Consider the following 72089-nt stretch of genomic DNA (forward strand, 5'->3'; position numbering starts at 1 on the left):
AATTCTTGTGTTATTGAATATTTTAAACATAAATGTGTTCAATTTTTTCAAAATACTATTCTATATCTAATAACGTTTTTCTCCATAGCTCTATTAATATGATAGATTATATTAATGAGTTTCTTAATGTTAAGCCATCTTTAATTACTGGAATAAATCACCTTTGGTCATAATGCACTATTTGTTAATGTGCTAATAAGTTATGTTTGCAAATATTTTAACATTTCGCATCAACATTTAGAATTTAGACTCTTCTCTAGATTCCTTTTATTGTATAATGTTTATCAAATTTGTGGATCATATTGTTTTCCTTCAAAACTAATTTTAAATTTTTTGTTTCTCTTTTTAATAGCATTGGGTTGATCTGAGCTTTAAAGATTTAGAAAAATTCTCCTGTGAAACTATCTGGAGCTGGCGCTTTTCATGAGAAACCCTAACTATATTATCTACTGCTCATAAATATTAAGGTTTTTAGACTATGCCTTTACTGAGGTCAATTTCAGTTAATTATATTTTCTAAAAATTATGTATTCCATTTGGATTTTGCAAAGTAATTACAATGATTTAAAAAATTTTTCTATTTTGATGGCTTTTATTTCTAATTTTGTATATTTATATTTACTCTTTTTCTCATTTGGATTAGTTGATTGTTTATCTATTTTTTGTTATTTTTGTTGCTTTACAAAAGAACCAGCATTTAGGTTTATTTCTTTATGAGTTTCACCATAATTTTTTCTAACTCATTATAATCTGATTTAATATTTATTATTTCCTTCTGCATATTTGGTGGTTTTCTTTTGAACTTTCTGAGTTGAGTATGTTATTTTTAAATTTTTTGCTTTTTATTGTTATAAATGTGTTATACTATACAATCTCCGATAACTGCTTTATCTCATAGAGATAACATCAGGCAATCATTATAATCATTTTTCAGAAATTTTGAAATTTTATCTTCCTCTTTGAACTAAAAATTGTTTATAGCATATTTTTTATAAATTCTAGATAGAAGAGGATTTTAGCTATTTTACTGGTTTTTTAGTTTTATTGTATTGTTATCAGAGAATGCTCTTATTGTTATTTCAATTTTTTAGGATTTATAGAGGTTTTACTTGGGAATTAAGATGTCTTTAATTTTTGCAAATGCTCCATGTGTACTTTTTAAAAAAGCATATGCCTTGTTGGTAGACTATATATGTTATACACACAGGCACACACACACACGCACATGCACGCGCACACACACACCGAGCGAGAGAGTACTTTATTGGTTATACATTTATCTTTATTTAGATCCTCCTAGAGCCAACTCCAAGATAAGGTTTTGTGTGTATGCAACCTACGTACAAGATCATCCCTGGAAACAAGAGTAAAGGACTAGAAGGAGTGGATGAAGGAGAAATAATCAATGTAAGAATGTGTTATTGAGAGTGCCACTTGGGGAAAATGGGGTTCAATGCTCACCAGGCTTCTGTGAGTATTTACAATGCATATTGCTGGGTAAGTGCTAATTAGCTGCAATGTTGAGGGTTACCCTTAGAAGCAGTGCTTTTTAGCTGTGCAGATGTGCTTGCACTGGGCTCTTACTAGTGTCTGGATGTAGAATCCCTGGGGCAGAAAGTGAAATACATTGCAGATACACGCTTGAGGCAAGATAGTACCAGCAGGAGTTCAGTCGAAGCCCATCAGGAACTGTGTACCACCCATGTGACTGAAATTAGAGGAGAGATCGAGAGCTTTGAGTTGGGATACAAGCAGCATGAGAAACAGTTGCTTAAGTCTTAGAGATACTTGCTAATTTTTAGTCTGCTTCATCTGTCTTTGCTTAAGATATGTGTGTTAAAGTCTTCAGCTATTAGTCTATGTCTGTGTGTTTTTTATCTCATTTAGACAGTGATTTATGAAATATATTACTCTGTTATCAGGTAAGCAAATTCTAACAGCTGCAATTGCTTTATAGTAAACTGTTGCCTTTAGCACTATAAAGTGACTTTTAATGCTTTTGAGTGTAAATTCTATCTTGTTAATGATCAAGATCATGACCCTTTCTTTCTTTATTTATTTTTATATTTTGCATTAGCCTAGTTTTGCTTTTTACTATTTTTGTATTTATGTTTATCTTAATTTTTAATAGGCTTCATTTTTAGAGCAGTTTTAGGTTCACAGCAAAATTGAGCGAAAGGTACAGATTTCTCATATACCCCCTGACACTCCCCACCCCACCCCACCCCAGCCATACAGCCTCCCCCATTATCGACATCCCTACTACTACATTAACGCATCATTATCACCCAGAGACCGCCAGGGATCACTCTTAATGTTGTACAATCTATGCATGTGACAAATGAATAATGATATGTCTCTATAATTACAGTGTCACATAGAATTGTTTTGTTTGTTTGTTTTTTGAAACGGAGTTTGGCTCTTGTTGCCCAGGCTTGCATGCAATGGCGTGGTCTCGGCTCACCACAACCTCCACCTCCCGGGTTCAAGTGATTCCCCTGTCTCAGCCTCCCGAGTAGCTGGGATTACAGGCATGCACCACCACACACAGTTGATTCTGTATTTTTAGTAGAGACAGGGTTTCTCCATGTTGGTCAGGCTTGTCTTGAACTCCCAATCTCCGGCGATCCACCCGCCTCAGCCTCTCAAAGTGCCGGAATTACAGGCGTGAGCCACCGCGCCCAGCCACAGAGTCGTTTTATTGCCTGAAATACTCTTTGTGTTCTGCTATTTTTGCCTTCCCTACCCACAACCCCTGACAACCACTGATCATTTTACTGTCTCCGTAGTTTTGCCTTTCCCAGAATGTCATCTAGTTGGACTCATAGAGTATACAGCCTTTTCAGGTTGGCTTCTTTCATTTAATAGTATGCATTTAAGTTTCTTTCATGTCTTTTCATTTCTTTGTAGCACCGAATAATATTCCATTGTCTGGATGTACCATTCTTTAATTTTTAACCTTTTTGAATCTCTGTGCTTTAAGTATGCTTCTTACATATAGCACAATATTGTATTTTGCTTTCTTAACTATTCTTAAAATATTTTCTTTTTAATAGGTAAACACATTAAATTTATTGACCTAATAATATGATGATATGTTTGGTCTCAGTTCAGATATTACATTATATTATATATATATGTGCATATAGGAATATTTAAATATGTAATAAATATAATATATTTGTATGTGTCACATCTAAAATATATTTATTACAAATTATACATATTGTGCTTATTTGAATATGTGTAATATATAATTATCTTTTTATATTAAAGTCTGAATATCTTATTTATTTTATTTGCTCTCTTTTAATAAGTCTTTTATTATTTAGAAAAGTTTATTTATTTGTGGTCATAATGATCTTTCACTCATATTTTTACATCATACCTTAGTGTCTTCCTTTTCTTCATTATTATATATTATTTTCCTCTATGACACCGTTTAAGTTAGCTAGTACCCTCTTCTTTTTCTCAGCATCTAAACTGAAGTAACACTCTTTTATGCCAAATATTGCATAAGGTCACTAGCAAGTTTATTCTACTTTTCATATGCTTTCCCCATTTCCCCCCATTTTCTGATAATTGCACTGTATCTAAATTGTCAGAACACATAGCCATTACCTGCTATACTGTCTCAGTGTAGCCATTATCTAGTCTAACACACACACGCACACACACACACCTATATGTACACACACATCAACACCTACACATCAACACAGACACACACACTCCTATACCCATCTCTCAAATACGAGCATGTAGGGGATGGATCTCTGTCCTCCTGGGCATCCTCCTTAGCTCCATGGTAGTGTACTGATATTTAATTGGGTGGGCAAAACTATGAACATTCTCCTGATGTCAGAAATGTCTTCTCTGTATCAGGTTGCCCAGAGGATAACATTTCATTCTTGTCAACTAAGTTTAAGAGAATTCCTTCTAACCAACTGGAGTAAGAGCCCCTTTTTTTGTTCTCCCTCCTTAACTTAGAAGCTAAAATTCTCTATCACCTTGTGAAAAACCAGAGAAAGTCCTGTGATGCCTCACACTTGCTGTTCAAAGTATTCTGTTTCTTGCCTTTTTGTCTATAAAGTTAGATAACCTTTGGCTTACACTGGAACATCAGCTTCTTGCACGATTACTGTTTAAATTCAGTCATGGCCATCATAATTGCTAACTGCTAAACAAGTCGTGATTGTGACATCTGGATGCAATACAGATTATGAAAGAAAGTAATGTGGAAGAGAGCTGGCAGACAAAAAAGGCAGTAGAATGTTCTACAGGAAGTGATAATTGATTTGGATATGAATGAAAATGCAAAACGTATATTTGCTGTTTCGTTAGAGAGAAACTGGAGCTGGGCGGTTTAACATCTATTCTGGTGTAGAACTTTACTCCTTAGGGGAACAAGTTCAACTATGGAAAGAATATTTAACGCGCCCTCATCAGACAGATGTGAATGCCAAGTCTTACTACTGTTCACAACATAATCTCACTGCCCTATCATGGGAACATCCAATGTAAACAATTTGCGTATTTATTTTTTAAGAGACCATTACTACAAAAAGCAAAATTTTTTTGGTGCTGAGTGATACGAAAATGTAAGGAAATGTTGCTACATTCAAGCCATCATCCGTCCCATAGAGCACTTGTCAAACTACGGAACATAAAGAAAGTTCAGAAATAAAACCAGTTGCCGTGTGTTTTCTAGCTCACTGGATCAAATGGCTGTACTATTGAAACAGGAAGAGTTCGCTTGTCGCCCTGGCAGGGCGCATGATGTGGGTGTGGCTGGCTTCTTTGGTGCCCCACTGTTCAGACCTCTAAGGGAGCATGCAGACAGGCAGGCTGTGGGGCTCTGACCCCACAGCAGTCTAGGGGTGAATGTTTACAGCTGAAGCCCTGTGGGCGTGTGTTACAGGGTGCTCTTTTAGTTTTGCCAACCTTAGGCAGCTTGTGTTAGTCCTCTCCATTAGACCCCTGCCTTATCGCAAGGACAGAGGGGTTTCTGTATCCCGAAGTTCTTGCCTTGGTGTGCCGGAAGAATCGGATCGCATGTGGGCTTGGAGAATTAGTGCAAGGTTTTAGTGAGTGGAAGTAGCTCTCAGCAGATGGGGGAGGCACAAGGGCGATGGCTTTTCCTGGAGTCGGGCTGCTTGGTGACCTGGGCTCTCCTTTGACTGCCCCGGCCAAACTCTTGAGTTGTTGTGCCAGTCGGTGGCCTGCTGGCTTGCTGGCGCCGGTTGGTACGTTCCTCTGGACGTCCAGCTGCCTGTGTGTCTGCCTTTTAGAGTCTCTGGGTTTCTATAGGCACAGAATGGGGGCGTGGCAGGCCAGGGGAGGTCTTGGGAAATGCAACATTTGGGCAGCAAAACAAAAACTCCTGTCCTTACATAGGTCAGAGGGCACAGGCCAAGGGGACCCGGTCCTCCTCCACTCAGCACTTCCCCGCCCACTTCCGTATCATTTAAAGGGACCAGGTTCTTCCCTTCCCAGCACTTCCTTTCCCCGCTTCCATATCACTATGAATTGTTTTCTTTACCACGGTTGAGGAATGCATACATATTTTTTAACCAGTAATGTGGTTTTTAACCAGTAATGTGATTTACGTGAGAACCCCATTTCCCATAGTGATAAAGGGGGACACAATGAGCTGTCTTTGCAATAAGGGGGCTTTCCCTTTCGCTTCTAGGACAAAAGCCTCTGTGTGAACCCAGATGAGGCAGATCACACTCGAGTGTGGAAACACGTTGCAGAATATGCTGGCTTCAGTTCTTACTGCATAACACCTGGCACAGTCCAGAGAACAGTTTGTTCTCCCCCTTATTACTGTAGAAGCTAAACATTCCCGTTTTGTTCTCACCGAATCCAGAGTGTCTGGAAACTTGGGTTTGTAGCTAACGTAAGGTCTTTAGACATCGTTCCATTCACTAGGCAATGGACACATCTTCCAAGGTCTCTATGGAGCTGCCTTTTCTAACTGATGTAGAACTTACTATTCTCTCTCACCTACTTTGGCATGCACTACAAAATGCTTTCGTCATTACTCTTTCATGAGTAACGCCTTGATTTGCTAGAAAGCTCATTGGGAGTAAAGAGTGTGGATTCTGTATGTTTCAAAACAGGCTTTGGGTTTACGATTTCAGTCATAATTTGGTCCCAGCAGTATTGCTTACTGGTTCTGTGTACTTGATCAAAGAGCCAGTGCTCTATTCAAGTTCACCAAATATCAAGCAATAGTTGAGTTTCCATGTTACCTTTAGATATCAATGCTGCCATTAGCACCTAAAGGTAGCATGAAACTCATGGATGTTCCCATTACATACATAAAATTATCCACCTTCATTTTCTTGATGCTATGCTAAATGCTTTACATGTGTCAATCCATCTATTTTTTTTTTCCTTTTTGAGACGGAGTCTCACTCTGTCACCAGGCTGGAGTGCAGTGGTGCGATCTCGGCTCACTACCACCTCCACCTCCCGGTTTCAAGCGATTACCCTGCTTCAGCCTCCCGAGTAGCTGGGACTACAGACATGCACCACCACACCTGGCTAACATTTTTTTTAGATTTCACCATGTTGGCCAGGATGGTCTCAATCTCCTGACCTCATGATCCACCTGCTTCGGCCTCCCAAAGTGCTGGGATTATAGGCATGAGCCACCAGCCACCACGCCCAGCCCTGTCAACCCATCTTATCATTACAATTACTTCATGATGAAGCTACCACTATTATCTTCCTTTCAGTGATGACACAGTGGCAACAAAGAGACTAAAGTGAGCTGGGATTGAACCCAGAGAGACTAAAGTGAGCTGGGATTGAACCCTTTTTGCTCTTGGCCACTACGCTAAACCACCGTGGGAAAGCACCATGCAGAGTGCCTGGCACACAGAAGGTCTCCAATAAGCATCTATGTATCTCTCACAATAATAGTTTATAAGGTATGACTGAATTGATAGACAAAAAACCTGCAGGCTGAAGCAAGGTATTTTTAAAAGTGTTGTCTGTGGGCTACACACATCAGAATCTTGGATCTGACTTCAAACCTACTGAATCAGAAACTGCAGGGACTGAGGCACGGGAAGACTCATGTTTTGACTATCTCCTCTGGCCAATGCTTTAAACACTAAAGCTTAAAGCCTTTCAGTGTGGTTAAAAGATGATGCGCTGGGCATCAAAACATCTGGGACATTTAATAGCTTATATTTCTATAGCTCTGTACAATTTGCAACTTGCTTTTGTGTGTGTATGAAAAATAATGTCAAAAACGTGCATATTTTAAAAGTCATTTTATAGTAAAATCCCAGAGAAACATCTTAGAGTCAACTTCTAAGTACAGTCATTGCAATTAGTAAAATGGTTTGTGGTGGCAAAGAGGAAGTAAGCAATACTTGATCAATAACCTTTATTTTTTCTGCTGGATATAAGCTTTATGGAGTCAGTGACCAGTCTCTCTTACTCCCTGTGTCTTCTAGTCCACATATAACTGACATTTAACGAATAACTGTATAATTGAGAAAAAGGATTCCATACAATGGGAAAGAGTTTTCCAAGCAATATCCAACCTAACCATTGTACTTTTCCTGCCTAAAGTCAGAGAAGTCTATAAAATGCTTCTTATCAGGGCCAAACATTTTTATAATGGCTTCCACAGGCAGAAAGAATTTATCAGAGCAAGTTTACACTAAAAGACCTTTCAGAATGTCTGAATTCATCCAGATTTTGATTGTGCCAAAATACTACAAATTAAAGGTAAATATGCACATTTATGTAAAGAAATTCCACAAACTTCTGGTAATTAGCTTATTAGCTCTGAGATGAAAAGTGGCAGATCCGGTGTAAACCTGAAATGTGATGGTGCTGCATTAGGCAGAGAAAGAGAAAGAGGAGGGACCATTCAGTCAAACGGAAGAAGGTAGTGTCCTAGTAAATTTGTAAGAAGGGCTGGTAATTAACACCCTGATATGGTTTGGCTGTGTCCCCACCCAAATCTCAGCTTGAACTGTAGCTCCCGTAATTCTTACGTTGTTGTGGGAGGGACCCGGTGGGAGGTAATTGAATCATGGGGGCGGTTTCCCCCATGCTGTTCTCCTGGTAGTGAATAAGTCTTACCAGATCTGATGTTTTATAAGGGGAAACCCCTTTCACTTGGTTCTCATTTTCTCCTGCTGCCGCCATGATTGGGAGGTCTCCCTACCCACGCAGAAATGTGAGTCCATTAAACCTCTTTTTCGTTATAAACTACCCCAGTCTTGGGTATATCTTTACCAGCAGCATGAAAATGGACTAATACACACCACATCTACATTTTAGTTAGTCCTAAAGTTATATGGATTATAATTTGCAGTAAATATGAGCACAGACCAGATGTATGCAGGAGCAGCTATTTATGTAACTTTAACCAACAAACTGCCATCTGCAACCCATCTTCTCATTAACCAAACCCATGGAACTGTGGAAAAGAAGGGGAGCTCACCAGCCTAGATAACTCAATTATCCAAGCAACCCTGGTGATCCACAGGATGATGATGGTGCCCAAGATAGATGTGTCAAGTAAATATCTTTTGAAGAAGGGTACTTTTTTTGAAGAAAGGTCGATAACTTGTTCAAGAACACAGCTAGTAAGGAAACAATATTTAAAAGAGGGAGTTCCTCACATGAAAGTGTGTCCTTTGGATCACAGTACAGTTTCTATTAACAAGCCACATGATGTTACTGAGTGACGCTCTTTCAATCCCAGCGTCCTGGTCTTTAAAGTGAGTGAAGTGGAAGAGGTCAACTTCAACGTTCAGTGAGGACGAATTCTATCCTATAGTGCTGGTCTCAGCACCAATTACCAGCAGAGGGCGCCAGAGCCCTTTGAAAGTGGTTTTTTGTTTTTTGTTTTTTGTTTTTTCTTTTTTCCCCCCAGTCAGTCTTGGCATCAAATTTCTCAGCCTGCATGAATCAAATTATTGCTTGGGGGTGGGTGGAGGGAAGTGTCACGGAGTTATCTGACTCCCTCTTTCACTTTCTTAAGGAGGGAGAAAAACCTCTTTTCATTAAATTGTAAGAGATACGCCGTTACAGCGTTACTTGTTAATCAAAACAAGTTTCCCAAATTCGAATGCGATTAAAGCCGAGTTTTTAGACCTTTATCTCCTTCCTCCTGGGTGTGTATCCCCCTGTGGGAACTCCTGCTGGGAACACTGCTTTGGAAACACTAATACGTGTTGCAGGCCCGTGAATATGGCACCAGAGAAGGGGGAGGAGGGAAGCTGGCCTGTCAATTAAGCGAAAGGAATCTGAAACAGGAGAACAGACACAGTGGCGTTCTGCAGGGACAGACACCTCTGCCAGGGAGACTTGCCCCGCACACTAATAGCAGATTCAGTCTTTCTTGTGGTCTCAGTCTAAAGAATCGCTAATCAAGCACCACCAGTCAAATTCATGGAAAGTGTGTGTGTGTGTGTGTGTGTGTGTGTGTGTGTGTGTGTGTGTGTGTGTTGGGAGGGAGCTATTATAAAGCAGTGCTGACATCGTGTGAAGTGCATGACACAGGGTCTTAGAAAACATCCCCAGCTGCATTTGTTAAGGCTTATGCCTAACTGGGACATTCCAGAGAGGTAAATAACTCCTTTGCAATTATTCTTGTAGTATTTTTGACCATGCTGTTAGATATTTCTGACTCAAACGAGTATTTCTGAGAATTGTTTGTTTGTGGAAATAAAAATGTCAGCCTCTTCAATCTTTGCTTATTTGAAAACCTTTCTTACATGAAACTGAATTGAGAGAGGAAGACATCAAAATTAGGGCGTTTGCTCTGCTCAGGACCAAGGTAGAGATAAGCTGCCCTTCGCATTACTGTCACTTCTCTTCCAAAGGTTGGTTTTCAAGGGTAGAATGGGAGCAGGAAAAAAAAAATGTCATCTGCCCCAGTTTTGGGAACACGTAGGGGGCCCAGGGCAGTGGCATCTAATGTGAGACATGAAGGATGAGTCAGACCTAGCCAGGCACAGAGGGTTTTGGGACGCTTGTTCTGGACAAAAGGAAGCAACACCAGCAAGGCTTAGAAGGGAGATTGTGCTCTCAGTATGTGGCCCACTTTTCTGGGAGGGTGATGCCACAGAGAATGAGCACTTGTCTATGAATTAAATCAATTTAGCAATGTTTCCAATGTGAGGTAAGAAAGAATTTGGTCAGGTAGAAATAGTGTACTCCAAATGAAGAACTGGATGTTGAATCAGGTCTGAAAAGAATTTGCTGCTGCAGTGAAATCTAGTGGGGGACAGGAGACTCAGAACTATCTGAAAACCCAAAGGACAATAAATATTCAACCCACATTTCTGTGCAATCTGATCTAAAGAGTGGGAAGGAGAGAAAAGGAAAAACACGATCCTCCATTCGGTAGGTTTAATGGGGGCAATTTTGCCCACTTACCCATAATGACAGCCTATTTTCTACTTAACGTGTTTAACTTGAGATCTCTTGTTTTAGGTGTCGATGACCCTTTGCCAAGCCTGGGGACTTGGGCCATGTTTTCTTGTAGCCTTAAGCACCTGAACAACTCACTAGAAAATAAAAAGTCCAAATTTGAAATTCTTCCATTTCTTTCTATCTAAATTACCTGACTTCAGGGCATTGTGAATGCAGATGAAAGGACACCATCCCTAAAGGGATGCGACATAAGAAAGATCCAAAGAAAAGTCTCAGGAAATGGAGCCATGTGCATCCTGTGGTTGCTACTTTTGTATGTAGAGTCTGAGAAATCGGGCTGTCTCCTAGGGGTTTCTGGAGGGAAGAGGTTCTGCTAACGTAAATTCCCTGGCTGTAGAGTTGAATATTTGAGCTTCAATGGAATTATGGGTGTCCACAACTCCAATCCCACCTGTGGTAAAAGAATAAATGAAAGCCCAGAGAGACTGAGAGGATAAAAGATTTTCCGGAACCTCTTTTTATGTCTCAACCTTCATTGTCACAATGAATCCCAAATGTTCCATTCCTTGTATCTTTCCTTGAGTTCTGCCTGCGCTCACAGCATAAAGGCCTTGTAGACACAACGCTGTTTAATACACAGTCTCTTTAAGGAGACACAGCACAGAAAATTCATGAGAAAAGTATTCATGAGAGAAATAGGCTAGAAACCATTCGATAGAAGGGATTTTGTCTTATTCATCCCATTTGAAGTTGCCACAGTAATGAACTAGGTAATGTGGAAGGACACAAGGAGGCGGTATTTGTGTTGGAGACTTAGAGGTGGCATCAGAAATGACTTCACAGAGGCCGTTCTAGCAGAGCTGCAATGAGACGTGAAAGATGTGTAAGAACATGAGAGAAGGGCTGCAGGGAAGGACATTCCGGGAAGAATTCACATGTACATATTGTCTGGAGGACTGCCAAGCAGCTTCACAGATGGGGGAAAGTATAGGAGGAGTTTCAGGAGATACTGGAAGAACCACGGACACGGACTGGGTCGGGAAGGATTTGGGGTGAAGACTTTGGATTGGATCCTGTAGAGCTGTGCTTCTCACACTGTCTGTGGTACAGGACCAGTGGTCATTGTTGTTCTTACCCCAACTGTGCATCGATTAAGAGTATAGAGTTGGCCCCACAGGTGACTCTCCATGTGAGCTCCACAACACCCTGGGTAGATTCTATTTAATGACACCGGTCTACTCACCACACACGACACATTTGGATAACATGGCGATGTCAAATGTCCATATACACTTCCAAATGCGCTCTCTACTTTTGCACTTACCTCTCAGGGACGGGAACAAAGTTCACAGGCTGGTGCTCATCCGCAGACCATGCTTGGAGCGGCATGACTGAGGATAAGGAACCACCAGGAATATCTAAGCAGGGAAATAACTCCATCAAATTTGTGCCCTAGGAAGGTTACACTGGCAGCAAGATGGAGAAAGGTTTTCGGGCAGAGACTGAGTCAAGGAGACAATTCAAGGCACGGGAGCATCAGTGCAGACAAGAGACGGCGAGAATCTGACCTGAGGCCCTGAGTATCCTTAGGGAGAGCAGATCATGCATCTAAGAACCATTTCAGAGACAAACATGCTGTGCTTGTTGAGTGTTGAATATGTGAGAAGCGGGAAAGGGAAGATTCAAGATTTCTGGAAAACTGTGGGCATTAAGATCCCATTAACTAAGGTTTGAGCTTGGGGCCTTAAAAGGGGATCCTGAAGGCCAACCTAGGGTAGGGGAAAGCCCGTATGACTAAAGGAGCTTTTCTCAGGACAGAACAAAGATAACACGAACTTTGAGTCAGAACCAGCTCCAAACAGCCAAGTCGGTGTAATCGTGTGTATGTATATATTTGTGTGTGTTTTCAACTTGGTTGTAGCGGTGCCGTTTTGCAGCAGAACATTCCTCTGCCCTAAAGTCATGGGCAAAATCACAGATCTGTCAGTGTAACCTTATCCCAGCTTCCTGTTTGAGCACTTCCTATCTTTTCACAGACTCAAAAACAAGCCCCAGCTGGTCTGATAAAATTGAAATTACTCGTAAGTGCAAAGTGCCACTGGACCCGCTCTGCCACACAGAATGCAGTTCTGCTGCTGGGACTCAAGGGAGAATTTGGAAGGGAGGATTTGGGGGTGTAGGGGAGCTTGTAGCCTGGAAAAATGGTTTGTATCTCCCACTTACCCAATAGAGGGAGAAATGACTCCAAGGGTCTTTTTGAGTCTGCTGACACGTGCCCACCCCCCCACACAGACACCTCTGCACATCACACAGCACAGGTGTTCCAACCACCTGTCATTTTCCAAACGTGTCTCTTTCCTGTAATGATTGCTGGGCCCCAAGCCTCATGGAGACAAACTTCCCCAACCACCACCACACCCATAGACAAGGCCCGTCTTTTACTGTCAGATTGAATAGGGACTCCAAAGTGAACACTGAGCTAGGGGACTGCATCTCAAATCCCTGTAACCAGGATAGTGCTTGGCACATGGCGGCAGCTAAATGAATGGCTGAGGATCTATGAGTGAATGGGGCTTGAATCTGGAACCTGCTCCCTAATCAGGCATTCCTCTCTTCTCCTTCCTTCCCATCTTTCCTACTTCTCTCTCCCTCTTCCTTCCTTTATTCTTTCATTTTCATTTAATATATGTTTACTGAGCACCTACCATGTGCTAGAATCTGTTCTAGATTCCAAATAATCCTTGATAAATAAACCAGACCGGGTTCTGCTTTCTTCCTGGATCATATAGATTTCTGTAGTTTCAAAGTTGGAAGCATTCTTAAATGTCTTTCAGTCCAGACCCACTTTCTGCCCACTTTATGGTTGCATCCATCTATACTAGCCCCCATCCACTAGCCACCTGGTCTTTGCTTACATACCTCTAGTGACAGAGAACTCACTACCTTTGAAAGCAATTACCCTTCACTGGACCATTTTGACATTGAGAATGTTCCTCTTTCTGAAAAATCTAAATGCTAACAGTTATTGCCTTCGTGTAGTGGAGTGATGAAAGATTTGGGTTCCATCTTTTCTGTATTTTGGTGTTTTCTAATTTTTCTCCAAAAGAATGTTTTGTTTTATTAGAGAAATTGTAATTTTGTTAGATAATTATTGAAAAAACCTTTTGTAAGAAATAATTTTGTAAATTCTTCCTTGAGAATTTCTCAGACTATGAGCTGAGAACTCTCTCCTTGCAGCTTCTACAGACTGACCCCAGTTTTGTCCAGAGGAAACAAGGATAAGCTTATACTATTTTTTCTTCCTTTAGCATTTAATGACCTCTGTCCTTTTAGCATATAATTGCTTATTTTGTTGCCAGTACTTCCAAAGTGTTTGGCTTACTCAGCATTACTCAAAGTTTATTCTAGCAAATGAGGCTTGCATATATTTCCATATTTTTAAGATGTGGCTCATTCAGTCTCTCCTTCACTGAAGATATTTTATTTATATTTGTTGACTTTACATGCTATTTCCTGCTTTGGTAATCATGACTATACCAGAATGGGATGTTCTGAGAATTTGGGGAGGCAGGGTACCATATTGGTTAAGAGTATACATTTTGGAGTCAGAGATATGGGTGCAAATCCAGGCTCTATTAGCTTTGTTGTTTTCAAACAGTTATTTAATGTCTCTGGGTTTTGGCTCCTTCATGTATATTATGAGGATAATGATGTTCGACTAACACAACTGGTATGAGGATTCAACTTGCTAAGATACAAAAGTGCTTAAAATAAAACAGATAGGAAGGGAACAGTAGATACTGGGGCCTACCTGAGGATGGAGGATCAGAAGAGGGTGAGGATCAAAAAACCACCTGTCAGGTACTATGCTTACTACCTGGGTGACAACATAATATGTATACCAAACTCCTGTAACACACAGTTTATCTATAGGACCAGCCTGCATATGTATAGCCGAAACTAAAATAAAAACTAAAGAGAAAATAGAACATGTACCATAACTGGGTCTTACTTAGATATTCGACAGAATTCCATTTATTTACATATTTATTTCTAATTAAGTGAATAAACATTGATTTCACAAATAGATTTTGAACCCTTTTACTAACCAAGATCTCTGCTTGTCTCCCATCCTCCCAGGCATTGAAGACTATGCTCTAGGTATCTCCTAACTGGTTGGTTTGGTTCTACCTGAGAGCAGACATCCCACTAAGTGTGAGTTTCTTGGTGTAGACATCAGAAAACTTACAACTGGCTTTGTCATGGTCCTCATTTGACATCTCTCAATTTGGACAGGAAGACAGGAATCATCCGAGAATCCAGGAATTCAGGCAGGAAACGGGAAAATTTCTGGACAGACATGAGAACAGCCCAAAGGAACTTTCACTAGTTCAGAAAAGGCCCCTGTAATTTTCGGAAGGGAGATCCTCTACATCTTCTGTCAGATTTTCACCGTAGTATTTCACTTTCTTTGGTGTAATTGCCAATGGTATTGTGCTTTTAACTTGTTTCCAAATGTTTGTTGTTAGTGTATAGAAATGCGAATGATTTTCTGTCTTGATCTTGTGCTCTGTGTGGTTCTAGGAGAATTTTTATTTTTGGTAGATTCCTTGGGATATTTTATTTCTTCCTTTCTAATCTGTATGCCTTTTATTTATGTATGTTTCTTTCTTTATTGTGCTTGCTTGAACTTTCATCCCTTTCATCACTGTGTTGAATAAGAACAGAGAGGGTGGATGTCTTGGCCTTGTTCCTGATATTAGGGGGAACATGTTGAGTCTTTCACCTTTAAGCATGTAGGCGTGTTGCAGATTTCTTTCTCAAGTTGAGGTCATTTTCCTGTATGTCCTTGCTGGTTTTCTATCCAGTCATTTTGTCATTTGCCATGAGTTGGATGTCAGAGTCCCTAAGTATAATTTTGGAATTGTTTGTTTCTTCTTTCAACTTTACCAGTTTTTGCTTCATTTATTTTGAAGCTCTGTTGTTTGGCGCATATATATATATATATATTTAGGATTGCTACTTTTACCCTGGCAAATTGAGCCTTTTTTCATCATGTATTGTCTCAGTTGTCTTTTTTCATTTTCTTTTTTACTATATAACCCATTTTTTTCCACTTTACTCTGATGAACCTGTTTTCATTTAAGATGTTATTAACATTAGTGTGATATACGTCTATTCAATTCTATTTGAAAAAATGTTTTTTCTTACAAGCTCCACAAACTTAATGGAAATCAACTTAACAAAAGGCAGAGTTAAAAGATTTACATATCTGGGAAGTTCAAGAAAGTGGCTCTAGTTTTGAACACAACTGGATTCAAAGACAAAAAATTCATTTCGTCTCTTTCTTTCTCTCTCCCTCTTTCCTCCTGCTTTTCTGTGTTAGCTGATTCTCACTTAAATCTTCTCCATCTGCTATCCAAGATTACAACCCAGTTCTTCACATGCTGTTAGCAGATTCAGATAAACCAGATGGTCATTTTTGTCAGTGGCTTCAGGATTTTGTCTGGCCTGTGTCATGTCCTCATGTCTAAACCAATCCCTGGCCAGGGAAATGGTACACTGTGATTGACCAGTTTGAGTCATGGTCCCAACCCTGTGTCATCACAGGTTGGACCATATAAGTGACCAACTCAAAAAGAACATGGTGGTGGTTGGTGGGGTGGCGACGAATTTCTAAAAGGGAAATATTTTGAGAGATAAAAGTACCCCAGATCTTCTAAAACATCCTGAAATCAAAAGTACTACCACCCAATATGCAGCTCTTTATTGTATGCCTCAAGTAAAAATGATTTGAGTATTCAATGAGACAATAGTAATGAAAAACCAGTTTGTTTCAAAGCCCTGGTTATGTCACTTTCCTGGAAATATTTGCAAAGAAATAGAAACCCTCTTCTATATTAACTTCCTCAGCTACCTAATATTTTCTCTTGTTCATTGTCAAGCAAAAATAAATAAAAGCAAAAACCTTTGCCACATGAGTTCAGGAGGGAGGTTTTAGAGATAGGAAGTTGTATTTGTCCATTCTCATATTGCTATGAATAAATACCCAAGACTGGGTAATTTAGAAAGGAAAGAGGTTTAATGGACTCACCGTTCGTCATGACTGGGGAGGCCTCACAATCATGGCGGAAGGTGAAGAGCAAGCAAAGGCACATCTTATATGATGGCAGCCAAGAAGAGTGTGTGTAGGGGAACTCCCCTTTATAAAAACATCAGATCTCGTGAGACTTACTCACTATCACAAGAACAACACAGGCAAACCCTGCCCCTATGATTCAGTTATTTCCTACCGGGTCCCTTCCACAACACGTGGGGATTATAGGAGCTACAATTCAAGGTGAAATTTGGGTGGGGACACAGCCAAACCATATCAAGAGGCAAAGTAGAAGATTAGAATGATTGGTGGACGGAGACACTTAAAATCTTGGGAGGGCGTTTCACACATCAGGAGTGACACCAGCACTGACATTCACAGGCAGGAAGCATATGGCAAGAATGAGTAAAATCGGAATGGAAGGTTGTTGAGAAGAAAAATGAAAAAAGGTTGAAAAATTTCAGGAAAGGAGAAAAGTACCAATTAGCATATGTTTAAGGAGCAGTGAAGGACCACACAAGTTTATATGCAAAAAACACAGCAAGGAGACTGCTCTGCACCTCATTAGCTTTATCCTCCCTTTCCTTATTGCTGCCCTCTGCCCTCCTGTTCTCAGCCTTCCAGGTCCAGCCCAGCCTGATCCTTCCCGTCTTCAGTGGGCGTGCCATCGCAGCGCATGCTCCATTGTATTGTAATTACCTGTTTATGTGGCTTTCTCTACTGTATTACTGGTGCATTTTTCAAGGTCAGGAACTAGATATTATTTATCTTTGTGACTGTTATATAAAAAAGCTTTTTGGACTAATGAGTAAATTATGATAGGAAATTTTCAATCCCATTACTTGGAGTAGCAGAGGTGGTCATTTCTCCTGGTGCACTATTCCTTCTGATTAAGCAAATGTTCCAATTTCAGGGAAAACTAAACTTTACTTTTGAAGGATGGTTTCTTTTAATAACTGATGTGCAAAAATCTGATCATGAAATCTTGGCTAAACATGTAGCTCTCTAAGTGCAGCAGGAAGTTCATATCTGGGATCTCTTGATCCTCTTCTCTCTTTTGCTTTTTTCAGTCGGGGGCGCGGTGGGGGAAGAGGCCCTGTGTATGCTACAGTAGCTTGCCGTGCCAGCAGTCAGGGTGAGAAGTGCTGGCCTCCTTGGAATGGCATCCTCTCCCCCACCCTACCTCTGAATCCCTAATTGACATGCTCAACAGCTGTACCACACTGCTGCCCACATCCTTCAAGACTTTAATGACTGTTTCCAGGATTCTCTGGCCTGCTAATTGTGCCTCTCCTGTTACTCATCTCTCATGGGTGATACTGACATTGTTTATGAGTCCAGGCATTACAGATCAGAAAGATCCTCAATCCCAGACCGCCCTAGGCTGATTTCCTGGGGGTTGGAAGCCTTCTGGTATCTCATTCCACAAAGGAAATGATATTCTCCCAGGAGCGCTAGTCCCGGCCACCCTGCTGTTGATAACAACCCTCACTTTCATCCACAGGCTTCAGGCCCCTCCTGCCTCCTTTCCTAGCTTTTAGTAACAGCAGCAGCTGCCTAAAGCCATACAATTTCTCCTTGTTGTTCTTGTCCTCTAGCTTCAGTTTTGCTGTTGTTGTTTTAAAGGAGCCTACCTTCCTCAAACTGCTTTCCCAATGTGAGGCCAAAAGATTAAATCGCCTCCGGGTAATTCGGACACACCAGCTGTTACTGCTGGCTTCCCATGATCGTCAGTGACTTCATTGAAAACGTATGTGTGATCTTTCAACATATGCACAAGTGGAAGGGAAGAGAAAAGTTTGCTCCTGGAAGAAAGTTCCCTGATGTGTCACTAAGTGCATGCACATGATGAAACAGAATCTCAGGACAGTCATTGCAAATGACTCCCTGGCCCCTCTGCTTCCTTTCCCCTGATTTTAGAGCCAAATTCCAAAACTTTGCCACACAGAGAGTAGAGTATTTGGGCTGTGCAAGCGTAGAGCTCTGGAGGAAGCAGGAAGCATGAGCAAGGCCAGGCCACCCACTCAAGACCCGTGTCACTGTTTTATCAGTGCAATTGCTGAATTTCTAGTAAGTTCATTTCTCAGAGCAGTCTCAGCAGTCTGTTTATGTATTCTTTCAGCAGATAGACACCGGGAGATGCCGTGCAGATGGAGTGGCTTCTTTCAGGGGGCCTCCAGTCTAGTGGGGGCATAAGGATTTGATAAGGTAAATAGAGCTGTGAAATGCAAAAGTGTTGCTGTTATGAGGAATAAAACAGAATGACTTACCTAGTTTGGAGTGAAAAAGAGCCAGAAGCACCTCTTTGAAGAGCAGCTGATTCTGAAGTTATATCTGGTGCATTGAGCATTATTAAGCTTTTACAAAACCAGTTCTGGGCTGGGCGCGGTGGCTCATACCTGTAATCCCAGCACTTTGGGAGGCCGAGGCAGGCAGATCACCTGAGGTTGCAAGTTCGAGACCAGCCTGACCAACATGGAGAAACCCTGTCTCTACTAAAAATAGAAAAGTAGCTGGGTGTGGTGGCACATGCCTGTAATCCCAGCTACTCAGGAGGCTGAGGCAGGAGAATCGCTTAAACCCAGGAGGCAGAGGTTGCAGTGAGCCAGGATCATGCCATTGCCCTCCAACCTGGGCAACAAGAGCGAAACTCCATCTCAAATAAATAAAAATAGTTCTGTGCTATGTGTTGCAAATACAAATATAGAGGAGACATGGCATCTGTCTCCTCAGCCAATCTGTGGTAAAGAGAAATGTAACTATTCAATAAAAATATATCGTCGTCAATCCTGTGATAGAGATAAACCAGGGGCACACATAAGAAAGACAGTTAATATAACCTTGAGAGATCTGAGCAGTTTGAAGGAAGTACCCCCATAGCTCTCAGTCTTGAAGGATGGGCCATATAATAGTAATTGCACCTGACAGGTATAGAGGTCCTGCGTGTGTCAGGCAGTGTTTTATTTGCTTTCCATGCACAGTCTTGTTTAACCATGGGCACCCCTCTAGAAAGAGTTAGTATAGGTTGACCATCCCAAATCCCAAAATCTGAATTCCAAAATGCTCTAAAATGATCCTGGATGAAGAAATCATTTGACCGTAATCTCTCCAACTAGCATTATTGGGTTAATTGGCCAACATTCCTTTCAAAATTAGTTACTTTCCTGATAGTCACTTTTATATGGGCAAATGACCTCTGCCCTAGAAAGAGAGAGATGGTTAGAACACTGGCCAGAAGATGAAGAAAGTTGAGGTCCCACCACTTAACTGTTTGACCAAATGAATGTAACTTAATCTCACCAAGTTTCCATTTCTGCCCCTGTAACTGAGGATAGTACTATCTACTGCCTATATTACCCAAGATTATACGTGTAACCCTGCTTTGCAAACAGTTAATTGAAAACTGCAGTACACATGAAAAGGTGATTATCTAAAAATGCTCAGTGTTGCAACTTCAAGAAAAAATATCTTCCTGAGTTGAAAAGCAGAAGTGTTAAGGATTGGGTGGAAATTTTGCTTAGATGTATCAATTTGTAACAGGGTCAGGTCTGGGAAAGAGTAAACCCATGAGTCTTTTCTTCTGGCTTCATAAGCTTGATCAACTTGTCCTTGTGAAACTCTTAAGCTTCCTGTAAGTTGATTTTTTAGCACATTTTTCTTCCTACTCTTCACCTAGTTAAGCCTCATTCAGTTTTCGTATTTCAGTTTAAATATACATTCGTGCATGCATTCCTTTGATTCCCTCCTCCCACAACCAAGTAATGCCCTGCTAACCCATGGTATCATAACATACACACTTCTTTTTTTATACAAATCATTTTATAATCATTTAGCAATTTTTTTATTATTATACTTTAAGTTCTGGGATACATGTGCAGAGTGTGCAGGTTTGTTACATGGGTATACACATGCCATGGTGATTTGTTGCAACCATCAACCCATCATCTACATTAAGTATTTTTCCTAATGCTATCCCTCCCTAGTCCCCCAGCCCCCAGACAGGCCCCGGTGTGTGATGTTCCCCACTCTGTGTTCATGTGTTCTCATTGTTCAACTCCCACTTATGAATGAGAACATGTGGTGTTTGGTTTTCTGTTCCTGTGTTAGTTTGTTGAGAATGATGGTTTCCAGCTTCATCCATGTCCCTGTATAGGACATGAACTCATCCTTTTTTTATGGTTGCATAGTATTCCATGGTGTGTATGTGTCACCTTTTCTTTATCCAGTCTATCATTGATGGACATTTGGGTTGGTTCCAAGTCTTTGCTATTGTGAATAGTGCTGCAATAAACATACATGTGCATGTGTCTTCATAGTAGAATGATTTATAATCCTTTGGGTATATACCCAGTAATGGGATTGCTGGGTCAAATGGTATTTCTGGTTCTAGATCCTTGAGGAATTGCCACACTGTCTTCCACAATGGTTGAACTAATTTATACTCCCACCAACAGTGTAAAAGCGTTCTTAGTTCTTCATATCCTCTCCAGCACCTGTTGTTTCCTGACTTTTTAATGATTGCCATTCTAACTGGTGTGAGATGGTATCTCATTGTGGTTTTGATTTGCATTTCTCTAATGACCAGTGATGGTGAGCTTTTTTTCATATGTTTGTTGGCTGCATAAATGTCTTCTTTTGAGAAGTGTCTGTTCATATCCTTCACCCATTTTTTGATGGGGTTGTTTGCTTTTTTCTTGTAAATTGTTTAAGTTCTTTGTAGATTCTGGGTATTAGCCCTTTGTCAGATGAACAGATTGCAAAAATTTTCTTCCATTCTGTAGGATTCCTGTTCACTCTGATAATTTCTTTTGCTGTGCAGAAGCTCTTTAGTTTGATTAGATCTCATTTGTCAAGTTTGGCTTTCATTGCCATTGCATTTAGCAATATTTTTAACGCCTTTCCTCTTAACTAGATAGTATTCTTCACAGGGGCAGGAGCTGTATCTGTTTAGTTCACCTCCGTATTTCTAGTACCTACTGCAGTACCTGACATGAGTTAGGTGCACAACAAATATTTGTTGACTGCATTTAACACTAGATTTTTTCCCCCTAATCCTTAAGCTTGATATGATGTTTCATACAGTAGCTCCTGCTATATTCTTATAAGAATTATTAAGGATGGTAACATCGGAGAGGAAGTCCTAATTTAATGCCTGTATTCTACTGAATGGAAAACTGAATCATAAGAAAGGAAATGACTTGTTGAATATCAACAAGCTAAATAGTGCTAAAAGCTCAGAACTCAGTTTGCTGACTCCTAACCCAGTGTTCATGTTGTTGGATCATGTCGTGTGAATGGCATTTCCAGAGTTTCTGAGTGTTACTCTATAAGTCAGGGTTAGCTTCAACTATGTGCCAGGCAAAACCCCAAAATCCAGTTTAGTTTGTTTTTAAGATGGAGGTTTATTCCTCTCTTAGGCAACATCTGAAGGAGTCATATTCAGGACTAAAGTCTTCCTAGCTTTTACTCTTTCACACGTAGCTTCCATTCCCAAGTTCATCTCATTAACCAGGCTGGCCCTTCCAGCCAGCACCCAGGGAGAAAGGGGAAGGCAAGAACAGCTCCCTCCCATTAAGGACATTCCAGGAAGCCACCCTCAGCACATTGCTCACACCCCACTGGGCAGAACGTGTCATGTGGCCACATCTAGTTTCAACAGAGGTGGGAAAATGTTCATGTTTATTTTAGGCAGATACATGCCCAACTGAGAAAAGAGACTTCTGTTACTTAGGAAGTTCTTTTTTTGAGATGGAGTTTTACTCTGTCACCCAGGCTGGAGTGCAGTGGTTCACCGCAACCTCCACCTCCTGGGTTCAAGTGATTCTCTTGCCTCAGCCTCCCAAGTAGCAGGGATTACAGGCACCCCCCAACACACCCAGCTAATTTTTGTATTTTTAGTAGAGACGGAGTTTCGTCATGTTGGCCACTCTAGTCACCAACTCCTGACCTCAAGTGATCTGCCTGCCTTGGCGTCCCAGAGTGCTGGGATTACAGGCGTGAGCCACTATGCCCAACTGGAAGTTCTTCTTTTTAATCTCTGGGTAGGATTTGCGAGGGCCGAAATAAGAGTTAAAAAAAAAAAAAAAAGAAGAAGAAGAAGAAGAAAAGAAAATCAAAATACTTGGAAGTACTCCCATGACAAAAATTTCACATATTTTATTCTGATGACATTTCAACATGTGTTATCTCAGGAGAGATACGTGAATCCGTGAATTTTGCCTCTGGATTGACTCCCTTGTGAATTAAGTGTGAAACTGAAAATTCACAGCACTGGTCTCATAAAATATTTTTTCTCCATTCATACATTAACTTACTAATTCATCCATTCATTGACTGAACATTTATTGAGGGCCTGCTAGGTGCCAGGCCCGCATTCAGTTTCTAAGTGTTAAAGCTGGATGAACACATCCTGACTCTTCCACTCTGTAGGCACCATTAACCAGGTGCTGACTGAGCCATGCAGCAACCATCTGAAACGTTCTATCATCTCAGCGATCTTAAACTTTAAAAGCTAAGGCTGGATTTCCTAAGAGAGGATTACATTGTTTTTTTAGATGCTGCCTCTATAAAATGCTATCTTGCTTCCTTACGGTGTGCCATATTGCAGGGCAAAGGACTTCAGTTATGTGTGCTTAACCTGGGGTCTGGCACAAGGCAGGCTCACATACAAAACTACCATGTTGTTCTATTTGTTTGAGCACGTGCCAGGCACTTTAGTTTATGGAATCACATTGAATTGTCTCAGTTGCTCTGTGAATAATCACGGTTCCATCGGGGGTAAGTTGAGGAGCCTTGAGTCCCACGACCTCACACAGCCTACCTCAGTGACCTCATTAAAGCTACCTCAAATATCAAGCAACAGAAGTAATTTCACTGTGCTTGTACTTGCTACCTTCACAATTACAGACTCAAGGAAGATCCACCAGGCTGTCTTCAAATCAGATCAATACTTTAGTCTTATGAAAATTCTACACTTGCCATTGTTGTGAACGGCTGTACCACTATGCCCGACTTACAGAGGAAGTAATAGAGATCAGAGAGGTGAATGGCTTCCTTAAAGCCACACAGCACATAAGTGACAGAACCAGGCTGCAAGCCCCCTGCCATAGGTCCAGTTCTATTTTTCCCCAGCAATACTGTCTGAATGACTCAGTGAACTCTCAGGCAAGAAGGTGAATGCTCAGACCTCCTGGGAGCCCCCTTGAGCTCTGTCCTCTTTCTACAGAGCTAACTGTGTTTGGGCAGGATGCAGATTGCTAACATCTGTTTACAGCCAATTGTCTCTCAAACTGGGGTAATTAACCACTTGGAACTTTAGAGCAGAACCTTCTTTTAAGGTTTTCGGAGGCCCGCTCCTTCGTGTTACAGTTGAAGAAATGGTGCAGCAATGTCCCCAATGGTCACACACAGTGACCATGTGACAGGAGCGAGACAGTAGCCCAGCTCTCCTACCCACTGCTCCAAAGCACTGTTTACAGCTCCCTACGTGGAGAATGAATAGAGAAGGGAGGGGATTCATAAGGTAATCATATGAGGATGTGGATCACACAAGCATGTGTAATCATGGAGTACAAGGATCTTTTGTTCAAGTGTATTTAGAGGTTAATGCGTGAGGGCTGTGGAAACGTTCAATTAAGGCTTACTGTTAAGTGATGGAAGGACAGACACTTAAGTCATTTCTCACTCTCTCTGGAAATAGATATGAATAAGCCACTCCGTTTTCACCAGAACTGGTTCGTACCCTAGTTGTTATCAGTTACACCTTAACTACCCTAGCCAGTAATCATTTAATAAGGATTAGTTGATAATCTATTGAATGGAGGCAGGTGATGTCAGAAGGAGGATCATGGGGCCTCCTGACAGCCCACTTCATAATATTTCCTTGATGCTGGTCAGGCTTCTCAAAAAGTGTTCTTTGTGCCAACATCATATGGCAGAAAGGTCACCTAGATTGGAATCCTGTTTCCATCATGTGCTACACTCACCCCAGGATTTGAGGTACAAGTTAAACCCAGCTTCAGCTACAGGAAGCCAATGCTCACTAGAAGATGCGTGACAGCAGGGACCCTGTCTCTCTGTTCATCAGTGTCCTCAACGTTGAGTGCATACTGGACAGAAGAAGCCTTTTATACGTTCTTGTGAATAAACTGAGAGTTGTAAAAAACACTCAGGATAAAAGGGGTACTGGCGGTGAGAGTGAGACTCATTAAAAGCTACTTTCACAATAAAGAGAGTAAGGGAGAAAGAGACTCGTTGCTCAGGGCAGAAGACATAATGCTGACAGATGACAACGAGAAAACAGAGCTGTATTCATCTGGTAAAATGTGTCATCCCTGTCAAGGAGAATGATCTTCCATCTGGAAAGGGAAGAACATGGAGACAAGGATACGTGAGGAAATGCGGTGGAAGCACAGAGTTCAAGATGCGGAAGCTCCACGTGAGGTCAAGATGCAGAAATAAAAAGAGCTGATTCCCAAGGGGCAAGGACACAGGCACTGCATCAGGTACTTTAGGGATGCTACTGAATTCCTTTCTCACAACAACCCTAGAAGACAAATATTATTATATCCATTTTACAGCTGAGGCGACTGTGGTACAAAGAAAGTAAATTATTTGCCCATGGTCACCCCCTTGAATACATTATTCAGTAAGAGACAAGATTGAAAGTCACATCTAAATCTCATGCTTTTCCTGCTAAGAATTAAAAAAAACCACTAACTGTGAGTAATCTCAGAGGAACTGCAGAGGTGAACTTCAGGGGACCGAAGATGCACAAATTCAATGTTAAGGAAGAAAAGATGAATGCTACGGTGGACATCTAAGTCTGATATTTGCCCCCAAGAAAACTCTACAATTAATAATTATGTATCTATCTATCGATATCTATCTATCTATCTATCTATCTATCTATCTATATCTATCTATCTATCTAATTTCATCACTTAAAGAAGGAAGCAGTGATCACCAAGAAGTGGTATGGATTACATAAATATAAGAAGAGCTGATGTCAAATTCACCTCCTTTTCTGATAGGGTGCCAGGCTAGCAAAGCATCAGGTGCAACTGATGCCATGTGAGTCAATTTCAGCCAAGGATGTGGAAGTTTACTTCAGATGCTTTTGGAGGAAAAACTTGAGAAATGAAGGCTAGAAGATAGTAAATTTCAATACATATACATTGTATATGGGGCAGTCTTTAGCTACTGACCATATCTGTCTGTTCTTGGTGTTATATATAAAGTTTTGGCGTTGCAAAAGAAATAGCATTTGAAATATAAATTTAATTTTTATATATTTTTTAATTTTTAGCAAGGCAAGTTATTTTTATATAGAAGGGTGCACCCTTATGGGTGCAGCAATGGTAAGCGCACACTTGGACAAGGGAGGGGAAGGGGTTTTTATCCCTGACACATGTGGCCCCTGCTGCTGTGTCATTTTCCTATTGGCTAGCATTAGACTGCACAGGCTAAACTAATTTTGATTGGCTAATTTGAAGAGAATGACAGGGTGAGTGCTTTGGTGGGAGTCAGGGCAGAGCAGGTACCTGGTAATTGGAATGAGTTAGGGTGGAGCAGGTGAGTTAGGGTGGAGTAGGTGATTGAAAAAAATTGCTTTACGAGGAAGTTAAGTTTAAAAGTAGAAGGCAAAGAATTGAACATACTGACATATTAATTTTTTGAAAAGAAATTTAGAACTCATATCTAACATTGGCCTCTTTGATAAGCATTTAATTGCTTGATTGAGATGAAATCTGGGTTTGTTAAAATGCCTGGGGTCATGGGGTCAGGAGGATCATCAACTAGGAGCCTTGGATCAAGGCTTCAGTCCAAGAACAAGTGTGATAGGAGTGGACTTAATCATTAAGAAGAGTGGTTTAAGACAGGGACACAGTCTAGAAATGGCAACGAGACTCGGTGTTGTACCAAGCTATAAGTTAGAGAGTGGGGTCCAGGAGTTATGAAATGAAGCAATTGAGTGGTGGATCAGGGCTGAAGCAGTCAGCAAGGTTAACTTGAAAAGGAGTCTCCTGAGGAAATCACACTTTACCTAAGGACAGTATCCATCAGAGTTTTCAAGGATTGCTGAGCCTGCCAGTTGGCAGCGCGTACGCATGTGTGAAGACACATGTGGGTCCGGGGAGAGAGTCATGTGACTCGGGATATGGGCATCAAAGACAAGCAAGACTGATATTTAAGCCAGATAAAAAGAAATCACCTAGAGGGATTTATTAGGCAATAATTTATTAGATCATCAGTGGGCTCTTAGGTGGAGAAAAATCCGTTTGTTTCTTCATTTCTTCATTTTACTTATATACATGTTTGCTTTTCATGTCTTTCTTCCAAAAATGTTTTGAAGTCACTAAAAAGTATTTGAAATCGACTCTGCATAGGTTCAGAAGTCAGAACTAGGACAAACAGTGAATATTATTAGGAATCCATCCTGCCAGACACTGTAGCTCATGCCTGTAATCACAACACATCGGGAGACTGAAGCATGCCAGGAGTTCTAAGACTAGCTTGGCCAACATGGCGAAACCCCATCTCTACTAAAAATACAAAAATTAGCCGGGCGTGGTGGTGCACAGCTACTCAAGAAGCCGAGGCAGGAAAATTGCTTGAACCCGGGAGATGGAGGCTGCAGTGAGCTGAGATCTCATCACTGCACTACAGCCTGGGCTCCAGAGCCAGACTCTCTCAAAACAACAGCTATACAACAACAACAACAAAAAAGGAATCCATCCTAACCATCAGAGCTTCAAAACAGTGGATTAGCTTGCTGGGCAAGCGGTGACCTCCCAACCCTGGAAGTGTGCAGAGGCAAGGTGGCCAGAAGTGATGTGTGCACACACCCGTGAACCCATACACTCTCACACTCTCCAGGTGATTTGAGGAGTTGATTCATTTGGCCTACTAAAATGCCTTCGGTGCAGTTTCTGCCAATATTTAAGTCTGATCATTCTTTTATACATTTTGTTTTCAAAGTTTTTTTTTTACATAGCAAGTACAATATAATTCCAACACATTTAAGACTTCTGGTTCCAGTCATTAATGTCCTGTGCTGCTAAACCCAAGCCTGTGAGGGTAAAACTATCTTTTGGGACTTTAGCTTTAGTCAGACCTATGTTTCTGAAACATGTAGTGTTTTGTGAAATCATGAGTGTGTTCATGAGTGTATTATGAAATAATCTCCAGTTGCTTTGGAAAGAAGGCTAGAGACTCTGGCAGAACTAGGAACAAAATATACAATAAGACTCTCTCTCCAATGCCCCAGCCCCTTGCTCCCTGGTCTCCACTATTCTGCTTATACAAACCTTTTATATTCCCTGGTCCCTGTTTCCATCCATGCAAACTTGACTGCCCTTAACTACTCTCCAGCTTCTGGGGAAGGGGGGACACTATAAAAAGATGCGACTGGTAGAGGCATTTTACATTACATTGAGGGAGTTTACGTTCAATAAAAAAAGGAAAAAAGAGATAAAACATGGCTCCCGGCTCCCTGTCCAACCAAGGACAAATCAAACAGGTAGGAAATTACAACCATCAAACTCTCCCTCGGTCTTTAAAGTCACGGTCAAAACTTGGACTCTGCTATTTCTCCCAGAGTCAGGTTTGTAAGTACAAGAAAATAGATGACAGTTCCTGGAGGAAACCCTGCCCGGAGTCCTTTGAAAGTTATTTTTTTCCTTCCTCTAAGCTTTGTACAAGCACTTTCTGAGTGGTCATTCATTTCCATGCTTGTCTCTCTTTGAGAAACAAAGGAAAAAAATCCTTGGAGCAGGCACCTGGAGCAAGGTCCGAATCCTAGCTCTGCCGTTAACTGACTCTGTGGCCTTGGGCCATTCATTTCTTGGCACAGTGGGAATGGTAACCGTGTCTAACTCACGGGGTTGTCCTGAGAACCTTCATGAGATCGTGAAGCATGCAAAGCACTCAGTAAAAGTTAGCTACTGTGATGATGGAGGCTAATGACATGGGCTCTGGAATCTGACCTGCTTGGGTTCAAGTTCTTTAGGTTTGTTACAGTGCTCCATAGTTAACCTTCCTTAGTCCCAGTCTTCCCTGGATATTAAATGGGAATAATCACAATCTCTATCTCAAAGGGGTTGCTGTAAATATGATGTGAGGCAAGTGCCTGGCTTATAACACTCGGGAAAATTTGCAAGCTGGGCTCTGAGGTTTTCCAGGGTAGTGACTTGTTCTAACTTATCTCTGTACTTTCATCACCTAGCCTGGGGCTGGCACATAGTAGGACCTATTGAATTTATGAACCTTGACTCTCTTGGCTGACAATCCCCCTCCACAACCCTCCCTAAACATATACATACATGTATAAACACCATACACACCACACATTCCCACATATACATACAACATACACCCAAGACAGACACAAACACCGTGTATACCATACACAAAGCACACATACACCACACAATCACCAGGCACACTCACATACATAACAAACACATATAACACACACACATGACAAACACCATGCACACATATATCCACAATATACGCATGCCACAAACACAAAAGCACTATGTATACCACACACAACACAAATACATATATATATATCTGTATACGCATACACAAACACCATATTGGATACACCAAACGCCAGACATACACATATATACACACCACGTGAACACACTACACACACACACACATCACAAACCAAACACCATGTACATACACACATGTTCTCACCCCCACATACAAACATAATTCTCACCCCCACATATATACTATACACACATGCACACATGTGTATGCACCATTTACCTTTCAGCTGCTCTGCTGAGCTGAAGGAAGCTATGCCAGTTTCAGGGATAAAATTCAGCTACCAGTGCCTGTTGCAACAAGCATGAGGTCTTTCATCAGCTGTGGCCACCTCCCTGGAAAGGCATTCGGAATGAGTTTTAAATTTGCATTTTGGCCTGAGGAAACGGGAGTGAAGTTATGACTTTTTCCCCTTCTGATTGTCAAATAACACATTAGCCCAAGCCAAGAAGCCATTTCTCCAAATAGAGGTATAGATGAACCTGGTTATTCTTTCCAAAATTCCACAAGGCTCCATTGAATTTCATGTGTATGCTATAGTTAACAGGCATTTCTTCCTGAGAACAACAGAAGATGATATACTTTAACCAGATTTCAGAGAGGCCAGAACGTTGGACTGGAAGGTGTGCTAGAACAGTATCTTTCTTGCGCAGTGGGTCTGAAACTTTACTGGATTTTAAAATCCCCAGAGCTCATGCTGTTCATACATATTACCAGGCCCCAAACCTCAGAGATTATAATTCAATAGAGGTCTCGGGTGGAGCCCAGAAATCTGCCTTTTGGATAAGTAACCTAAATGATTCTGATTCAGATGACACTTGGAGAAACACCAGAATCCCTTATTTCATAGCTGGGGAAAACTTGATCATAGTCCTAAAAGAACTGACTCATACAGATAGTAAGTAGCAAGGCTGGGACTGGACCTCAGCTCTCCTTGCTTTGAGTTCAGTGCTTCTTAAGTAATTGACTTAATTTCATCTTCCTGCCTTTAGATCTCCAAGTATTATAGTGTTGGTTGGCTGAAAAAAGCACTGAATTTGAGAGCAGACAAGGCTTTTCTGTGGTCAGTCTTGTTCCTCTAGGAACAAGAGGTCTTCTCTTGACTGTCATTGGTTGTCACATAAGGCCACCGGTTGTCACATACTTAATTCTTAACCATGCTGGACAGATTACAATTGCAGATTATTTAAAAAGTGTTTCCACCCTGCTCAGAAGCCAGACCTATTGCTTACAGCTACATGCCCCAAATCTTCACAGACTTCCTGACTGCTTAGACCAGCTGTCAGAAAACTCCAGCCTGTTGGCCAAATCTGGTCACTATCTGTTTTTGTAAATAAAGTTTTATAGGAAAACAGACATAGACATTAATTTGTGTATTGCCTATGGCTGCCTTTGTACAAAGTTGCAACAGATCATATGGCCTGAAAAGCCGAAAATATTTACCATCTGGTCTTTTACATAAAAAATTTTAAATCCTTGGCCTAGATTGTTACTTGGGGCCCTCCCAGGGGCCATGGAGCAAACATACACGACAAATAACTTCCATGAGGCTCTGTGATATAGTCTACAAGGTCCCTCTCTACCCATAGCCTAGCCTTTATTGATGAAATCTCAGCAACCTAATGACTATCTTTCTGAACCGTCTTGATCATTTCGGAGGCTAATAACATTTTCATTAGATGAAGTGAATTTTACTTCAAGGATTTTGTTGAAGGTCTATTATATGAAAGTGTATCCTAAGTCAACCTCCATGAGACATGACAGCTTCTTCTTCTCCCCTTGCCCTTCTGCATTCTCACCTACTGTTAAATATGGTTAGTTTTGCCCTAAGTTTGCATGGGTTCATCACTTTCTTCCTGGATCCCTGAAAGCAGGCCTAGAACAGCTGGGCCAAGGGCTGAGGGCTGCTTCCAGAAGCAGATTCTTCTCCCTTCCATTTCTGTTGTTGTTGCCCAGCAACAATTTGAGAGACTTTGGAGAGTTTCCAAAGGCCTGAGGACTTGGCACAAAATGGTTTGTGAGCCATTATTGTGAATGATCCCTGAATTATATTTTTCATTGCACCTTTCAATTTCACATATGCTTGTATACTCCCATACTCCTGGGAAATTCAAATAATTTGCACAATCAGAAGAGACTTGGTGTATATACTCTTTGCCAAAGAGTTTTTACTGGGAGGTAAGAACAAAGTATGGCAAAAGACTGTCATCATGGTATGTGTTTCTCCAGGGGGCATAATTTCATAACTGCTTTTATAGGAAGACTGGTCTGATGCTTAAGCCCATGAGGTTTGGAGTTAAAGCACCTGACCGTGAAATAATACTACTGTCTACTTTATAGGTTGTTGTGTCAATGAAATCACCTTTATTTTGTAGTTTAACTGTAGTGGTCAGTGCTCTAGGAAGGCTGTCATTGTTCGTGATGATGATAGTATTATCTCCAGAAGGATTAAATTAGGGCATTACACGTGTGTTTTTATGAGGTACACAAAGTCAGAAGGAGGGTTTGGAAAGTGATAAATTAATTGCATCTATAGCCCCACTTATTGGCTTCTTGTTATTCTTGACCTTATCCTGTAATTTGTAGTCTCTGCCCTCTGCCTTTGGACAGAATTGTGCTTTTCCTTGATCACTAGGATGTTAGCAAACGTTCCTCAAGTAGACCCTTACAAAGTTCTTGAGGGTCTCTGCATCTCCTCTTCAGTGAGCTTGCTTGGATTTGGAAACTTGCCAACTACATGGACCCAAGCCTGGACTAGTGTGCTGGAGGATGAGAAGGCATTGCTGAATTGGCACAGCCAAGGTCATCCACCACCAGGCCACCCTCAAACACACGAGCTAGAAGGTCAGCCACAGTGAGCATAGCTGCCTACCTAACACTGAACTGACCACAAATGCATGAGTGAGTCCAGTCAAGATCAACCAAGCCTAGTCCAGAATAGCAGAACTTCTCAGATGATCTATAAGTTCGTGAGATATAACACATGGTTGTTATTAAAGCCAGAACATTACAAAGTGGTTTGTTGAACAGCAATGAGTAACTAATAAGAAAGCATATACAGTGTCTATTTAGTACTAGTAAATGATTAATGCAAGAAGATAATTTAAGTTTAAAATCTTGTGGGATTGTTAGATGCTTTTTTTCCCCGTACAAATGGCCATGGTCCAGAAGTCTAGAAATGAAAACCAAGTTCAACTTAGCAATTGCTTCCTTTGTTATAAATACCAACTCAGTCCATAGAGATGGTTAATTAATAAATAAAGCTATGGCTAGTCCATTAAAACTGAGGACCTATTCTGGGTATTTCCCTCTGTTACAGTACTGAAGTCTGGAAAGGAGCACACCTAATTCAGGCTAAAAATAGTACAACTAAATATCTGGAAAAGAGGACATGTGTTTGAAGGAAAATATTCAACCAAAAAAAAAAAAAAAAGTGGTTTTCTTCTTTTATAGACAACACCAGTTTCCTGAATGCCTGTGTCAGCTTTTTGGTGACAAGAAAGGATGAATAAGACACGAGTATGGTTTAAAGTGCAGCGAGAGACAGAATAGTAAATTTACAAAGGCAGAAATGAAAAGCAGAAAGCGAAGACGATATAGGTGAGCGGGATGTTGTCATCAGCTTTGATGCTATGATGCTTTGTGGATGATTCAGCTCTGGGTGATAGGGTTGAACGGTTCTGTACCTCCCTGGCAAAATTCCAGTGTTCTGAGCCTTGGCAAATAAAAGCAGTGGAGAAAGAGCTGCGAGTGTTCTCCCACATTAGACCTACAGCAAAATTGTGCGGTGCAGATTGTTCAAGTTGGTAGACAACATGTGAAAGGAATCAGAATATGCTGTAGGCAGTATACGAGCATATGTCATTCATCCATTTATTCATGCATTGCTATTATAAGATATAGTATGAGCCATAAGGGTGGCATAAAGTTTTCATCTATCCGTCAATTTAGTTAAGATATTTATTGAACTAGATACTGTGCTAGACACGAGAGATACAAAAATGAAAAGGAACATGGTCTCTGTCTTACAGGAATTTACCAGCTAGACAGAAGAGACAGGGAAAGAAACTGGCATTGAACATACTGAATGTCATCACGAAGGAGGTTTGAGATACTGCTTTTTCCTCCCTGTGAAGTCCTGAGTCCGTGGAAAGGCCGAGGGGAGAACCATCGGCAGCAACATGGCAGCTCTATTAGTGATGGAAACTGGATTGGGAAATGCAATATCACATCTGTCACCTAGAGGTTTTACCAACAATATTTCGGCCTAGAATTCAGCCTAGCACATTCAATGTACTGTGCCTACCCCACTCTGGCAGAGTGGGACAGTTGAAGCTTCCCAGAAAGGAAGAAGCTGTGGTTGCCCAGTGGAAAGCAGATCACAATGGATACTTCCTGCAGTCAGTCAAGCTTCTGGAGGTAGAGGATCAGGGAGGAGCTAAGAAAAGCAGCAGTCAAGATGAACTAAGCCCCTTATCCCCAACCCACAAGTAAAATGCTCAATCTTTCTTCCATGGGAATGAAGTCAGGGATACAGAAAGAAACCATATATGTTTCTCTCAGTGGTGTCTGTAGAAAAAGGAAGTCAAAGAGAGATGAGGGTTCTCCCCTAAAATCTGAGATAGCACAGTGGGAGGCCCTAACCTAACCTGGATTTTGGGATTAAAGAAAGTTTCACCAAGGTGAAGACACATTCTTCTGTCTCAGAGGGAGTTGTAGAGGTGAGAAAACCATGGGTTACTGGGCTTCAGACAAGACAGTGATCAAGAATTGGTTCACAAAAAAGGCATTATCTAAAAACAGTCTTGGTTGGTAGATATATTGCAAAAAGTGAAATGGCTTGGCAAACTCATTCAGTGCAGAAAATAAGTTACCTGTCATATAATAGGAAAGCCCATGTCCAAGGAGAATGAGTGCCAAATTCAGCAAGTCTGTGGAGAATGTGTAAGAGTGTAGGGGATAAGATAACAACTCCGTTTGGAGCCAGGTATTGGAGCATCTAGGATGCCAGGATACTAAGATGGAATGTGAACCTATTTTCTTTTCTTCTTCTTCCTTTTTTTCTTTCTTTTTTTTTTTTTTTTGAGATGGAGTCTTGCTCTGTCACCCAGGCTGGAATGCAGTGGCATGATCTTGGCTCACTGCAACCTCTGCCTACCTGGTTCAAGCAATTATCCTGCCTCAGCCTCCCAAGTAGCTGGGATTACAGGCATGTACCACCATGCCCAGCTAATTTTTTTATTTTTTTATTTTTAATTTTTTTATTTTAGAGATGGGGTTTCACCATATTAGTCAGGCTGGTCTCGAACTCGTGACTTCAGGTGACACCCACCTCAGCCTCCCAAAGTGCTGGGATTACAGGTGTGAGCCACCATGCCCAGCCTGAACCTGTTTTCTTTATACTCTATCTCACCTACCTGACCCCACTGCAGGATTCCAATGAGAAGTGGTGAGGTACTGGTATGAAGCAAGGGAGCTGGGGAGATGGAGAGAGGAATACATGTGAATAAAACTGGAAGGCCAAGAAGGCAGAATCTATGGGAACGAGCATGATGAGGATTGCTGAATGAAGGCCAATAGCGAGACAGTAAGATGTTTGAGGAAAGGATGATTTAAACAGAAACTAGAACATCAATGCCATGGAGACTAGTCTTCAGTTCTTTGAATACCCAGTTTAAGGAGCCAGCATTCCTTTAAAATAGAACTATTCAGAAGACAGAAAAGACAGAAAAGTGGGCAAGGTATAAAGATGTGTTGAATCTATACTTAAAGATTATGGCTAAGTTCTGAGAGTAGGTGAAGAGTGGGTGAATTCTCTCTCTCTCTCTCTCTCTCTCTCTCTCTCTCTCTCTCACGTACACACACACACACAGACACACAGAGTAGTAGAGAAAAAAGTAAAAAGAAGGTTGCCAAGGAAAGGAACTTGGAGAAACACCCCTTCTTAAGGGGCAGGGACAAGCAGAGCCTCCCTCAAAGGAAAAATAGAAGATACAGTTAGATTGAGAGATTTCCAAAGTATAGTGTCACTGAAGTGATGGACGCTAGATAGATATTTACCTGCAGTGTTGATATATTGGCATGGATATGCCCTCAATTTTATTTTTCTCCATTTTGGCTTTTCTTCTTATCTACAAAATGGAAAGCAAAATTTCTGCTTGGTGACTGAGAACCTGAATATTTAAGGATAAAAAGAATAATATTTTTAAGTACCTATCAATTGATTTTACTTTATCATTTCTGCCTCCCTGCATCTGTTTGCTAGTTTAACACGGGGAAGGGGCAGTGGAGGGCTGGGTGCTCTTTGGGGGAAGGAGGATCTCACATAGGGAAAGGCTCCTTCTCTCTGAGCCCAGAGGACTGAGAAGGATGTCAGAGATGGAGGAGAAAGGCAGCCAGGGCTGTAACCTATAACATCTCCTGCTCTCAAGGCGGTGATGTGCTGACTACATTGGGGGACTATTTAGAGCAAAGAGCTCTAGACCACCTCCCTACTAAGCACTCACAAAGTACACCAGAAGGCAGAGAAGCCAACACATGGGATCCCAGCATGGTTTAAGAGGATGGACTGGCATAGAGAGATGATTTTATTAGCAGGCCTGAGATTCCTTAGATGACATACAGCAGAAGGAAACTAGGTTTCCAGCCCTTGGGACTGCAACTGGGCCCACTAAAGTGGGATTGAGGAGATCCTTCAAGAGACACTGAGAGATGGCCTCTGGGGTCAATGTTGCTGTGAGGGTGTGGCATGACTCAGAGAGGTCTGGATTCCATGGTATCATACTACCTAGAAATAATTACTATCTGTGATTTATGAAAAGATCAAGTCCTTGCACTTAGAGCAAAGGCTTACACAAAGTAGGAAGGTTCTTCAATTTGACTTCATAGCATTGTACATTTCCTGATATACAATGGCTGTCTTTGTTTCCCCTTCTTCATCAGATCCCTTGCTGTAAGACATGGGTTCAGCTTGATCCTGGCTTCTAACTTCCCATCCTCTTTTCTGGCCTTAGTAGAGAGGATAGCGCTTACTTCATAATGCCATTGAGGGACTCACATGCAATCTAGAGCAGGAAGCACTGCACAGAGCTAACAGCGGAGACCAAGGAGTCAGACTTCCTGTACTGGACGCCTTGTTTCACGTTTCCTTACTTTGTGACCTTAGGGACTTTTCCTTGTCTATAAAATGGGGTAATATGAGTAGATAGTTCCACTCAAAGAGTGGTACAAGGAAGGAGATAACTAGTCATGAAGTTCTTAGCATTATAGTGACTTGCTGTAATTATAGTAGAGATTCTATAGATGTTAGCTCTGTTATGTTTTACAAAAGATCATACTACCCTGTTGGCACGCTCAAACCTAGGACTAGAGTACGTTTTGGACTTGGACAGAATGAGAACTGAGGAGGATCTTGGTGGAGGGATTAAAGGGGTGGTGGAGCCATTGGACTCCAGTGGGCTGAGAAGAGTTTATTATTCAGGGACGTCAGCATCAATGGCACTGAAGAGCCAGGGTGAAGCAAAACCAAGCAGACTTGATGAGATGCCTCCCAACACACACCCAAAGATTAGGCATGGGAAGCTGCCCTCCATATGGTACCGTGGGGTCATGCCAGCTGTATTCCTGCACAGCCAGGGAAGTGCCGGTGAGAAGGAGACCAAGAAAAATAGCAGTGATTTCAAAGAGATGGCCCTAAGTAGAGATAAATTATTTAACTATTGATAATATTCATTTTGCAGTTAGCAGGGACTAATTTCAGCATTTTTCTTTAAATATTTAGCAAGTTGGAGTGAGGGAGCGTAAAATAATAGAGAAATAAAGAGCCACACATGCTTTCCACATTGAAATGTAATATAATTCTGTGTAACTTTGAGCTCTCTGATTTACCAAAATTCCTTTAATGTTTCCCTAGCCCATTGTAATCTCATGATTAGGATGCTAAGCCCTGTGGACGATGGGTACGTTTTGTATTGTTTACTGCTTAATTTGATGTCTGGTGAATAGTAGGTATTTGATAAATAATATGAGAAATGAATGTTTCCTTCCACTGTTTAGCATATCTACTTTTAACCAAGGGCCCTAACAAAGTGTGGAAATGTTGACATTCGGTTTGGGGTCATCTCCTTACTCCCTCTCCAACTCTATCCCTCAGAATTTGTGTCTCTGTCTTTCTACAATCAACTTTAAATTGGAAGAAAGGATCAGTCTCATTTACGCTAACACAAAAAACAAATAATGTAATATGTCATGTCTCCAACAGACGTTTGTTCATTAACTGGTTCCAATCCTTGGCTTTGGGGTGGTGTTTCTGCCATTGGGTGGGATCTATGGGAACAGCAGGAAGGGAGATCTTCGGTAAGGTGAGAAACACTCAAATTATGCCTCAATGGCACTGGGTGATTCTATAGTAGGTAGATGGCACTCCAATAAGTAACTATATATAATATATGTAATACAAGTTTTTCATGGGAGACACAGACCACTCTCTCTCTTAATCCCCAAGAAGGGAAAAAAAGCTAATCTTGGAGTTTTAAATTTCCATCTGAAATGAGCTTTTGTAGTTTATTTTTAAAGCGATCCAGTTTCATTGCTTCCTCCTTGTGAATGAAAGATGACACAGGCATGGGTTTCTGAAGGTTATCTATAGCTTTGCCTAAAATGGTTATAATTGGAGCAATGAAATAGTGATAACTGCAAAGCCTGAATAACATTATAGCATTATGCAAAATGAAGGCACTTTAGAAGAATAAAGGAACGATGACAATGCAAATCAGAGCCTGTGAAGGTCACACGTTTTGCATAAAGTGCCTTGCAGTCTAATTCATGTAGACTTCATGCAAGGGAGGAAAGTGACTTCTTGAGGCACAGTGGCACCAAGGCGTTTACTGCAGAGCCCTGGATCTGCTTACACGTCCTACAGGCGGCTGCAGGAACTTGGAGAGGAGCTGGGTGTAGGCAGAGCTGAGCTGAAATTATAGAACCTTTGTTCAGAAATAAAATATCCCAACTTCATGATTGTACTCAAGCTGTCTTTCTTAACCCTTTGATGGCTGAACTGAATGAGAGTTGCTTAGGGAGCAGGGACAGGCAGTTATTTACGGTCTGCCATGTTTATTATCTCCTTTTATTCTCAAAGTAATTTGAAACAGAAGAGTTTCTTTTTATCCTTTTTACCATTTAGGATATTGAGGCTCAGAAGTAAAATAATTAGCCTTTGGCACATGTATAGGTGTTGTAGCTGACATTCAAGCTCTGTTAGATCCTGAGGTCCAAGGTTATTTCACTGTATCATGCCATCTAGAAAGAATTACTATTGGTGCTTTATGAAAGGTCGACTCTCTGCACTTAGAGCAAGGGATTACACATGGTAGGAAGATTGTTCTATTTGACTTCATAGCATTGCAAGTCCCCTGAGCTCCAAAGTCTGTCTTTGTTTCTCCTCCATCAGATCCCTTGCTGTAAGACATAGGTCCAGTCTGATCCTGGCCTCTAACTTCCCATCCTCTTTTCTGGCTCAGTAGAGAAGATAATGCTTACTTCATGATGCTGTTGAGGAACCCAAATGCAATCTAGAGCAGGGAGCACTGTAGAGAGCTAACAGTAGGGACCAAGGAGTCAGACTTCCTGGACTGGACCCTTTGTTCCACGTTTCCTTACTCTGTGACCATAGGAAATTATTTTGTCTATAAAGTATGGTAATACAAATAGATCGCTCCCCTCAGAGTGGTGTGAGGAAGAACATAATTTGCCATTTAAAGTTCTTAGTATCAAGACTTGCATTGTAATAAAGATTCTATAGATGTTAGTTCTGTTATGTTTTACAAAACTCCACTACCCTGCTGGCACACTCAAGCCTAAGTCTAGAGTAATTTTTCATCATGATCAGAGCCAAGAAAGAGTTTCTGCTATTACTGCAAAAAGGTTTTCTATGTGGCCAGCGTTGCACAGACTAGCCGAATCATTAGACTCACCTGAACTGCTAGGTCAACAGGCAGAGGCTGAGTCCTACCTTGGAAATGCAATCTTTGCTGCACATGAAAACTTGGAAGGGATTTAAAAAAATATATTGATATCTGGTCTCCACCGCGGTGCCACCCTAGACACCTGAATTGAGAACCACTGCACCGTAGTTTTAACAAGCAGACTATTTTTTGATAAGGCAAGGATATCAAGTTCAAGTCTTCACTGAGGAGCTTTCCCTTTAGGTACTGGGTGTAAAAGCTGATAAATAGAGCTCATTTGGTTAGTTTGGCATGGTTGCAGATAAATGGCTGGGGCAACTGGAAGACCTTCCTGCCCCTAGGAAGGGAAACTCTTTTTGTATAATTTACACACATAAATACTTCACAGAATAATACAGGAGAGGATAGAGGTATTGGTAATACTCTAAGTTCCATAAGAGTTCAGTAGAGAAAAAGAGCAGGTGTGTTAGGATAGAGAGTAGGTTTTGTACTCCAGATGGTGTGGAGTTCAAACCAATTTTCCACTGCAAACCAATTCCGAGACTCTGAAAAAGTTATATACTTTGGAGGATATTAACTGTTTGGCAGGATTGTTGTGAGAATTGTCAATACTAATTCAAATATAGCAAAATGTCTGGTTTATAGTAAGCATTTAATCAATGGTAGCTATAATTTTTGTGGGCTGAAGTCTTCCAATATGGTTTCCTGGATGAGCTCACTCAAAAAAACTTAAGCCTTAAGGAATGAGAACTTTTAATGTTCTGTTTGCCATAAAAGCAGAGGAGAGGGAAGAAGAGGCTGAGACCAAGGTGCTGAAGGTGGAGAATGGTGATCTGACGGGATGGAGGTGTGAGTTACCTGCTTCACACCCACTTCTACCTTCTTTGGAAACAACAATATTTGCAATGTGTTTGATCCCAAGTGACAAATCATGATTGGTTAGTTGAATTAAGTCATGAACACCTTTTCTACCTTTATTTTATTTTATTTCTATTTTTTATTATTTTTATTTTTTGCCTTTCTTATAGGTAAGGGAGATGATAGAACCCAGTTCAGGCCAATGAGAGTTAAGGGGAAGTTGGCTGGTGGACTGAGAAGTTTTCTTTCTAGACAAAAAGGACAGATACCTCTTTCCCTTTTTCTTCCTGCCTTTATTTAAAGTTGTGGTTCTTGGAGCTATGGGACCCACTCTAGGACCCATTCTATAACCATAAGGGGATAGCAAAGAGGATAAAATACCAATTTACTAAAAATAGTGAAGTTGAAAGATGGAAGGAAGGTATTTCTGATAGGTATCCTTGAGCTGCCACATACTTAGGACAATCTATTTACACAATTCTTATATAAGGGAGAAAAATTCAATATGGTCATGTGTTGCATCAGGATGAGTTGGTTGACTACAGACAGCATAGATGACAGAGGTCCCATAAGATTATAATGCTGTACTTTTACTGTATCTTTTCTATGTTTGGATACATTAACAATTACGCTTGTGTTACCATTGCCTATAGTATTCGGTGTAGTGACATGCTGCACAGGCCTGGGAGAAACAGGATATGCCATAGAGTCTAGGCGTGTAGAGGCTGTACCATCTAGATTTGTGTAAGCACACTCTATGATGTTTGCACAATGACGAAATCACCTGATGACGCATTTTGCAGAATGTATTCCCATCCTTAAGTGATACATAACTCTATTTATATAAGCCACTGTTAGACCAATATTATTTTATTTACAACCCAAAGCATTCCCAAATTGCATATACACATGGCTAAAGCATTGATAATATCGCTTTCCTTCTCCTCTCTAAAGATTAACCTAGTTCATCCTCTTCCTATAGTTAACCTCATAGGTCTAAGATAAGAAAGGCCTAGAAAAAGCCTTTTTTGATGGAGAGTTGGGTAAGATACAGAGGAGAACTTGTTCACCTAGGATATTTTTTTCCCCAGGAAGCACCTCTCAAATGTGTCTATCTGTAATACACATTTCTTCTATGGATTTTAGAAAAGGCCACCGGAAATCTACCAAGAATTTAGAATGAACACTACCTACTTGAGACAAATGATTCATCCTATTTCTGGAAATCACAACCATGTCACCCAAAGGAAAAGAGCCAGTCTATTGTTTTAATACAATGTGAAGCATTCCCAACGTTTGCTCAGTGCCCTTCTCCAAACCCTAAGAGTTAAATTCCTCCAATGGAAACGCAAGTGAGCTTGTGCACTCTGAGGGGATTGGGGTCATATTTTCTAGAGGTAGAGTACTCCTTTGTCATTTCAGGTATAAGCCATTGTACGTGAGCACCACTGTGCATAGCTGTTAGTGCAAAATCTGCTTCTGTCAAGTTTCAGGGAATATAAGGATATGAATCATACCGAAATTGTATATTCTCGTGAAACCACCATGTCTAATCTGGTGTTTGGTGTAACACACTAACACACTGCCCATTGTTGCAGCTCAAACATCAGAGGTTTTGTGTTGTTTTTTTTTCCTCCTGATCCAGGATTAGCCAGAACTATGTGTGCTGATAGATGGAAGATGTGGGTATCCCACAATATGTGGCCTACAAAGATTGAAGGGCTCCAATTTTTCTCCCATTCTGATGTCATAGTGCTTGAAATTTCAGCATTCCTTAGCTTTTAGTTCTTCTCTAAACACATATGTTGCTAGTATAGGTGGTATATTGATGAGTTTACAGTAAGAAACTAAGGTGTAAATGATTAATTTCATTCTATTCTCTTGTCTGGTAAACCGAGATGAGTGGAGGCAGGAAGTTTCAGTCATACTACACTGTACATTCTTCTTTGTGCTACAAACATGGCCTATACATTTTTTTTTTCATCTTGATTCCTTTGATCACTATGTTCTTGCGTGGACTGTCTTTCCTCTCCCATCTTTATCTTCCAACATGTCTCTACCAGTCAATGTTTAGCTCCATAACTCATGTCTTGGTTAATTCATTCACTCAGTCACTTGTTCAATTCTCACCATCCCAGCGCTTGTGGAGCCTAGAAAGGGAAATAGAGGTTAATCAAAGATTCACATATTCAATATAGCATTACCACCCCTGGAAAGCATTCTAATGAAGAGGCATTTGGTGCTATGAGAGGGTATTGTAGGCGGATTTTCCCTGTTCAGGGAAGTAAGGAAGGGCTTCCCTAAGGAAGTGAGGATTGATCTGTAACTGCAAGGGAAACAAGGGGTTAACCAGGCAGCCACAGTTGGCTCCAGGCACTCATAGGATTGTGGATGGTTAGGAAGATTAAATGAGGCTGTGAAAGTCCTTAATAGGGTTCCCAGCACATAGTGTATGCTCATTAAATAGTGACTGTTATGATTACTGGTATCATAGTTTGATTGTGAAATACAGCCATATTCAATAGTATAACCTTTTAACCTTTGTCAACGTAGGCTAAAGTCTTCTAGTTATAAGGTCTGAACTCATTCATGACTTCAGAACTCATGAAATCATTTTTTGAACTCATGAACTCATTTTGGGGGGAACTCAATTTTTATATCACGGTATGGGAGGCTGAAAAGCCAACTGGACTGATGCCTCAGGCAAGATATTAGTCTCGTTTCCTTTCCCTGCCTCCTAAGACACGGATTTTTGGCTTCTGACCTCTATTGTAAATTGAAAAGCAAAAATCTTACTTCAGTGTTTATCAAAATTTTAAATGCGTATTATCATTTGACTCAGCAAGAATCTAAACTTACACAAATACATATAAGCCTAAAAAAAACAAGGGTGAGGCTGTTCATTTCAATATTTATAACAGCAAAATATTAGAAATAATTTAAATAACCATCAATTTGGAAATGGTTCTGTACATCTCTATGTCCTGTCTATGAAAGACTATACAGGAGTTAAAAGCCATGAAGTAGATCTTATCCAATAAGTCCAAGGAATATTTCAAGTAAAACTGAAATGTCACATATAGTATGATCCTATGTATGAAAAATAAATCTAAAAAGAAAGCAATATGTGTGAATAGTGTGATGGTCAACAGAGTGTACTCCATTGTTAGACTACCTGGGTTCAAATCTCAGTTCCCCCAGTCCTAACTGGGTGAGTTTGGGCAACCTGTTTAACCTCTCTGGCATCAGTTTCTTTATAAATATGAATAAAAATAGTACATACCTCACAGGGATGTTGTGAGGTGGGGTTTCACCTTGTTGGCCAGATTGGTCTCGAACTCCCGACCCCAAGTGATCTGCCTATCTTGGCCTCCCAAAGTGCTGGGATTACAGACATAAGCCACTGCACCCGGCCTGCTTAGTATTTTAGAGTAGTTTATATTTTAAAGCAAATTACAGATATCACATTTTAACCTCAAATACTTCAGAATCCTTATCTAAAAAGTAAGGCTATTATCTTCCATAATAATACAATTATCATATTCATAAAAATTAACAGTAATTTCTTAGTAGCATGGAAGGCCCAATCCAAATTCAAATGTCCTTAATAGGTCCAGAAGTTTCCTTCATAGCTGGTATATTCAGACCACACACTGCATTGGGGAGTCTTTTGTGGTTTTCTGAAAGGCCTCTGGAGGGCATCAGAATTATGAGGGCTGCCTTGGTCCTCAGCTGGAAAGAGGCAGTTGGAGAATGGCTGTACTTTCCTGGGTGATGGTTTCCCATGGCAGAGGCTAAGGCACCTGGCATTCTTGCTTAATGACCAAGAACCAGAACAGGAACAAGCCTATGATTACCCATTGACCTGAGGTGGGGATTGTGTGACCAATATGCAAATCACATGCAAATCTGAGAAAACTCCACCGACTTCCCTTAAAAGGGTCAATGAAAACTGAAGCGCATGAGGATTATTGCATCTATTATGAGAGAGACTATGTTCTTAAATTTGTGGAATTGAGGCTTTGTTGGTTTATAGCACTTTCAACTTCACTTTCCTTCTCCAGACAAGTGAATTTGGCAGGTTATCAATAGTCCTCTGCTTAAACTTGGAAACTTAAGTTACTTGTCCTGAGCAGAAAATCTCCTTAGCTGACCAGTGCTATTGCCACACATGTACTGCCCTGATTGCCTTAGGACTCCCAAATTCAAGCCCTAATTCTGCTGATAACCCTGTATGAGCTTCATTCCAGCTTTAAAAATCTCTCACATCCTCTGGAAAATGAAGGGGTTGACCTAATGATCTTCGAGTTGATTTCTGGTTCTAATGCTCTAGGTATCCCTGAAAAGATCTGGCTTTTTTTTTCTCCAAAAGTATCTCCTGGAATTTGATGGAAATTGAGGTCATAGATATTCCTTCAGTGTTCACTGGAAAAAAAAAAAAAAAAGAAAAACAGCAATCCTCATTCATTTTACTAGCTGTTTCCTCATAATTTTTTTCCCAGTTTTATTTTTTTTTGTTTTCGTTGATGAGAAAGATTATTAATAGGACACTTGGATGTATTCATCCAAATTGAAGTTTTGATCAATCCCTCTGAATGATCTTAAACACATGATTTTGAGAAGAAAGTCTTGTGAGTGTTCCATGACTGAACCTGATAACTCAATACTGGTTAAGATACTGGAACAAAACCAAACACCCTCAAAGATGCAAGATTAGAGAGAGGACCTGGGTGTTTAGAGGCTGTGTCTCAGCTTCCTGCATGATGTGCCAGTTTCTAACTTTGAACGCTGACAGGTGAAGGGAGAGGACATTCCTTGAATCCTTGCCAAGAGCCAGGCCATACATGCCTGGCTTTATTTAATCCTCATCACAACTATAAAAAGTAAGTATTCTTAATCCCATTTTCCAGATAAAGAAACTAAGGTTTAGAAGATAGTTTTAATTACCCATCCAACGTCACACAGAAACGAGCATCAGTGGATCCAGGCCCAGATGTGGTGCCAAGGCCCTCCCTCCTTTGCCTTCTCATTATCTGCTCTCCTGTGGTCTAATTTTACTCTAAAAATGATAGACGTTGATGCTGGTCAAGACTAAGAGAGTGTGGATACAACAGAAGTGGTATCTGAGATATTTTCTTTCCAAGTGTATTTGTTGGATGCTTGATTTTTGAGCTGCAGTCTTTAGCAGTCAAGTATAATTCTGTTACTTAATATTAATGACCTAAGCTGTCAGTTCCCTGTTAATTCCAGGTCTTCACCCCCATACTTGTTCTACAGCGATAACTTTCCCCTTCTTTATCTGGGTATTGCTTTCCCATTGCCCCCTTTGAGAGCTGCCTCTGACTCCTCAGGCTAGGCCAGGGCTCCCTGGTGTGCACGCTCCTAGTTCTTGGGCCTTCTCCTTTTGAAGCATGTGTTTATATACATGTAGTTGCTGTTTAGTATGAAGCAGGTTGGTACGGAGCTTCAGTAAGTGTCTGAGTTGAGATCCCAGACTCTCCAGTAAGTAAGGGACCCTGGGATCTGAACTCAGACACTTACTGAAGCTTAATACCAACTTCCCTCATGCTAAGCTGCTTCTATACAACTGTGGACCAGGTTACTTAACCCTCGTGCGCCTCAGTTTCCTCATCTGTGAAAGAGGGTTAATGATGGTACCTAGTATCCATAGGATGTTGGTGAGGATTATATCAGTGAATTCATGTAAAGTCCTTAGAACAGTGCCTGGCATGTAGCAAGCACTCAATCATTGTTAGCTATCATTATTTTGTCTTGCTTTCCAGTGAACAATCGTTCTACTTGGGTGGATACTATTAATATATCTGTCTCATTTACTGTTGTATACCTGGTGTCTATAGGGATTGCAGATACTCAAAAAGTATTCATTTTATGCTCTAATTACAACCTTTCTGTATCATGCCCACTGAGTATCTGCCACATGCTAGGCGCTTTCATATACATGATTTCTCGCAACTCTCATAAATTACTTATTATTAGCATAGCCAATATAACATATTTCCATACTGTTGAGGAAATAAAAGTTCAGAGAAGCACACTGATCTACTTTGGGTCACACAGCAATCCAAAAGCTGGGGTAGTATTGAACCCCATATCTGGATGACTCTGGGCCCAGTGCTCTTTTCTTTCATCTAAGCTGCCTCTTTGTGCCACAAAAGGACAATGGACCTTATGTAAACCCTATGTAAATAGGAGGTTCTGGTTTCATGAAATCAAAGCCAAAGCAAAGTAAGCAGAAGTTAACAAAAGAGCTATAGTCATCTGATATTTTATTTTTTTTCTTTTAAAAAAGATACCTCTTCCTTCTTTCCTAGATACCAAAAGCAATGTTGATTCCTGAGCAGAGAACAAAAATCATGAAGGCCTCTGCCATGGAGTTCACAGATTTCTGTGTAGAGGACGAAGCACCACTTTCTAATGCTTATTTATTGGTAATTATGATGGACCTGTTGGGCACTCTGAACTGTGAGAATTCACAGCTTTGGACCATTAAGCTAGAAGACCGCTGGAGAACTGTTGCTATCTGTACCAAATTAAGAACAGTTTATTTCAGTGCTTCTCAAAGTGTAATGTACACACGAATCACCTGGGAGCCTTATCACAAAGGCTGATTCTAATTGAGAGAGTTTGGGGAGGGACCTGAGATTTGACATTTTATTTATTTTTATTTTATTTTTATTTTTATGTATTTATTTATTTTTTGAGACGGAGTCTTGCTCTGTCACTCAGGCTGAAATGCAGTGGCCTGATCTCAGCTCACTGCAACCTCTGCCTCCCAGGTTCAAGTGATTCTCCTGCCTCAGCATCCCGCGTAGCTGAGATCACAGGCATGCATCACCACACGCAGCTATTTTTTTTTTTATTTTTGTATATTTTGTAGAGACAGGGTTTCACCGTGTTGGCCAGTCTGGCCTCGACCCCCTGACTTAAGGTGATCTGCCCACCTCAGCCTCCCAATCCCCTGCTGGGATTACAGGTGTGAGCCACTGTGCCCAGCCAGATTTAGCATTTTAAACAAGTTCCCAGCTGATGCTGATGCTGCTGGATCAAGGACCGCCCTCTGAGAAGCAAGGGTTCATGGGGCTTCCTTGAACTGCACTCTGGCCAAAGGCAGTGATTCCAGTAAGGCGTGCCCTTTGCAACCAAAGGAAGAGCAGGGGTCTGCTGTGGAGCCGCCTGCATCCAAGTCCAGATCTGCTGCTTGATAGGTATGAGCCCTTGGGACAGATTCTTCTCTTGGAATCTGAGTGTCTTCAGGTATAGATGGGTGTTCTGGGTGTTGGGAAGAAGCAACAATTGGATGCAAATTATCTCTGAGGGCCTTTTCAGTTCTAAGATCGCATGACTGCCTGACTTGTTCTAATGCCTGCATTGAAGTTGAGGTGTGTGTGTTTAGGAGGGAATGGAGAGGAACTTGGAATCTTATGAAAGAGACTTCTAAGCAGTTGCTTTGGAAACCATGTTTGTGATAAAACTCCTTGGCTTTTTTTTTCTTCTGCTCCTTTGTTGTCTAGTCCCATTCCACCAGGTGGCCAAGAGCATTTTGTATAAAATACTCCCTTCATCTCTCATGCTCCCTATCTCCCTGGGTTCCATCTTTTCTGTTGAATTTGCATTCTCTGGCATATTTAGGGCTTTTAGAAGGTTTTCGTGTTACTATGAACATTGACGAGATGAAGGAAAGCAAGAGGAAAGGAAGGGAGGAAAGGAGGAAGGAAAACTTACTGTTCCTCTGTGCTTTATTAACACAAAACTTTAAACTTTATGGAAACGTGTTCTATCACACAGTGTTACTGGCACTGGATTTATTAGCTTGGTGCAAAATATATCGCTGTTTTTGCCTTTAAAAGTAATGGCAAAAACTGCAATTATTTTTGCAGCAACCTAATATTTCCATCAAGTGGGATTTTAGGAATATTATGAAAAAAAGATATACCTTCACAAGTAGATAGAGCCTACCTCTCACAGGTGAGATCATCATACTGACCATAGTCACTGACTTTTAGACAGTCTGTCAACGTATTAATACATTCAGGGCTGATTTGGCATCAGGTGCCATGGAAGGTGTCATAGGAGGTACAGAGGTGCATTGTATGTGGAACCACGGCTCTCAGCATGGTTGGGTCCCCTCCTGTGAAAAAGCCAGCAGAACTATAAAATAGGTGGCATATCCTTGCCCTCTCATGAGATAGTCAAGCGTTTCTCCCTCCCATCCTTGAGTGCCAGGCCTAACCTCACGCCCCTTGCTCCCTACGTCATATCCAACCTTGCCCTTGATCTTCCATAGGTCCTGGCCTTGTTCTCATCACTTCATCCTGATATTCTGTCTTGGCGCTCAGGATGAAGGTTTAGACTCTGCTTGTTTTTCTCCCTCCTTGATTTCAGTCAGATCATGTTCTCTTTTGGGCTATACTATTCTAGACCGCCTGAAAAATCTCCATAAGTCAACACTGCCCTGGGGGCTCCTGCATTCTATAACCTCATGGGTATTAGTTTCCTATTGCTGCCGTAATATTATCACAAAGGCACTGGCTTAAGGAACAAACTTATTGTCTTATGGTTTGGAGGTCAAAGGTCCAAAATGGTTCTCAGTGGGCTAAAATCACGATGTCAGCAGAACTGTGTTTTGTTTTGTTTTTTTCCTGAGATAGAGTCTTGCTCTGTCGCTAGAGTGCTGTGGCATGATCTCGGCTCACTGCAGTCTCCGCCTCCTGGGTTCAAGGAATTCTGCCTCAGCCTCCTGAGTAGCTGGGATTACAGGTGCCTGCCACCGTGCCTGGCTAATTTTTGTATTTTTAGTAGAAACGGGGTTTCACTGTCTTGGCCAGGCTGGTCTCGAACTCCTGACCTCGTGATCCACCCGAAAGTGATCCTCCCAAAGTGCTGGGATTACAGGCGTGAGCCACCGCGCCCAGCCAGAACTGGGTTCTTTTCAGAGGTTCTAGGGCAGATTGTTTCCTGGCCCTTTGCAGTTTCTAAAGGCTGCCCGCATTCCTAGGCTGATAGTCCCCTTTCTCAATTTTCAAAGCCAGCAAGGGCCCAATGAGGGTTTCTCATGGTGTCATCTCCCTGGTTGTAAACTTTATGCCTCCTTCTTCATTTAAGGAATTACACTGGGTCCACTGCATATTCTAGTATAATCTCCCTACCACGGATGCAGCTGATTTGCAACCTTGATTAGCCCTGGGAGAAGATTCCACTCAGACTTGGGCAGGAGGTAGCTTGAGAGGCAACTGGCCAGGGAAGGTAAAAGACGGCTCAGAAACATTCTTGTCTTTATACTATACATTTGCTCTCACCTACTTCACAACTTTGCCAAGGAGAAGTATATCTTGTTGAAAAACATATTATTCTGAGATTACAACAGAAAATTCAATATGTAGCAATTGCTATCAAAAGAACAAAACAAACATGTATTAAATATTTAAACTACAGCATAAGAAACATCTATTAAATGCAACATAGGTTATCAATGCCATAAATAACAATAATGAATAGTTTTCAGTGTTTTGTAGGAATGAGCTTTATGTCAGCAATGAGCTGAGTATTTTACATACAGATTATCTTTTAATTTTTAAAGCAACTCTATGATGAGGTAGGTGCTATCTATATTTACTTTTTTTTTTTTTTTTTTTTTTTTTGAGACGAAGTCTTGCTCTGTCGCCCAGGCTGGAGTACAGTGGCACAATCTTGGCTCACTGCAACCTCTGCCTTCCAGGTTCAAGTGATTCTCCTGCCTCAGCCTCCTAAGTAGCTGGGACTACAGGCATGAGCCACCACACCCAGCTAATTTTTTGTATTTTTAGTAGAGACAGCATTTCACCATGTTAGCCAGGATGGCCTCTATCTCCTGACTCCACGATCTGCCTGCCTTGGCCTCCCAAAGTGTTGGGATTACAGGCATGAGCCACTGTGACTGGCCTGATATTTACATTTCTAAACAAGAAAATACGGACTTAAAGAGGCTTGGTATGTTGCAAAAGGTCTCAAAGCTGTATATGGAGAGGAGGGATTTGAACCTGGGTTTGATTCCGTCTCCCAAACCCAACCACTAGGCTCCACTGCCACTTTAGGAGTTCAGCAGAGAGAACAATCAGTGAGACCTGAGTGGCTAAGAAAGGCTTTCTGAAGGTGGTGATATGTGAACACCCATTTAAAAGGTTGCTCCGCTGGAATCCTCTTAAAATCTCTCTCAGACTATAGAAAGAACCAGAACTTATTTACCCTAGAGCTACCAAAACCATTTCACCCCCAGGGCTTGCCTGTGCATTAGGGTAATGTGTATTGATGAAACGTGCTGGTTTTATTTCAACTTCTCACTTTCACCTGGGTGAGGCAATTAAAAAAGAAATCACCTTTGTTTGCTTTAGGCCTGTAGATTGGCCTCTTTTTTTTCCAGCCCTTCAAGAAACATTTCCAAGCATGGCCTGAAGAGGGTGTGCTTGGGTGTAAGGGAAGGACGGGTGGGATGTGCTCAGTGTGGGGTATGTTCTCAGCATGCTTTAGGGGCTGTGTTAAGGAACACAATAAGGTGAATTTGTATCCCATTAGAGACTCTGCAGATCACGCAAGTCATTCATTCCTTATTAATCATTCGCTTAGTAGGCACTATGAATATGGAAATGAGCAAGACGTAGCCCTTTTAAAGATCTAGGAGTCAAGAAGAAAATAAATAGAAATCAACTTCCATGAACAAACTCAGGCACAGTTATAGGAAACATGTATTAAGCACAGACAAAGCGTCAGGTGCATTAAATATCATCTGGTGCTGATATTAATCTTACATTGTAGATAACATTATTCCTTTTCCATGAAGGAAGATCTAAGGTTGGCATTGCCTAAAGCCCCACAACTAGCAAGCAGATTAGTTAGGATTCAAATGCAGTCCTGCCTGACTCCACAAGGTACTCACTTTGTGCTAAACCACGTGATACCCCCTCATAGCCTTCTGGAGCAGGGATCAGCAAAGTTTTGCTTAAGGAGCCAAACAGTAGATATTTTAGGCTTTGCCAGTGAAGAGACAAATGAAAGATGTTATGTAGATACATATATATTCATTTAAAATGAAACCAGCCAATCATGTAAAAATTATTTTCAGTTCACGAACCATAGCAAGGCAGCAAGCAGGGTTTTCCTATAGACCATAGTTTGTTGACCACAGTTCCAGGGCAATTTCTCTCTTCTATATTAATACTTCCATATTATATGTAGTTTATATATATATACACACACATACATACACACACACACTGCATATGTTTATCTACAGAGAGACGTTTATATATAAACATGCAGTATGTATATTATACTACCGATCTACATATATAGTATGTGTGTATCTCCACATATACCTTATCCGACATTCTAATACATGTGTTCACATATTGTTACTTCTACTAGGATGTGATATCTTTGAAGAAAAAGATCATCTAAGCCACCCTTGTTTCTCTAGAGAGCACTACATAAATTCTTGCCCATAGTAATGCCTAATAATGATAGTGTTGGAACGGATATAATCCGTTATTATTTACCAAAAAGACTCTGTGGAGAAGGCCATGCGTGTTTGTTTTATATTGTACCAAGTCACTAATTCTGTGTCAGGACATGAAGTGGTTTGGCTGCTTGAAGTGGTTTTGGGAAAGGCTCTAGAATTTCAGAAGTTGATTGATTTCCAGGCATCGTGCCTCCTGGGCTGAGAAGCACAACAGCCTAATGCTTAAGGTCCTGAGTTTCAGAGATTCACAGATCTGACTCCTAATTTTTTTTCCGCTACTTTTCCTTTTTGAGAGGGCATGGTTCATAGGTTGCAAATATCTGTGACAATAATGATAAAAGTTCATATTCCCTGTGTTCTTACTGTGGTCAGGAACTGGCATGGTAGCTTCCATGTGTGAAATCATTTAATTCTTATATCAACTGGCAAAGGCAGGTCACATCATTGTCCCCATTTGTTAGAAAAACAGAGGCACAGACAGGTTAAGTAATTTGCTTAAGGTTACACAGCTAGGAAGCGTCAGAATGCGATTCAAACCAGATGAGCTGGCTACAGAACCTGTACTTCATTATTATTAAAACTCCTGTGATATTTTTTCTCCAGGGAAATTTATATGAAAAAAACTGCAATTTCAATAGAACTGGAATGGAGGTTTCCCAGACCTTGGATTTGGAACCTACGGTGGCTCTATCTTTGATCTTTTTCTCTCTGAAATGATGGGCACTATAAAAGAGCCACATCATCTGCTTAGAAAATGTTATTTTTTAAAAACTTCATTGAGCAAGTGGTGGATGCTGTTGGAGTGTGGAAGTCCACATACCTTTCTGTTCTTTCTGTTCTTCTATTAGCTGTTAGTTAAGTCTCCCCTCATGGAGACTTCATACTTAAAGTGGTATAAGAAGAAGTGAGGAGAAACCATTGGGTGTTCAAAGGAGAGCCATTGTGTCAAGAAAGCTAGAGATAGTTATGGGCAGGTGATCAGTCTAAAGAAAAGACTCAGGGCCCATGGCAGTGACCCCCAACCACCTGGCAGATGTGTGCTTCACTGAGGCAGCCAAGCATCGTCGTTAAGACCTTGATTGTCTCAGACCCAACTCCACACTCTGAGCTGTGTGCATCAGGGGGAACTACTTACAAAGCCTCAGTTTGTTTATTAGCAAAATGGAGATACTAATACAAATTCCAAACCACTAATTTGCATATCTAAAATCCCCAAATACCTGAGAAGAGAAAACATTTTCATAAGCCCATTGCAAACTCATCTTTGACCTGAACTGGCATGAGATTGGAGACTGGAGACTTACGATCTTTCTTTATCCTATTCTTTGTGAATATGCATGTATTTTGTTGCAAAATATTAATGTGTTTGATTACAGCATGCTATCCCAGACCCTGCTGGTGGGGTTAAACAAGATATAACACATGTACTATATTTTCTTTCTTAAATAATAAAAATAGTTATGAATTTCAAAATTTGGCCTCAAAAGTTTTGGATAAGGGATACTGGCCCTGTGCTAACTACCTCATTAGGTCTTGGTGTGGATTAAGTAGAATGAAATATGGAAAGGGCTTAGCAGAGTTTAGTGGCACATCATAAGTCAACAACAAATATTTCGTTTCCTAAATAGCTGTTACATTCTATGAATTAGGTATATTAGTTGAGCAGTTTTGCTCTATTGCCCCATCGATTTTACCCTTAACAAGAATACTGCAATACAACTTTGTTTAGAGTCCTCTACTATTGTCTCCCAAGATTTTTTTTCAAGATGCCTTCTGAACATTTTGAATCTGGTGCTTTCATGATTTTCAAAAAATCTCCATAAAAAAATTTTTTTAAGACATAGAAGGCTTATCTTCCTTATTCCAAAGACACTTGAATAATTTGACTGAAATATTGAGAGAATTATCACACTACCTGAAACAGCCCATCTCACACATGCATAAGCAACAACGTCACGTCTGCTGCCCAGCCAAGCACAATCAGAATTGTCTTCAGTTGTTATGAGTGTTCACAGATACAATGTAAACACATATGCATCTTAGAATAGATGATTTGCAGTACTGCCCCACAAAAAGTTGTATTTAGATGGAATTCAAAGAGGCCACCTACGATATGCTGTAAAACAAACAACAATAAAATAACACGTTCTCACAAGTAGATTTGTTCCAAAATGGATTGGGCTACATTTGGTACTATTAAATTTCAATTTTCCAGCAATGGGGACTCTTGAGTCTAGACAAATGCTTACTGGGCATATTGTAGCTGGACTTCAAATTTCACAAAGCATTGTGCGTGAGATGACCTTTGAGAACCTTCCAGCTCTCAGATTCTATGAGACTTGAGGAAAGAAGAGGCAATCCAAGAGAAGGGGGAAACGCAGATGAATTGTCCTTGACCTCCCATATTTTGCTTGATTCTTGAAATATTCTCTTCGGACGGGTTGGTTTTGAAGGTCAAGTGGAGTTCACTTCAGTCATATATTCGGCCCTGCTTCTGTCCAAAACCCAAAGTATAGGAAAAAAGTACTGAGTTGTGAAACATAACTATGATAAAGAAAAAACTTTACATTTCACATACAATGGTTAGATCAACTTGGCAACATATGCAGAAGCAGTGCGGAAGCGACTCAGTCTTTGAATTAGCTACTGCTGATGCGTACTGGTATTCTACGATGAAAAGGGTTCAAGAGTGAACACGACACACCCCTTCACCTCTTTCCCTTCCAGAGCTCTGAATCAACCAAGAGATGCAAGGGGGCTGATAGTTGGAGGACAGAATGCCAGCTTTATTACTGACAAAGCAAACACTGGAGATAAAGACTACAGTGGGCTTTCCAAGAGTCCCCAGAATTAGTCTGGCTTTTCTGCCCAGTCACTGAAAGGGCTGGAAAAATCAAAACAAGACAAAACCACCATAAATATCTTTCTCCTTGAGATAGGACCTTTACCTCCTTGGTAGAGAACACAGGTGCTCTCTGCAAGCCATTACATCCTATAAAAGGGAACAAAGGGGAGCACTGTAGAATGTCCATCTTTGTCCCAAACTTTGCAGTTAGATGACCTCGAAGGCCCTCTAGGAGAGGAGTAAGCAGGTGGACCGCGGTATTTAGGGAAAATCAGTCTTTGTGGAGAAGTTCCCTATCGAATTAGCCTTCCCTTGTTTGAAGCCTTTTTTGGTGGGACCTGGGGGTGGAAGAGCCCATCTCATTTATAGTTTGTCCTTTGGAAGCATTCCACTCTCCTAAATGGAATTTTATATTGCACACTTTCACACACAAATTGTACATAACCTTGACCCTTAATTTGGAAGAAGAGAAATAATGTATTCTATTAAAAGGAGGCCCCCCCCATTTAATTGCACAATGATGTGACGGTGAAGCACCCCTAGAGAAGTGTTCTTCAGATACATCTGTGCAGAAGGAACTAGCTGCGGGAACTGGGCCAGTCATGTCACTGCTCTTGGCCTCATTTCCCTTGGGGATTAAGCCCAGTGGGGCACTGGAGGCTGCCTTGGTCCCTTCCAGCCCTCACATTCTCTCACACTCGGTTCTTCTGTTTCCAAGAACAATAATGACTGCAGAAAATATCATTTTGCCTTAGATTGTGATCTTCATGACTTCATCTGTGTGAACAGACAAACATTAAAAAACAGCTGAAGCATAACACAGGATCTAAGGCCATGTCCAGGGGCCCTTCCTTAAAGCCTCCAATTGAGATAAACTTTGAAACAAACAGCATTTGTGTGTCAGGAGAGAGGTGGGAGAAGGTAGTACCATATGAAGTGGAGTCTTTATTCAGGGTCTAAGCTCTCGTTTCCTGAGACAGTGAGAACTTTGTCTTTTCGGAAAGCTTGCCTGAAGTGTTTGCCTGTTTCATAGCTTGAGGTCAGGGAAGAACAAGATATATCTGAGCCGCTTCCTTCCTGAGCCCTTCAACCCCTCCCTGCAACCTAAGTCTGCAGCTTCTGAATTCTTTGGCTAGATTTCCTGCTCAGGAGAATCAGGTCAACTTGCACACATGTGCACATACATACAAACATGTATGCAGACATACAAACACGTATACACACAACACCATAATCACACTCCTTTCTACCACTGAGATGAGCCTGATTCCCCTGTGGAGGAAGGGATGGTTTGCTACCTGGCCTCACACTGCCCCCATTCCTTGATGGCATCCTTGCCTCACCTGGCTTCACTGCCCCCTCTGGAGGCTGCTACAATACTGTGTACATTTCCAGACTACTTTCTTTGCCTGGAAGGGTGCTAATTTTGTTTTCACATATGCATAGCGCTTCTAGTTCATAGCTCTCTGAATGCAAATCTGATTTACCTTTGATTCCCTGGTCCGAAGCCTTAGTATATAAAGAGCCATCAACTCATGATTTTTGAATAAATTTCAGATTAATGAACATAGTAAACACCTTTTGGGATCTCTGCTCATCTCACAACCAACCCCACTTAACTGCTCACTAATAGGGGTGGACGTCTGGCAGCCGTGTTTCAACTCTCTAAGACTCTCTGTATGGGCCAATCAGAGTCCCTCTAGCAGGTTGAGAGAGAGCGCTTAGCCTTTCCCACAGCAGGAGCAGGGATGTGAGGTGGTTCTCCTTCACCAGGTCTCCAGAGAAACAATGTAAGCTCTGCAGAAGATACAGAACTGGGCCGGGTGCGGTGGCTCACGCCTGTAATCCCAGCACTTTGGGAGGTCGAGGCGGGCGGATCATGAGGTCAGGAGATCAAGACCACGGTGAAACCCCGTCTCTACTAAAAATACAAAAACAGTCAAGGCAGGAGCGGGCGCCTGAAATCCGTACCGGAGGCTGAGTAGAGAATGGCGTGAACCCAGGAGGTGGATGCAGTACCGACAAATCCCCGCAGCACAGAGAGAGACTCCGTCCTTTTCAAAAAAAGATATAGAACTGAAGACCTTTTATTAACACCGTAAAAACAATCTAAAGTTGTTATGCAAGAAACTGCATCGGTATTACTCATATGATGGAGGAGCCAATGTTCAAGACTGGCTAAGAATATTTTATAAAAGAAAAATAGGAAGAGGGTAGGGGCTTATCCTACCAGATTAAAACAGTATGGTAGTGAAGTATGAATACGGTATGTTGGCAGAACAGACAGGATCCAGCTGCATATAGGCGCTTACTCAATAATAAATGTGCCACTTCAGTGGGGAAAGGACAGATTATTATTTTCTTAATGGTATAGAGACAATTGATTCCACATTTGGATGAAAATGAAGCTAGCTTAAATGGAGTACAAAAAAACCTACATGAACTAAACATAACATCATTATTAAAAATAGTATTAAAGACTATTTTTATACTTTGAGGTGGAGGCAGTCTTTCTAAGCAAGATAGAAAACACAAAAGCTGTAAAAGAAAAAATATTAGCAGCTTCAGGAACATTAAATTAATAATTTTTAAAATTGGAAAGAGATCTCATAAAGAAATAAGCCAAATAATTATTAGAAAGTATTTGCAACTCATATGATGCACAAGAGGATATTATCCCCAGGATGCAAGGAGTTTCTACAAATTAAGAACTAAAAGATAGGCAACCTAACAGAACGACGACTGGGGGCATAGTTTTAAGTCTCCCTCCCTCTCTTTTTATAAAACACTAATTTTTATTCAAAGCAATAAGCAAAAGTTTAATTTGTTCTTTGTCCTCTATACGTAAAGTCCACAAAGTTCTGTGGGAATCATCTCTTTTTAAATATGAGCTGCTCAATTTTGACATTGAATTCAGCTAACCTATATTAACCAAGAGAAAGCAAGAGTGCGTTGAATTCCCACTCAAATTCATTTGACCACTATTTGCGCTACCACGCAGGGGTTTTATAAAGCCCCAGGAACGGGGTATGCAAACAGTGGTACCTAACTCAATTATTTCTCTTTCACCTTTTTTTTTTTTTTAATTCACTAGACTTCTTCAGCAGCTGTTTCAAAGGAAGGGAGGGAGGAAAGTAGGAAGGATGGGATGGATGTAGGCAGGCTGGCCGAATTGGCCCCTACAGACTTTGGGAGTCTGTTCCTGGTGCAGTTCCACCTCTAACCACATGATGGCGCCATGAGCATTGCCGCACTTCTGCGCTCTCAAGTCTAGCACTTTAAATCCCCAGTTTTAAAGCCAGGGGCGCCTGGGTGTGTTTGTGTTTGTGCCTGCAAGTCAAGGCAATGTCCAGACTTAGCACTCTCAGCTGCTCTGTAATGCAAGTCGACAGGAAAATCTACAAGGGCTTCACGGTCTTTCTTTCTAGAAAAATCCCAACAGGGATTTGATAGTAAAAAGTACTTCGTAGTCATTTTCAGATGGGGGGAGAATTTCCTGAAATATGCAGCATCTGCTCTGCCGGGTTTGCAATCTGTGCACAGGTATTGCAGTTAATGAGCCACCGGCTTGCTGCTTCCAGGGCCAGGCTGGAGCAGTCAGCTGGTGGAATGATGGGAACTGCAATCGGCAGCTCTGCACCAACGTGCCCCAGGATGGAAAATGTGATTTGTGACAGAGAAGCTTGGGAATAATAATGAAAACATAATTGCTCCCGGCTGATTGCTCTCTTTCAATTGCAAAGCTGTTTCACCTCTTGTGAGAGGAACTGTAGTTCTAAGCTTTCATTTCTCTAGAACAACTAGAGGCACACCCAGCAACTGTCCTTCTGCCCCCAGTGAAACTTGGATGTTTTTTTGAACTCCAGAGAACAGCTGTCCCCCAAATTCAAGAAGAATCCTACTTCATCTCCAGGATGCCTGGGGCATCTTGTCTGTTCAAGCAGAATCGCCCACGTCATGAATGTGGCTTTGAACCCTATTATTCCCATCCTCTGATCCCTGGGACCAGGCTATCATTGGGTTGGGTTGTTGTTGTTGTTTGTTTTTGCCTCCTGAAAATAAAAAAACATTAAACCCCTGTGTATGAATGAATTTTCATCGATTTTTCATCTGGTCATCCTGCAGATGACTGTTGACACAGTCTTACAGACTAGGACTCCAAGAATCAGCCAGATGAACGCTACGTCCCGAGTCTTCACTTCCCAGCTCAGTGGTGGACAGCAGAGGACTGTAAGGTGAGCTGCCCTGATTGGAGTCCCCCTTCAGCCACTTTAAGTTAACAGAGGTCTCTGAGCTCCAGATTCCTCATCTGTAAAATGAAAAGAAAGATGTCAATTGCTTGGGTTTTGAGAAAGACTGAAAGAGATCATGGATGTGAAATACTTGGCGTGGGGCCCGGAACCTCTCCTGTGGCTGGGAGTGAGTGGTCATGCTGCACATTGAGAACCTCTTTACACAAGTGCCTATCGTCCTAGCCCCACAGTCTGTGCAAACATTTCCATGCCAATCTCCACAGTATTTGTGCAAGTAATTCTTCCTGCCATGGGGCTTCTCTGGCTGACTGCAGAACGTTGCTCAGCTTTAAAGGATGAACTGAGAGGTTAACGCTGGCGGAGCCACCCTAACCAAAGGGGGACAGGATCTGTTGGATAAATGCATCTGCTCTTCATTCCCCCAAGGGTGATGGTTCTGAGACATGTCTCAAAAGAGCGGGGACACTGAGCCACAGTTACTCCCAGGAATGGCCCAACACACAGCATATTGCTACATTCATGTTTCTTTTTCCTGTCACTCAGCGGTGCTTCACTCTTGTTCCTTAGAACCACCTCGCAAATAAACTACCTTGACATGCCCTGACCCAAGCTCTTTATTTGGAAACCCAGGCTAAGACAGGAATGAAGAGAAGCCAGACCTTGTGACTCGAAGGTTAGGAGTTAGGAGTCTTTTGATTTACAGACATACACACAGACACACACACTTTGTTTTGTGTCCATGGCAGGCAGGTGGAGGAAGGGGGAGTTTGGCCAGCTCTAAGGTCTTTCTAGGTCATCCCATATGTTGCTGGGGACCTCAAGGGGCAGACAGTGTCTTCATCAGGCCCTTTAAGGACACAGGTTCCTGTGCATTGATGGCATTAGTGCTAAAGCCCAGTTGCCCCAGCAGCAGCAACCAGCTTTGATCTGGTGCTGGCATCAAGTGGTGCCAGCAGCTGTCTCCATGATGTGATTTAATGGCACCATTAGACTCTGCCATGCAAATATATGGGTGGGGTGGCACTCTAACCTTAGGCCATTTGTCACACTGGGGTAAGTTGGAACTTGCAGCAGAGTAGTCAGTCCTGGGTGAGTGCCATGTGCCCACCCCCACTTTAAGCTACCATTTATCCATGATCAATTATGAGTCAGCACCACGCTAGCACTTCTATACCCATCAGTCCTTTCTCAGCCCCTGCTTTACAACAGAATCACCTGGAGCACCTTTAAAGGTGCTAGTTGCAGTCCCCACTCCCCTCCAACCCCATCCATTCTGTTTTAATTGGTCTGAGGGTGTGGCTTGGGTATCCATAAAGTTCCTCAGCTAATTTTCATTTGCAGTCAAGTTTGAAAACCTGATACCCAGTTGTCTTTTTCATCCTTACCCCAACCTTCCTAGAGAAACATCTTTTTTTTTTTTTTGAGACGGAGTCTCGCTCTGTCGCCCAGGCTGGAGTGCAGTGGTGAGATCTCTGCTCACTGCAAGCTCTGCCTCCAGGGTTCACACCATTCTCCTGCCCCAGCCTCCCGAGTAGCTGGGACTACAGGCACCTGCCATCACCCCGGGCTAATTTTTTGTACTTTTAGTAGAGACGGGGTTTCACCGTGTTAGCCAGGACGGTCTTGATCTCCTGACCTCGTGATCCGTCCGCCTTGGCCTCCCAAAGTGCTGGGATTACAGTCTCGAGCCACTGCGTCCAGCCTTCCTAGGGAAATACCTTTACCTCTCATTGTTGAGGATGGGAAGCAGCGAATATCTTGGAGCAGTTAAGTCACACAGCCAGTTAGCTGTGGAGCAGGGATTCAAATGCAGGTCTATCTGACATGTCAGTCTCCAGTCAAAGTAATATTTGCCAAATTTTCTTCTAAAAATCCCAAAGCAGAATGTGTTCTTCCAAGAGAGGATGTTAGGGTGACCAGAAGCAGTCTGGAAATTTCTTGAAAGTCTCAAGCTTCATCTTAAAAACTCCTCATTTGTTTTAGTAAAAATGGTAAGATTTTACATTATTTTTTACAAAGTTGATATTCCCAGAAGACAGGCTGGGGTCGTTCATACCACACTGTGCTCACCAGGCATTGTATACACTGATGTGAGCAGCTGAGCCTGTTGTATACACTGATGGACAGGAGAGGACTGGAGGACATGATGAGGGGATAGTCATGAAAGAAGGAGAAAGAAGAACATGGGGAGAAAGAGATGGGCATCTGGGTGCCCTCAGAACTGATTCTGCTAGTATTTCTCACCATATATCTTTTAAAAAGTTCTTAGCTTCAGAAGATGCAAGCATTCAAGATTGGTATAAGAGCATAGCTCATGATGTAAATTTCACTTATCCCATATTTCAGAGGTTGACAATTTTTTTTTTTTTTTGAGATGGAATCCCGCTCTTTCTCCCAGACTGGAGTGTAGTGGTGCGATCTCGGCTCACTGCAATCTCCACCTCCTGGGTTCAAGAGATTCTCTTGCCTCAGCCTCCCGAGTAGCTGAGACTACAGGCACCCACCACCATGCCAAGCTAATTTTTCTATTTTTAGTAGAGACGGGGTTTCACCATGTTGGCCAGGCTCGTCTCGAACTGCTGACCTCAGGTGAGCCACCTGCCTCGGCCTCCCAAGACAAATATTTTTTATGAAGGGTTAGATAGTAAATATTTTGGGCTTGTGGCCCATGTGGTCTCTATCACAGCTATTCAACTCTTGCTATAGCACAAAAGTAGCCATAGACACTACAGAAATGAATGGGTGTGGCTGTGATCCAACAAAACTTCAGGTACAAAAACAAGCAGGCAAGTGGGATTTGGGCTGTGAGCAGTAGTTTGCTGAACCCTGTTCTTATTTTGCTTACTTATAAGTGCGAGTTAGATAATTAGCTTAACTCTTGATCTTCTCACTTGATTTATCTATAAAATCTCAATGTAAAGGCTAGACTAGGTAACCATAACAGCTTCCAGTTTGCTCTGGGAGTGCACACATGCACTTGTGTTGCTAACCTTCCAAAATGGATTTGGTTTCCAGTTAAGGCACTGAGACTTGGCGAGGTATAGTGGCTCATGCCTGTAATTCCAGCACTTTAGGAAGCCTAGGTGGGTGAATCTGTTGAGTCCAGGATTTCAAGACCAGCCTAGGCAACATAGCAAGACCCCCTCTCTAGCAAAAAAATACAAAAAATCAGCCAGGCATTGTGGCATGCACCTGTAATCCCAGCTACTTGGGAGGCTAAGGTGGGAGGAATGCTTGAGCCTGGAAAGTCTAGGCTTCAGTGAGCCATGATAGTACCACTGTACTCTAGCCTGGATGACGGAACAAAACCCTATCTTTAAAAATTAATAAAATAGACACTGAGACTTTGAACAGTTTTGTCTAATACTTCACATCTAACATGTAGAAGGCCAGAGTTTGTACCCAAGCCTTTTGGTAACTAAAACCCTGATTCTTTTCCAGGCTATAACCATGTTTCTAAGCAATTGTTTGAAAATACTTCTAGTCTAGAGATCTATGAGGCTATGATTTCATTTACCTTCTCTAGCTGGCTCTTTGCCCAATATGTGACAGTGCTAAAATATGCCAGGCAAACCACTTTTAAACAAATAATATACCTAGGATTGAATCTATTTATCTGAGTACATTGACTTGGCATCCCATCCTGTAGGCAAATATCAGGAGACCAATCTCTTTTGGGACCCACCTCCTTCGTCAAAAAATATTTGGCAGTTCATCTGAAGCATCTCCTTATTTCTGCTCTTCCAGCTGTCTCCATTATTGAAGGTTGTGTAAGCACTCCCAGAGCGCAATCCCAACAACACCGGCCTGCTAAATGCAATAGATACACTCCCCCTGTGTCATTGGCTTTAAATGGCCACTGCGGAAATAGCCAGGAAGCCAACAATCACTGTGGTCCAGATGCCTACTCATCCTGTCACTCATTTCCCCTCTTCTTAAATTTCAGCCCAACATGTATTTATGTGTCCAATCATTCTAGGCATCCAAATGAAGAATACAGATGTGCCCTCTGCCTCACCCTCTGGAAGCTGGGGTGCCAGGACTGTGCTAGGTGCTTAAATACATTCTGTCCATTATGCTATTTAATTCTTCCAGCAGCCTTATAAGGTAGAGATTATGATCTTCATCCTACATTTATAGAAGATATGTGCTAAGGTAGCATCTCTTCTCCCGGAGAGCTGGGTACACTTGGCTCAAATCTCTACTCTCATGTGTGGGGACACTTAAGCTCTCCCTTGAGATTGTTGTAAGGTTATTGGTGGGTGCACCCTTCACACTTCCTCTGTATACTAAAATGTATACGCATTGTTACTCAATGTATACTCATTGTTTAGATTTTGGAATGGATGACTTAAAGGATTCAGACAGTCATATACCAATGGCTCTTAAGTCTCTGGGGTCATAGATCCTTTCGAAAATCTGTTTAAGGTTTAGCAGATTAGAAAACACTTGTAGGCCAGGCACAGTGGCTCAAGCCTGTAATCCCAGCACTTTGGGAGGCCGAGCCGTGCAGATCACCTGAGGTCAGGAGTTCGAGACCAGCCTGGCCAACGTGGAGAAACCCCGTCTCTACTAAAAATACAAAAATTAGCCAGGCATGGTGGCGGGCGCCTATAATCCCAGCTACTTGGGAGGCTGAGGCAGGAGAATCGCTTGAACCTGGGAGGTGGAGGTTACAGTGAGCTGAAATCGTGCCACTGCACTCCAGTCTGGACAACAGAGTGAGACTCCCTCTCAAACAAAACAAACAAAAACCACATGTAATTATCTATAACTTGTATACTGTTTCAGAGGGTTTATGGACAAAACTGAGTATGTGCTAAATGTAGGTTACTATGCTAGACATGGAGCTACTGTTAGCACCTGGTAGACCCTTGGAGCAGATGCTTCTGGAGCCCACCCCCACTACCCTGTTCCTTATCCTCTTGTCCTTACCACAGTGCACACCAGCCCAATGTCCACCAACAGCTCCTGCATTTCTCTAAGGGCTTTCTCTTAGCACATGATTTGCTACCATTGTGACGACCTGAAGTGATAGGAAATGAGTGCCACCACCCATCCCCCCCAACCAGAAGAGCCCTCAGTGTATGCATACCCTAGCTACCGCTCCCTTTAGTGAGGTCAATCCCAGGCACGTGTGCCACACTGTCTCCCAGTTCATTCAATCAGATTAAGCTCCATTGCCCACACTGGTGGCTGGCTCAAGGGTTCATCTTTTACTGGCTACCTTCTTTTTCCCCACTTTCCTACCAGTGTACCCTTAATTGCCAAGTAAATTAGTTTATTTGCACTGAAATCCTTGTTTCAGAGACAGCTTCTGAGAAATCCAAACTAAAATAGCACTCAATAGTTTTATGCAGAATGTTTTATTCCTTGTCCTATATGAGATTTAATGGGTATTAATTTTACAGGTGGGGAAATATGACACATAGGCAGAGTTACAAGCTCAGAGGTCTAGGGCAAGGTGGATGCTAAGCTCAGCCAGGATCAAAGTCTTTTTACTCAAAGGCTTGCCCTTTTTTTCATTTATTGAGACAATGAAACTACTACATGTCGTTGGGTGAGACGTTGGGCATACACGGGACAGTGAGTGAGATAAGGTCTCTATATGCAGCTCACATTCTGAAGAGAAGAGAGAGACAATAAGCACATATGACATGAAATAATATTGTGATGAGGATTATCAAAGAAATATACAGGATGGTGTTAAAACAATTAACAATTAAAACGGGGGAATCAGCGGTATAGCCAAGGGAAAGTGGTACAACCTTGGACAGGGGTTGAGAGAAGTCCTCATGCTCCTGGGTTCTCCATCTCACTTCATTGTATTTTCGTTTAACAAATGTTTACTGAACTCACACTATGTACCAGAAAAGAAAATGGACAAAATCTGTACTCTTAGGGAGTTTATAATTGGAGAAGAGCTAGGGAATAAACAAATGAGGGAAATACCAGCTAGTAATAGCTACTTTGAAAAGAAAAATAATAGGTGATGAGAGATAGCATATTTTGTCCTTTTCCACTGAGGTTCCCTGAGAAGATTAAGTCCAGCTACTCTGACACATACATAGGATATAATAAATTAGTTTTTATGCATCTAGAATGGTACTGCTTTATGTACAAACCCTTGAAAGAACTGAACAACAAAAATCAAGTTACTAAAATTATGTGTTGTGTTCTGTGATTCAGATGAGCAACACCAGTTGTGAAAGGCTATCTAAGGGAGGTATTAAGCAGAGCTCTGAATGTCAAGAAGCCAGGCCGGGTGCGGTGGCTCACGCCTGTAATTCCAACACTTTGGGAGGCCAAGGCGGGCAGATCATGAGATTGGGAGTTCGAGACCAGCCTGACCAACATGGTGAAACCCCATCTCTACTAAAAATACAAAAATTAGCCAAGTGTGGTGGCCTGCGACTATAATCCCAGCTACTCAGGAGGCTGAGGCAGGAGAATCACTTGAATCCGGGAGGCAGAGGTTGCAGTGAGCTGAGATTGTGCCACTACACTCCAGTCTGGGGCACAGAGTGAGAATCTGTCTCAAAATAAAAAACAAAAACAAAAAACCCCGTGAGGGTCAGGGAATGGCAGGTAGTGGGAAAGGTCAGTGCAAAGCCTTGAGGGCAGAGTCTGGCTTGGCTGCTCAAGGAACAGAAAGAAGCCACGTGAGGCTAGGCAGGCGGATGAGATGAGTGGGAAAAGAAAATGGTGCCAGAGAAGTGGGAGAAGGTAAATTATGGACAACCTTATTACTAAAGTTAGGAGCATATATTTTATTCAAAGTGTGGGCAATAGTTTAGACACAGCCAATAATCAAAGAAGGAAGACCAGTTAAGATGCTACTAGGACATGTAATTAGGCTTTATCCAATGTGGTAGTGGAATCAACAGGAATTACTGATGGATTAAATATGAAGGAAGAAAGAAAGAGAAAGCAAAGATAACACTTGGCTTTATGAGTGGCAGATGAATGGTAGAGCCATTTACTGGGATAGGAAAGACTAAGAAGAAACACATTTGCAAAAATAAACTGAAAAACCCTGTTTTGGTTATGTTACAATTGAGGTGACTACTTGAATCCAAGCAATAACATCAAATTGACTTCTGAGTATGTGAGTCTGGAATCTGTAGAGAAAGATCTAAGAGTCTTCACCATGGAGAGGATGTGGTCACCTAAAATGACATCGACAGTCCTGTAGGACTTATTGCCTGGCTTAGCATTTTCACACTCTCAAGATGGTCCTGTTTTGGCTGATAAATTACATCCTTGTTCTCTGTGTAGAAAATATACATAGCAAAGTAAAAAGAGCCTAGGGAAGACCCCAGGACATCACAACACATATAGGCTGAGGAAAAGAAGAGGAGCACGACAGATTGAGGAAAAAAATAGTCATTGAGGTAGAAGGAAAACCAGAAAAATGTGGTATCACAAAGACAAAGGAAACATGTTTCATGAAGACAAGATAAGCAAGTCAAATGTTGCTGGAAGTTCAAGCATGCAAAGGACATCCATGGGATCCGTATATTTCATCTGCTGGAACTCATGGTTCCAGGTGATGGGACCATGGCTTTCTACAGGACACAGAACAAGCTGGGCCTGCAGAAATCTAGGCTATAGCATCACAGATGAATTAAAGATGGTGGGCATTGACATGGGAAGGCCACGGAGTATTTTCTTTTAGCATGCACAGAACAACTGAGACAAATTGAAATTTCTTGAGATGAACAACGCCTTGTCTATGACATTGGCTGATTTTAAGCTTAGAAAACGTAGACATTTATTTCAGAAAATAGAGAGCCTCCAAGGGCTCTGGCTTCCCAATAATGTTCCTACAACTGTTATTGCTACTCTCTATTACTACTTCCACTACTGCTTCTGCACATCATTTCTTCTAACTCCCAGGCCAGTGCTGTTTTCCAGCAGATCATGCTGTCTCAGCAAAGCTTCCTGGCTGGTTATATAAAAGGCAATGTGGGAAAGAGTTAATTGGCAAACAGAGTGACTACATTTGCAACCCAAGAAGGCCTGCTGTGACTTGTTATCTGCAGAGCTAAGCAGCTTGCTGTACAAGTGATATTCAAAGCTCATTGCTATTAATGCCAGTGGGGCCACTTAACACCTCCCCGTAAATGGTCTCAAGATTAATATCTTGCCATTTATTTTATGTTATTTTTCCCCTTTGGAGAGCAGTCTTTCCTCATTTTTTGCCTTCAGGAGTCAGAATTGAGAGAAGGTCAAACCCGGGGTGTGATGTGAATCTGACAGTTCCTTTCAAACTTCTCCCTGTGCAGCATGAATCATAGAGTTGGAGAATTACTCAGAAGAAAGGAAAGTACATGGGCCTTGGAATCACAGACCTGTGTTCAAATTCTTAGTAACTAAATGAAGGAACTATGTAATTCATCTCAGCATTATTTTCTTTTCACTTGTTAAAATGAAGACACAATGCAATCTGTATCTGGGGCCTTTTTTGAACACCTCACTCTAATGTGGCTTCTACTCTCTCCACTTGATAAAACTAATCTTGAAGTGCATGTTCATTACAATTGATGCACATTCTTCCCTGAAACATATTTCTGTTACCTCATGCATTCCTAGTTCTCTTTCTACCACCCTGGTTACACTTGTTCAGTCTTCTGTGCTAGCTTTCTCTCTATCTGATCACAGAATGTGAAAATAAGCTTTTTTTCCCTCTTCTTAAACACTCTCTCTAGATAATAGTCATCATTTCATTAAACACCATGCAGGTGCTGACAACTCTCAGATTTATCTCCATAGCCTAGATGTATCTTTGGAGATATGGTCTAGTTTGTCCACCTGCTCACTCACTATCTCCACTTGGATGCCCTTTAAACATCCCACACTAACATGCCTATGAATCTTGAGCTTCTCCTTAAAAACCCATTCTACTTCAAGTCTACCACATCTCAGTAAATGACACCATTACCAACCTCATGACTCTAATTAAAAGCATGAAGTTCATAGTATATCCCTGTCTTCTGCTCTCCATATAAAATATATCTGTACCTCATGAGGATCCTATATCCAAGTGATATGGTTTGGGTTAGTGTCTCCACCCAAATCTCATGTCAAATTGTAATCCCCCTTGTTGGAGGAGGGGTCAGGTAGGAGGTGATTGGATCATGGGGGGTGGACTTCCCTCTTGCTGTTTTCCTGGTAGTGAGTGAGTTCTCATGGGTTCTGGTGGTTTAAAAGTGTGTAGCACCTCCTCCTCGTCTCTCTTTCTCCTTCTCTGGCCATGTAAGACGTGCCTGCTTCCCTTTCACCTTCTACCATGATTGTAAGTTTCCTGAGGCCTCTCAGCCATGCTCCCTGTAGAGCCTACAGAACTGGGAGCCAATTAAACCTCTTTTCTTTATATATTGTCTAATTAAACCTCTTTTCTTTATATATTACCCAGTCTCAGGTAGTTCTTTGTAGCAATGTGAGAATGGACTAATACATCACGGATATCTTAAATTCATCAATTTCTCTTCATCTCCACTAGTACCTCCTAGGATGCATATTTTTCATTTTCCCCTCCAGATCCGTTTTTCATTCTTCTCCAACCTGCATGATTCCTTAGCAGACTGAGCGGTATATGCTATTATCAATAAACTCCCCAGCCTTTGGAGCGGCTAATTGGATTTAGCTAGTGGAGAGTACTAGCTGGAAATTGGAGAGAAGGAGAAAACTGTGGTGTGTGTGTTCCATGGGCTCCTTTCTTTCAGGAGGGCCATAGACTTACAGGGATCCTCTATAAAAGGTGTCATTCCCATCAGGAGGCAGCCTTCTGTCTCGTTAGCCCTCCCTCCACTTGTGCCTCTGTGCCCTGTGTAGTAATGGCTCTCCACTGGTCCTTGTCCCCAAGGAACTGCACAGCTCTCTGTGTCTTCCTTACATCCTGCCTTGCATGCTGCCTGTATTTAACCCTCCCAAGCTATTCTTCTTTAAAAATGCTATCTATTTCCTGCTGAGAGCATGACAGTTTCTGTTTTAAGTATTCTGTATTTTTTATTTGAGTCACCAAAAAACAACAAAAAAACAAAAATCACTGTCCTAATTAGCCTCCTACACTTACTAAAGCCAGCCTAATACAGTCACTGCAGCAGAACTGAGTGGTCATTTCAAGACTTATCTCATTTCACTTCACTGCTGAAAATCTTTAAGAAGCTTCCTTTTGCATTACAATAACCTCCTTATTATGGGTTTAAGTCCCTTCATGATCTGGCCCCTGCTTACTTCTCAAGCATACTTTGTGCTCTTCTATGGCTTTGTTTTTTTGTGCTTCAGTCATGCAGATATAATTAAATTCTTTAAAACACTCCAAGCTCTTTGTTCCCTTGTGGATTTCATGCATGTTCCTATTTATGCTTAGAATCCTTTCCTCACAGAGAACATGCATATTTGCCTCCTCTTCTTGCCGAGGTTTCAGTTTAGATGCCACCTTTTCAGAAGCACCATTTCTGACACCCATCCTAAAGTATTTCTTTCTTCATCATTCTCTGTCATGGCTTTTTGTTATTTTCTTTCATAGCAATGACTTCATTAATTATTATTTATTAAATTATTTAATATATGTATCTCTTCGGTACACTGTAAGCATAAAGCCATTGCGGTGATGGTGGTGGCAGTTGTTTTTAACCTCACCCCATTATAAACATTGTCTGTCATATAGTAGGAGCCTGATAAGTATTTATAGATTTAAGGCATTGGTCAGGCATTGCAAATACCTGACTCATAGTACATTTATTGAGCATGTACCATTTACCAACTGCTTTATGATCCCTGATGCTTGTTAGTAATATTAATAAGATAATCAAGTCCACTCTTTCTTCAGGTACTTCTGGTTATCATGGATGGTTTTTTGAGACATAATTCATAATTCAAATATTTAGGGTAATTAATTGATTTTCATAATGGGGCGGCATGTAGGGACACCTATTCTCTAATTGTCCTTTTTTATAAATACCAATCAAGTTTGATGAGTCGGAATAAAGAGAATGAAGCAAATTTACCCTCTTACAAGCTTGGGAAATAGGACCTGTTGGTGGAGAAGAGTACTAATCTATTCTAATAGATACAAATTGTTATATTTTAAAAATAGTTATCATTCATATTAAAGTGGATTCCAGCATAAATAAATAAAGATTTTTGGATGGATTTACAATCTGAGACTTCTTTGCCTAGTGGTATTTATCAGAATTACAGAAATAGTACTAGGAAAAAAACCAGTAAGCCTCTTGGACACTACTATTCATTGCACATTTGAACCAAGACAGATAATAAATGCAAATAGATATAATAGTTAAATAGCACCATAAATGATTTTACCTATTTAGGTGATGAGAAAAATTATAAGTACCTCCTAAAGGACTTAGATTAAAACAGGTGTTGGGATTTTTTCATATAATTATAAGTTTCAGATATAGGAGAAAGCCTTGAGTGGTTGTCTTTTGTGGACTCATGGCATGTGGGGTGGGGAAACAGAAGAGGCACAAATAACACCATTTTATAAATGAGGCAGCTGAGGGTTATGGGAATTACATCTTGTCCAAGGTCAAAACAACCCTTCTGAGCTGGAGATGAGAACGCGTACCTGAGTACCTGCCTCCTGGTACCATGATGGTCAGACTCAGAAGTTCCCTCCAGGCCCACATTTCAATTTTCTTAAATTTGTATTTGGCAACACTTTACACCATATGTGGTGATTTTAACAAGGTGAATAGTTACACCTAGGAGTCCTTTCATATCCCTATTCTTACCTAGGCCCCATAGCATCTTCATGAAGTTGGTATTTTGATTGAGGCTCAGAGAAGGAAGACCCTGCTTTTTGGGAATGTAAACTCATACAACAGCATGGCGGACAGTGTGGAGATTCCTTAAAGAACTGATCCAGTAATTCCATTACTGGGTATCTACCCAAAGGAAAGTAAGTCATTATGTGAAAAAGACACATGCACATGCATGTTTATAGCAGCACAATTTGCAATTTCAAAAATACGTACTCAACATAAATGCTTATCAACAAATGAGTGAATAAAGAAAATGTGGGACAGATACGCCATGGAATGCTACTCAGCCATAAAACGAATAAAATTATGGTATTTGCAGAAACTTGGATGGTCATTATTCTAAATGAAGTAACTCAGAAATGGAAATCCAAATATCTATGTTCTCATTTATAAGTGGGGAGGTCAGCTATAAGGATGCAAAGGCATATAATGGAATGATATCATGGACTTTGGGTACTCGGGAAGGGTGGAAGGTGGGTGAAGGTTAAAAGACTAAACATTGGGTACAGTGTACGCTGCCCAGGTGACAGTGCACCAAAATCTCAGAAATCAGCACTAAAGAACTTATCTATGTAAACAAAAACCACCTGTACCCTGAAAAAACTATTGAAATAAAATAAAAATTAAAAGAATGAAGGTGAAACAACCACACGCAAAAAAATATACCAGCTCTCCTGTAGTCACACAACCAGAAAGTGACAAAATAAGTCCTCCAATTGTGGGTGTGCTGATTCCAATTCTTACTGCCTTTTCACTTTCTGGTGTAAAGCCAGTGAAAACAGCACAGGTCTCTGTTCTCTTTCTTTTTGTTTTGAGGCAACAATTTTCTTTTAACGCCTGTAACAAAAGTGTGGTACCTTATTTCTCCCTAAAGACCAAAGGGTGGTGCCTTCCTCTGATGATTGCTACAGGCCATCATCTGTTATCACCTGCTTCAGCGTGGAGCCACTTACAGAATCATGGAAAGAGAATTTACCCTAAAGGGTCTTACTCAGTAAAGGTGCTGAGAAGAGGGAAGTGAGAGGGAATGGAGCTTTTCCCCACTGTCTTTACATAATTACTTCTTACAGGCAGTGTTATAGCAATGTATAATTACAGGCATATAATAATAACTCTTGTTCTCAGGCCCAGAATTCAGGCTATGAGGTTTTGCATAAATAGAATCTACCTTTCAGTGTTGTGTAGAGGAGAGGAATTGGGAAAGATTTTGAAGGACACAGACTTGGGTTCAAAGTACAGCTTCATCACCTGTTGGCTTTGTGGCCTTGGACACAAAGAACATCTTTGACTCTTGCTGCTTTATTATCTCAAAGGATACCTCAATAGGCTTTTGAAAGTTTAACTGATAAAATGTATGGAAAATATATAATAATAATATAGTAACTAAAATCAAATAGACACTCTAAAAACGTTTATTTCCTTCCCCTTCTCCATCCAATTGTGAGTAATATAGACTTTACTATAACATCTGCCAAGGACAATGCAAATGAATCCTCTTTTCACCTTGAGAGGCAGAAGGCATGCATGGAGGGGACTGCTAAAAGTTGTGATGCTGTAAACCTATCCAGAAAACCACTGGCCAGTAGGTTAATGCCCCCTGTCCTCAATTAAGCTACAATACACTGGATACAATGAGAACTTTCTGTATGGTTTGAAGCCAAGAAGTTTCAAGCTAAGATAATTTACATGAATTGGCTAAAGTGCACCCAAAGTAGGATATGAGTCAGTTGAGATCCCAGACTTCTGGTCTAGACAAGATCTATTCAAATCCAACCCTATTGGTTGAG

The 72089-nt window shown here is 41.3% G+C and overlaps 2 long non-coding RNA genes across 2 annotated transcripts; one reads left to right on the forward strand and one right to left on the reverse strand.

Annotated features, from left to right (window-relative positions):
- The first annotated feature begins 28964 nt into the window (after positions 1-28964).
- Positions 28965-33761, forward strand: LOC110744011. Its single transcript, XR_002523985.2, has 2 exons — positions 28965-32680; positions 33112-33761. It is a non-coding gene; the product is annotated as an uncharacterized LOC110744011 (long non-coding RNA).
- LOC116276408 lies at positions 29336-35221 on the reverse strand. Its single transcript, XR_004185928.1, has 3 exons — positions 35141-35221; positions 34498-34556; positions 29336-29415 (listed from the first exon to the last, which is right to left on the reverse strand). It is a non-coding gene; the product is annotated as an uncharacterized LOC116276408 (long non-coding RNA).
- Positions 35222-72089: the final 36868 nt, after the last annotated feature.

Source organism: Papio anubis, chromosome 8 (genome assembly GCF_008728515.1).
Source record: "Papio anubis isolate 15944 chromosome 8, Panubis1.0, whole genome shotgun sequence".
Classification (NCBI taxonomy): domain Eukaryota; kingdom Metazoa; phylum Chordata; class Mammalia; order Primates; family Cercopithecidae; genus Papio; species Papio anubis.